This window comes from Astyanax mexicanus, chromosome 15, assembly GCF_023375975.1.
Source record: "Astyanax mexicanus isolate ESR-SI-001 chromosome 15, AstMex3_surface, whole genome shotgun sequence".
Classification (NCBI taxonomy): Eukaryota; Metazoa; Chordata; class Actinopteri; order Characiformes; family Acestrorhamphidae; genus Astyanax; species Astyanax mexicanus.
This window is the reverse complement of record NC_064422.1, coordinates 1,989,363-2,049,896: the sequence shown is the minus strand read 5'-3', so window position 1 is coordinate 2,049,896 and position 60,534 is coordinate 1,989,363. Positions and strand designations below refer to the sequence as shown.

General features: G+C 39.7%; 1 pseudogene; it reads right to left on the bottom strand.

Annotated features, from left to right (window-relative positions):
• Positions 1-32,811: 32,811 nt before the first annotated feature.
• Positions 32,812-36,014, bottom strand: LOC111193830 (uncharacterized; annotated as a pseudogene).
• Positions 36,015-60,534: the final 24,520 nt, after the last annotated feature.

Genomic DNA, 60,534 nt, shown 5'->3' with positions numbered 1-60,534 from the left:
TCAGACCTTACAGTGCTGAGATCATGGGAGTATATAATTTCGTCAGGCTTAAAAATACTGCTTTCAAAATCATACTCCACCCATTTGAAGCCCCCCGGTTTAAGATATAGTAAAATGCATCACAGCACATTCTCTACACACCATGACATGGATGAAACATAAATTGCATGAGATTCAGACATTGCAGTGCTGAGATCATAGGGGGAGTATATAATCAGCAGGCGTAAAAAAGTAATGCTGCCAAAATTATACTCCCCCTATTTGAAGCCCCCCTGTTGAAGATATAGTAAAATGCATCACAGGACAAACTCTACACACCATAACATGGATGAAACATAAATTGCATTACATTTAGACATTGCAGTGCTGAGACCATAGGGGGAGTTTTGCTAGTATTGACCCACGCCCTTGACTGGGCAGAGAAGAAGAAAGAGGGGGAGCAAACTCAGAGTATTTGGGATGGAGTTCGGGGCAGCTTCGCAGTAAAGCGTGAAGCCGAAGCCCCCCCTCTCATGAGGAGAAACATTAGAAGAGAATAAAATTAAAGAAGGAGGAAGATGGGGAGGAGGTGGGTGAGAGGTTTGTTCAATGAGTAGGTAGAGAGGAAGTGACGGTTTAAATAGGGATGGAAGTGGGAGGAGTGAGGGCGTGGATCACTCCCAAAACTTAGTTATGACACATAACTCCACTTTGCTAGTATTGACTCACGCCCTTGACTGGGCAGAGAAGAAGAAAGAGGGGGAGCGAACTCAGAGTATTTGGGATGGAGTTCGGGGCAGCTTCGCAGTAAAGTGTGAAGCCGAAGCCCCAAAAATTAAATCAGAACTTTCGACCACTGCTAGGATTTAAGAAGCAACTGAGTGTTGGAAGTCCGACCTTGTAGTCTTGGAGAAAGCCAGAGGATGAACCGATGCATGGGGAAGGCAGTGTGGAAGTCAAAGGAAAGAAAGGTAGGGAATAATTAAGTAAGGTATTTGAAGGTGCTGCCAGCCTATTCGAGTATAGGAATGTATGAGGTCCTTGGTGGCAGAAATCGGTTGAAGTGGAAAGGTAGTGTTGAGCGACTTAATGGAATGATGCACGTGTTGTACATGTAGTTTAAAGGCCCCAAAAGCAGCCACCGACCCGCATGCGCAGCAGGAGCGACCTGGTAAGGTAGAAGGGGTGCCCCTGATGGCCCAACAGAAGCGATGGAGTGGGAACACGGAGAGGGAAGATGAGGCGATGGAGTGGAAGACGGGGCAATGTAGTGGGAAGATGGAGTGGGAAGACGGAGTGGGAAGACGGGGCGATGGAGTGGGAAGAAGGAGAGGGAAGACTGAGAGGGAAGACGGGGCGATGTAGTGGGAAGATGGAGTGGGAAGACGGAGTGGGAAGACGGGGCGATGGAGTGGGAAGACGGGGCGATGGAGTGGGAAGACGGAGAGGGAAGACGGGGCGATGGCGTGGGAAGACGGAGTGGGAAGACAGGGCGATGGAGTGGGAAGACGGAGTGGGAAGACCGAGGCGATGGAATGGGAAGGAGTGGGAAGATGGCAGCAACGGGAGATGGAAAAAGAGTAGGGAGGACAGAGAGAATGAGGACAGTTGGAATGGCGGTGGGAAGATGGAGGATGGGAAGGGAGAACAGACGGACTGGTGTTGGGATGATGGAGGATGGGCAGGGAGGACAGACAGACTGGTGTAGCGAAGATGGGTAAGGAGGCGAAGGCGATGGTGGCGGTGACAAAGGTTAGTATGGTGAGGGTGATTGTTACAACGGCAACGAAAGATTGGAATGAAGAGGGCGAGATTATGTCCCAGATGGTGGCGATTATGCGGGCGGTGAAGGTGCAAGCTATGAAATTGCGGCGATGATGGTGATGACATAGGCAGAGATGGTGGCAATGATGCCGATGGTGGTGAAGATGGCCAAAGTGAGGGCAAGATGATGCCCAAGACGATGGCGGCGAAGGCAAAGAAGATGAAGACGAAGGCGAGAAGATCGCAGCGAAGATGGCGATGACAGACAGAGATGGAGACAATGAGGATGGCCATGAAAACTGTGGCAGAGGTGATGAAAGTGATGCAGGCAGAGATGGTGGCGATGATGACCATGGTGATGAAGATGGCCATAGCGAGGGCAAGGTGATGCCCAAGACAATGGCGATGAAGACGAGGAAGATGAAGACGAAGGCAAGAAGATCGCAGCGATGATGGCGATGACAGACAGAGACAACGACAATGAGGATGGCCATGACAACTGTGTCAGAGATGATGAAGGTGATGCAGGCAGAGATGGTGGCGATGGTGACCATGGTGGCGAAGATGGCCACAGCGAGGGCAAGGTGATGCCCAAGACGATGGCGATGAAGACGAGGAAGATGAAGACGAAGGCGAGAAGATCGCAGCGATGATGATGTCGATGACAGACAGAGACGATGACAATGAGGATGGCCATGACAACTGTGGCAGAGATGATGAAGGTGATGCAGGCAGAGATGGTGGTGATGGTGACCATGGTGGCGAAGATGGCCAAAGCGAGGGCAAGGTGATGCCCAAGACGATGGCGATGAAGATGAGGAAGATGAAGACGAAGGCGAGAAGATCGCAGCGATGATGGCGATGACAGAGACAAAGACAATGAGGATGGCCATGACAACAGTGGCAGAGATGAAGGTGATGCAGAAAGAGACGAATATGCAGGCCAGAAGATGGCGGCAACGGAGATGAAGGCGGTGATGTAGGCAGAGACAATGGCAATGGTGATGAAGACTATGGCGGCGATGAAGGCGATGCAGGCGGAGATGGTGGTGATGACGATGGCGATAAAGAGGGCAATGACGAGAGCGAGATTACGCTCAAGACCATGGCGATGACGAAGGCAATGATGCAGGCGAAGCAGGTGAAAGTGATGAAGATGCCGGCGAGAAGATTGCGGCGATGATGGTGATGTGGGCAAAGATGGAGGTGATTATGACGGTGAAGACCGCCACGAAGATGACGACTACGGTGGTGACGATGGTGATGCAAAGATGGTGGTGATGACGACGATAGTGAAGATGGCCATGCGATGGTGATGGAGGTGAGTATGGTGAGGGTGCCAAGGATCGTGGTGACGACAATGGCACAATACAATAGACAGAGCAGCGATGGTGGCAGAGATATGGGGGCAACGACTACAAGGGTGAAGATGCTGATGGCAAAGATGAATACGATGGTAAGATAATTATAATGATGGCGAGGTTTGTTCAATGAGTAGGTAGAGAGGAAGTGACGGTTTAAATAGGGATGGAAGTGGGAGGAGTGAGGGCGTGGATCACTCCCAAAACTTAGTTATGACACATAACTCCACATAATATCAGCAGGCGTAAAAAATAATGCTGCCAAAATTTTACTCCCTCCAGTTGAGGCCCCCTGTTGAAGATAGGGTTAACTTTATTGAAGGAAAAGAAAAAGAATTGCATCATTTAATTTTGTCTCACTGTCCTTGGTCATAGTCTATAGGTCATAGATAAAAATAATAACAAACTGTTTCACTTTGTTCAAGTTTTAGAAATAAAAACATGATGTGAAATACGGGCAGATTTCAGGATGGGAAATGACATCATCTTCATTCATAAAAATCAGGACTAAGAAAAAAACACCACTATTTGCAAAGACATATTTCTACACTAGGGGATTATAGATGATCTAAGTATGAACTGATTATCAAAAGTGTCTTTCTGAACCCCACCACACGCTGTTAAAACACTGCAAATCTAGGCAGTCAAATACACCATTACAACCAACAGTGTCAAAACAACAGGGAATGTGTTTTTTTTTTTCAGTTCTTAATACTCCTGCCTGGGTATCCATCTTTATAATCTTTTTTTCACAGCACCATGTATGTAGTCAGCCTGTTTGCTGTGCTCCAGTCACTAAAGCTGCACACTGCACTTGTTAAAATTGATAAGTTGATATGAGATTTTATATTTGGATAAATAAACCTTTATATATATTTAATTGTTTGTTTATTTTAATTTATTTTTCCCCAAAGGTACACAAAGCCCTATAATGGGCAGTGTGATGTTTTGACCTGTGCTCTGTTGGTAAAATGTCGTTCACATAAATGTTATTTTGACACATACCAGGCTGCAAAAATGGTTTTCTCAAAGTATAACATATTTTTAATGTATACTGCCCCTGCCCTTAGCATGAGGGTGCCAGTGAGAGAGGAGGAGCCTTCAATTGCTGCCACAACCTCCTTCAGTTTTTTCCCAATATTTGGTAACTTTAAGTTAAAAAAAAACAAGAACACGATTAAAGAATTTGTGGATGTCACATAACTTGTTTTTTGTTGAGAGAAAAATAATACATACTGTGGTATGTTACATACCTTTAAGTGCTGACACTATGTCTTCAATGAGCACAGATCTCTTTTTCGTAGGCTGCACAAAGCTCTCTTCACTTTCAGCATCTATTAGACTCTTTAACACAACAAACATTTAAATGTTACAATAAACTTAGTAATGAACTATGTTATAACATATTTGCCTTTGTAAGAGTGTGAGCAACCTACCACAACAAATTAAAAAGGTTTACAGGAATTTATATTGTGCATTGTGTATAGGATAAACAAAAACAGGATTAAAAAACAAAAATATACATTGCAAACACACAGCAAATTTGCCAGTGTTAAATCAGCAATGTGAGCTTTAAATGTAACTTGATTTACATATTAAATATAGAACGCTGTTGAAAAAGGTCAGGGCACAGCATTTACCACAAAGAGCACTTTTCCACCAACGTGGAACAGGCTTTGTTCGCGTTCACGCACCAAATGTTGAACCGTTCTGTGCATTTCCACCAACAAAAATAGGGTTTTATAACCCATTGATTGCTTTTGCTTAAAAATGGCCAAAACGGTAAATATAGATGTACAGTATATAAATAGAAAACATTAATCTATTCTAGAAGACCCTGAAGTAAAACTCTGAACATGGAAAATAAAAGTTTCAGTTATGCAGCTCTGTCTTTGAAACCGATGAGCCTTAACATAATTCTAAGATCTGTTCTCTTTCACCATAAACAAAACTATTGATTTTTTTGGTTAGGACTACATTTTTAGCTACTACTGCTGAAACTCACCATTTCCAGTGACTTTTTATGTTTTACTAATTTATGGTTGTGAATTCCAGGCCAACAACTCTTATGTCTGAGTCTGTATCTGTATCACACAGTGGAGGGGCTGTGTTGGGATCAGGCCTTTTCTCTTCCTGAGATCTTCTTTAAGAGCCTCAACCATGTGATTTTGTGCCTTTTTTGACAGTGTGTGAGCACAACATTAAATAAAAAATGTAAAAATGTTAAACTTAGAGACACTCACAATCACAGAAATCGAAAGAGTACGATCTTGCACGATCAACATTGTTTCTGTGGTCAGAAAACTACTAGTAATAAATCTGTGGAGGAATGACAGTAATAGTCTACAATATGTAATTATACAGCTGATGTATAATGGGGAACCGCATTGTAGGCCTGAGCAAAAAAGGTGATGTAATTGATGATGACCAACAAGTAACCTGATGAAGGTGATAATCCTAAATTTGGAAAATTCCCAGAGAACTACAAAGGAAGCAACAAGATGCCATAAACCTAGAGTAATGCAGATGTTTGCAGTATAATTTGATAAATGCCAGGATAACAAGGTTTTGAAAGATGGTGAACACCGTATTATACTATTTATTTATAATATATTTCTATTGCATTTTCTATTGTTTTTCTTCTTTGTTCTGCTTTTAATCTTCATGTTCAAAAATATCTGTTGAAAGATACTACATTTTATTAACGTATTGTTACATATATAATAAATATTACAATATTAGAAAGTTTTATTAGCCTCTAATAATGCGAGATACATGTCACTATTGGGAAAATGTGTATGATTTTATTAGGCTATACTATGTCTTGGAGTATACAATATATACACATAAATTTATACATAATCTATCTTGCCAGTTTTGTACGTAAACAGTTATTTTAAATCATGTATTGCACTTTGGAACTGCTATATTCATTCAGACTACAAAAAGACACTGAGAATTGAATCTAATGAAGCTTTGCACTGCACTGCACAGCCTCTGCTAGGTTGCTGTCTAGGTTATCTCACTAGCTAGTTAGCTAGTTAGTTAGCAAACTAACGTTCGTAGTGGTAAGCTAGCTAACTAGTTAACTTACATTCACATTCGTAGCTTAACGTTAAAACTATGGTCTAATATGGTTTTATCGCCATTTACATTAGGTAAGATAACATGTTCTGAACTCTGTGCTACTTATTTACTAGTCCACCATCAGATATCGTTTTCAAAAGTCGTTCACCAGCCCTTACCCAGCCACTGCGCCCTACTAATAAGAGCCCTGCTCATTCAGCGCAGCTCTCCGCAGCCTTCAGCTGCTCCGCCTCACCCAGAGCGAGGCTGCGCTCTAACTGGCTGATTACATTTTAAACTGCGAGCGCGAAGCCTTTAACCAGAACTCTTCAAACCTGCAGTCTTTCCTGTCCTGTACAATCCACAGCCAGAGGCACAGCGATATGTTTTAATGATGCTACAAATTTAAAATGCATAAATTAGAGGTAACAATTAACTAGGAAAATTCTCATACAAAGATCACAATGATCAGAAACCATAGCTTAGTAGCTGAACTGTAGGTACAGTTGGACCTTTCACTTTTGAAGATCAAGAACCTATGTTTAATTCTTAACAAATTAAAATATTATTATAATATTATTATAATATTTATATTATATTATAATAAAATTACATTTGGATTTCTGTAATAAATTTAAAGTGAATGTGTTTTATAATATTGTGAAAGTAAATAGAAGGTGTATTATTTAAGTCCTTTGGCTCTGGAACATCTCCTCGAGATTTGTAATGAACATGCCCCTGGGTTAGTGCCAGAAAGTGTGTACCTGTTTAACAAAGCTTATGTAGAGTATGGTCATTATGAACATCATTTTCACTGCTTCTCACGTTCTATGTACTTGGGGACAAGGGAAAATGTCCAACACCATGTGAAGCATGCCAGTTTGTATTTGATGCAAATACAAATCTTAAAAAATATCACACAGGTGGAGGACCCTATACATTTAGAAAACCAAAACCTGTTCTCAGATCTGAGACAAAACATTATGACCATGCTATGTCAGTTACTCCAGAACAGCCATTCATGGGGTGAAAGGCCCATCGGTATTGATGGGGTTAAAAAACGTTTCAGATGATTGGTGTACCAACATAGTTTTTGTCTTGGTGTGACTGGACAGAAGGTGAATATGTGGCTTGATTCAATAAATCACAGCAAAATGTACACCTGCATTCAATGTACACCTGCTGACACACATTGCAGCCAGCGTAAAGAAATGGGGTCCTTTCTGGGCAACTTAAAAAAAAAAAATAATCAAATGGCACTCTAGTGAAGTACTGCAATGGAACTACACATGTGCCTGTCCAGATTGTAAAGAGATTCCTCAGGTGGAATAGTCTATCTAAAAGGGGAGAAAAGTGCATAAAGAATGCAACCAATGACATCAAAGATCTCTTCTCTCAGCTTCAGAACAGCAATTATTTCAATACCAAATCAGAATACCCGAGTGGAAATGTAAAGAGGTTTGGTACTGCTTCAAACTGAGCGTCTTTATAATACAACCTAGCCACTAAAGCCTTTAATGATGATCCAGTATTAAAGTCATTTCCTTGGAGATTATGTATATTTCCACTCGACAGAAGAGAAATAAATCTATTGAAAAATTGCAAAATGTGTCATGATCAAAAGCAAAAAAACATATGCCATTCCTCTACCGAATAATGTAGAGAGAGACTGAAAATGTTTTACAGATCCAAAATTTTTGTCACATTTAAAATAAAATTATGGAATCACGTGGAAAGATCCATTGAACAGAGGGCAGTGGTACTGAGGTGGTGCTTTGGGGATGAGGTGGGGTGGTGACCATCTAATACTCTGACATTACTAATGCTCTTCATGCTGAATGCAATTAAAGCTTTCTATAGAGAGTAATGATAGCATGCTAGAATAATTTTTATACCCTTCATTTCTGTAGAAACAAAAAATGAGCAGGTTTCCCAGTAGTTATAGTCTATATGAATTAATGCATTTTTTTTTTTCATTTTATTTGTCACGTTGAAAAAGACAAAGAATTTGAACACAATAATGAATTGCTTGTTAAAAATGTGTACATATGTGTTTTTATATGTTCAATATTTATGAAAAATTAAATACATTAGAAAATTAACTTTAATTCTGTTTCTTTCTGTTTATTTTTAAAGTTGGAAGTGTAAAACTACAATAATCAAAACTACAAAACACTTACTTTACACTACAATACTTTAATTTAATGTGAAGATGAATGTAAGAATGTTTTTAACAATACACCGATAAATACATACATACATACAACATAATACATGACAATAATGTACATTTTATTGCCTGAATGTAATAAGAAAGTAACTCGTGTAATTTTATGTGACACTGGAGGCATGTTTGCTTTAGAATGTGAGTGAAGTCCATTCAATTGTTTACGTTGGATTTAAGCATAATATAAATGTTTTCCAAATTGTACCATAGCATAGCGTAAAAGGTATTTTTTAAAATAAAATATGCTTTTTAAATAATATACTTAAAATAGAATGATATGTAAAAACACTTTTGGTTAAATGTGCTTTAGTATGTTTAGATTTAAATGTATTCTCTATCAACACATTAGAGTATAATTTAAGATGTATTACATTAAAATACATTTTATAGAAATACAAAAAAGGTATATTAAAGTAATATATCTTAAATTAAAATTAATATCTTAAAAAGGTATATTATTAGGAAATGTAAAATATTCTTTTAGTATTCTTGACCTATTTTAAATATACTCTTAGTGCTCTTAAATGTACTTCGTTTTCACAAAGGAGTGAGAGAGGAGCTCAGCACTATCCGCAAAATGCATTTGGGATAAATTTAAACAGATAAATAGCACATCCTCTCTGTCATCTGGTGTGGCTGATCTAGAAGAAAACTCTGTTACCGAAGATTTCACATTACTACAACAGGTAGGCCTACTACCAGATGTAATTAAACCGCTGTTCACATCTAGCATTCGACAAACACATATCTAATGTTACTAGAACAGCTTTTCTACACCTCAGCACATTAAAGTATAATTTAAGATGTATTACGTTAAAATAAATTTTATAGAAATACAAAAAGATATATTGTATGTGTACTAGGAAATGGAAAATATTTTTTAAATATACTGTTAGTGCTCTTAAATGCACTCCGATATTTACAAAGGAGTGAGAGATTAGCTCAGGCTAAGAAATGCCTTATCCCTGCATGATGTAGAAAAATGAGTGTATGCCTTCATTACCTCCGACAATTGTATGCGCTACTGTCAGAATGTTCCTGCAGCTAGTTCAAAATGCTGCAGCCAGGATCGTTACTAAAACTAGAACATTTGAACATTTTAGTCCAGTCCTGTAAGCATTGCACTGGCTTCCAGTCAAATTCCGCATAGACTATAAAGTTCTCCTGTGAACGTATAAAGCGTATGGGCTCGCACTTGCGTATTTGCGAGACCGCATCACTGCGAGACCCCATAACTGCGATCACTTAGATCACAAGGTGCTGGTTTCTTATAGTTCCCAGAATTTAGGAGAGCTCTGCAGGAGAAAGAGCTTTCTCTTATAAAGCACCCCAATTCTGGAATAATCTCCCCGAATATGTTCGGTACTTACACACAGTGTCAATCGTTAAGTCTAGATTAAACAATTACTTGTTTAGTTTAGCTTTTGGTAATTAATGTTTTTCTCTTTAGATAAGGTTGCAGATCCAGGTGTTCGTGGATATAGGGAATTGTGGTAAACTGAGATGCTGGTGCTGTTGTTCGCTCACTGCACGCGATCATTCAGGTTTGTGAATGGTGGAGTGGGTGGATGCCGGGGTTTCAGGGTGCCTCCGTGTCTATGCTACCTTCTGGCTCGCTCCCTTTAGGTAGGCTGTTTTATTCAGATCTGCCGGAGTCATTAGCCACACTCTGATAATGTTTTACACAAATCCAGGAAAAACGAAATACATATCTCTGCTTTCCTCCGAGTCACTGACTGCCCACCTGTCTGACCCGATACCGAGGGATGCTGGACCCTCAGGCTTTCATGTCCCCTGTCCGGCCAGACTGATGGAAGTTTCTGAAGTCAGCCTTTTTCATCACCTACCACAGATCAGCTGCTCATCTTACAGATTACATCCAAGCTTACATTAAATGTAACTGTTTCCGTTAGTGGCGCTGTTATACTCCTGTTATACTATAAAACCTATGTGGATGTACAAAGACGTTTTTAGAAGCCGTTTGGCCAGTGGTAAGACGGTCCCCCCTTATATGTGAGTCTAGGTCCTCCCAAGGATTCTTCCTCCTCAAGCACTGAGGGAGTTTTTCCTTATCTCTGCGCTCACTGGGGGTTCTGTATTCTGTACTTTCTATGTTTAATGTTTTGCCTGATTCTTGATCATGTTTCTGTAAAGCTGCTTTGAGACAACATTATTTGTAAATGCGTTTAAATCAAATCAAATACATTTGATATAGAACATGGGGTAGCCTTAAATCGCACCTGTCAAGACACCATTCATCACAATTAAAAGGAAAAGAAGGGTTAGCATTTAAATTTCCTTTAAGCTTCTGGGGCTTTAGCCCCGATTAATTTTTGTAATTTGTATTATTAACACAGGCCACTGGCCGTGTGTAAAGGGAAAATTAGCTTGCGGGTTTTGCGGAGCGCAGTGGGCTAGTAGGGAAGCCCCCATAGTATATGATGTCTATGGGAAGCTAATAAACTACACATTATAGTGTTAAACATTATATATCAGGATACGCTGATGACACCCAGCTCTACCTCTCAACCAAACCTAATGTTGCACCTTCATCCCTCATTGACTCTCTCGCTGAAATAAAACGTTGGGGCAGTAGTCATTTGAAATCATTTTGGATTCAACACACTTACCACCTGAAGAAGAAGAAGAAGTAGAAAAAAAGAAGAAGTTTGAAAAGTAACTTGACCTGAGAGCTTCTTATTAACATGATGTGATTGACAGTTTGGTGATTGTGAACATTAACTAAGTCTGATCAATACAACTATATACAAAATTACAGTATACATGAAATATTTTTTACAGGCTAATTTACTATTCAGCTGCTGCCAGTTTTTTTGAACAGTGATTTAATTTAACATTTTTTTTTCAGTAACTTACTGTTAACTACTGTGATTTTATTTCACAGTAAGTAACTTGTCAATTACTGCCAGTTAGCTACTGTGATTTTATTTCACAGTAAGTTACTTGTCAATTACTGCCACTTACTTACTGTAAATTTTACAGTACATTTTACAGTGTAAATGTTCTTTGATTAAATTTGCAATAAAAAAGAACTTTTGTTGATTGGTACCAAATCAAGACTAAGTAAATTTCATAACTTCCACATTCCTGTTGATAACTCCTCCATCTCTCCCTCCCCTCAGGTCAAGAGTGGGTGTCTGGGTGTCATTGTCAAAAGCATACTTTCCTTAGGATCCCATGTCAATAGTTGGTCAGCCTACAAAAAAAATAATCGTCTTTGTCCTTCTCTTACTGCTCACACTACAACTAATCTGGTCCACAGTCTGGTTACCTCACGTTTCGACTACTGCAACTCTCTTTATTTTGGCCTGCCACAAAAAACACTACATACTGTCATTACCCAGACTCCCTCAATGCATCGTTTAACACCTGTTTTACAACTAACTGGCTTCCTATCCCATTTCGAATGAACTATAAAATACCCCCCCCCCCCCCCTCACAATCTTGCCCCTCCTTATCTTTCGTACCTTCTTCACATTGCTACACCTGCTCGTACCTTCAGAACCTCTTCTTCTATTTATCTCACTATTCTTCCTGCCCGTCTTGGGGAGCAGAGCGAGCATTCAACCGCTCTGCTCCCCGGCTCTGAAATTCACTCAAGATAGACCATTGCCACATTTCAAATCCAAACTCAAAATGTATCTGTTTAAAGTTGCTTATGATTTGTGATTATTAATCCTATTCTGTACTTTTTTCCCTGTGTATTCTATATTCTGTCTCTATATATGTATTTTATATTCTGTCAGTTTTATGTTGAATCATGTAAGGTGACAAGAAAGGCGCACACAAGTAAAATCTATTGACCCCTTTCACACCTGACACTTGGGTTCAGAGCAGACTGAAAAATTAGAATATTTGGACCAAAGGAAGTAGGTGTGAAAGCCTTGAACTTCAATTGAATTCAAACCTGACTCGTCATTGACTGTAGTGCAACATAATTTTTTTAATGACCTACACGTTTAACATTTTTATTAAAGACGCAGAGGAGTTGCACTCCGTTGCATGGTGGTTTACATCGGAGATCTCTTTAAGGAATACTTTGTGGGGAAAAATGAAATCTACCTTAAAACATTACGGTAACTACAGCAACATTGAAACTAAAATATTAACTGTTTTTTCTATAAGGATGCTGAAGTTCTGAACAGACAACTTGCTGGGAAGGTTATGAAAATTATGCTTAACAAAGCTGCCCCAGCCAGTGCCTCTCTTGTGATAGGGGGAACAGAAGTCCTGAGGGGACTTTTGTGTCTTTCTGATGGGTCTTATATAAGCCCTTAATCTCAGCTACCCGACAACTGAGGCATACATTTGAAGTTTTCAAAAGTTACTCCTCAAACTGGATGGACTGAAAGCTAGTATAAAATAACGTCAACAAAATATTAGCTCGTAAAGTTCACTTGCTAATTAAAAAAATAAACAATTTTATTTCTTAACAGCTGTTATCAGCTGGAATATTTTATTTTGTAATTGCAAATGTCTATTATTATGCAACAGTTTGTTGTGCCCACTTTTTAAACCAATAAAATAGGGTTATGTTTTAAAATGTATATATATTTGCATGAAGAAATTCTTACATGGATTAGGTAGGTTCAAATAAATAAATCTTCAACGTTTTTAATAAAATGATGGTGGGAACAAGTCTCTTAGCTTTTTCTCAACAACATTTTAGTTAGGTTTAGTTAGGATTGCAAAACGATACACGCAATCAATTTTTTAAAAGTAGATCCAGTATATTATTTTTTAGAGAGCACATGAGAACTGTTGACAACAAGATGTTAGTGCATTTTACACAGTTAAAATGTGGTTTAGGTCTTATTTTTGATCGAAAGAGAAGTCTTCAGTTCAAAACAACACATGAAGCTAGATTTCGCTCTTAGGAGTGAAATAGGAGCTCAAAACTAAGCGCTCAAAACTTTTTTCGTGATTTTTTTTTTCAACATTCAACATACAAATGAACCCCAACTCTTTATTACATGACGGTTTGTTGAGTTGAGTTACATGACGGTTTGTTGAGTTGAGTTACATGACGGTTTGTTGAGAGTCTGCCAGTTGGGCTGTACGTAGACATGTGAAACATACATGTAAAACTCTCCTACATAAAAGTGTCCAACTACGGGAAGTCCATTGTGCCAAAGAAACAACAAGAGCTTTTACACATTACTCTGATGTGTTGTGTTCTTGCGCCCTCTAGTGTCACTAAGAGAACATAACAGTATTTTTTTTTATATATTTCTGATGGAAGGAGAAGTTTTCACTACAAAACAACACGTGAAGCTTTTTTCGCTCTAAGCAGTAAGACAGGAGCTCAAAACTAAGTGTGAAACGCATTTCTCAGCGTGAAAGAAGATTTTACAACATTCAACATACAAATGAACCCAAATACTTAAGAAATGACAAAAAAAGAGATGATCGTGCATGTTACACAGTTATAATGTGATTAAGGTCTCAAAAGCTCATTTCTGATCGAAAGATAAGTTTTCACTTAAAAACAATCCTTGAAGCCGTTTTCGCTCTAAGCAGTGAGAGAGGACCTCAAACTAAGCGTAAAACGCATTTCTCAGCGTGAAAGAAGATTTTACAACATTCAACATACAAATGAACCCAAATACTTAAGAAAGGACAAAAACGAGATCTTAGTGCCTTTCACACAGGTCACACAGGTTTTAGGTCTCAAAAACTCATTTCTGATCGAAGGAGAAGTTTTCACTACAAAACAACCCTTGAAGCCATTTTCGCTATAAGCAGTGAGAGAGGAGCTCAAAAACTCATTTCTGATCGAAAGAGAAGTTTTCACTACAAAACAACCCTTGAAGCCGTTTTCGCTATAAGCAGTGAGAGAGGAGCTCAAACTAAGCGTAAAATGCATTTCTGAGCGTGAAAGAAGATTTTACAACATTCAACATACAAATGAACCCAAATACTTAAGAAAGGACAAAAACGAGATGTTAGTGCATTTTACACAGGTATAATGTGTTTTAGGTCTCAAAAACTCATTTCTGATCGAAGGAGAAGTTTTCACTATAAAACAACCCTTGAAGCCGTTTTCGCTATAAGCAGTGAGAGACGAGCTCAAACTAAGAGTAAAACGCATTTCTCAGCGTGAAAGAAGATTTTACAACATTCAACATACAAATGAACCCAAATACTTCAGAAAGGACAAAAACGAGTTGTTAGTGCATTTTACACAGGTATAATGTGTTTTAGGTCTCAAAACCTCATTTCTGATCGAAGGATAAGTTTTCACTAAAAAAACAATCCTTGAAGCCGTTTTCGCTCTAAGCAGTGAGAGAGGACCTCAAACTAAGCGTAAAACGCATTTCTCAGCGTGAAAGAAGATTTTACAACATTCAACATACAAATGAACCCAAATACTTAAGAAATGAAAAAACGAGATGTTAGCACCTTTCACACATATATAATGTTATAATGTGTTTTAGGTCTCAAAAACTCATTTCTGATCCAAGGAGAAGTTTTCACTACAAAACAACCCTTGAAGCCGTTTTCGCTCTAAGCAGTGAGAGAGGAGCTCAAACTAAGCGTAAAACGCATTTCTTAGCGTGAAAGAAGATTTTACAACATTCAACATACAAATAAACTCAAACACTTAAGAAACGACAAAAAAGAGATGATCGTGCATGTTACACAGTTATAATGTGATTTAGGTCTCAAAAACTCATTTCTGATCGAAGGAGAAGTTTTCACTTAAAAACAATCCTTGAAGCCGTTTTCGCTATAAGCAGTGAGAGAGGAGCTCAAACTAAGCGTAAAACGCATTTCTCAGCGTGAAAGAAGATTTTTACAACATTCAACATACAAATGAACCCAAATACTTAAGAAAGGACAAAAACGAGATGTTAGTGTATTTTACACAGGTATAATGTGTTTTAGGTCTCAAAAACTCATTTCTGATCGAAGAAGAAGTTTTCACTTCAAAACAACCCTTGAAGCAGTTTTCGCTCTAAGCAGTGAGAGAGGAGCTCAAACTAAGCGTAAAACGCATTTCTCAGCGTGAAAGAGGATTTTACAACATTCAACATACAAATGAACCCAAATACTTAAGAAATGTCAAAAACACAGGTGTAATGTGTTTTAGGTCTCAAAAACTCATTTCTGATCGAAGGAATAGTTTTCACTACAAAACATCACTGCAAGCTTTTTTCGTTCTAAGCAGTGAGAGATGAGCTCAAAACTAAGCGTAAAACGCTTTTCTCAGCGTGAAAGAAGATTTTACAACATTCAACATACAAATGAACCCAAACACTTAAGAAATGAAATAAACGAGATGATCGTGCATGTTCCACAGTTACAATAGGTTTCAAAAACTCATTTCTGATCGAAGGAGAAGTTTTCACTACAAAAACAACACTTGAAGCAGTTTCGCTGTAAGGAGTGAGGAGGAGCTCAAAACTCAGCGTGAAAAAAGATTTTCCAAGATTCAACATTCAAGAATTTTTTATTACATGACGTGGTACATTTTACACAGTGCAACACTTCGCTCTTAGGAGTGAGAAAGGAGCTCGAAACTATTCTCAAAACGCATCTGTCAGCATAAATCGTCGAAAAACAGACTTTATTACATAGATCACACAAATAAACCCAAACAATTAAAAGAAATGTTGAAAACGACATGTTGGTACATTTTACACAGTTATAACGTGTTTTAGGTCTTAAAAACTTAATTCTGATCTAAACAGATGTTTCTGGTTAAAACAACACTCGAAACATTTTATCTCTGTATTGAATGAGAGAAACTCATCTCTTAGCCTAAATCGTTCAAAAACAGACTTTAATACATTCAACACACAAATTGAATCAAAACACTTTAGAAATGTTGAAAAGAAGACGTGCATTCTTAACATCTAATTTCTGAATGAAAAAGAAGTTTTCAGTTCAAAGCAATACTTGATACAGTTTCTCTCTCTTGAAAAGACAGGTTTAATATATCCATGTGTATAGAAATATGAGTAATGAAAGCAGTTAGAGTAATGTAAGATGACAACTTCGATGCAATTAGTAGTGGAGAGTAAACAGCTAGTGCAAGGCAGGTGAATAAACTGAAAGTTGATGGGCAGCTGAAATGTGGTGGGTGATAGGGAAGGCTGACATCAAGAAACTTCCATCAATCCGGCTGACATGAGATCGTGAAGGTCCAATTGGTATCGGGTCAGACAGGTGGGTCGTCTCTAACTCGGAGGAAGACAGAAAGATGGAATTAGTTTTGATTGGATACTTCCCCCAGTTGAAGCCTCCCCTGTTGAAGATAGTGTAAAATGCATCACAGGACATACTGTACACACCATAGCATGTATGTAAAAAAAATTGCATTACATTTAGACCTTGCAGTGCACAATGAAATGGATGAAACCTAAATTGCATGACATTCAGACCTTGCAGTGCTGAGATCATAGCGGGAGTATAATTTAGGCAGACGTAAAAATAATGCTGCCAAAATTATACTCCCCCAGTTTAAACCCCTCTGTTGAAGATAGAGTAAAATGCACCACAAGACATACTCTACACACCATGACATGTATGAAACATAAACTACATGACATTCAGACCTTGCAGTGCTGAGATCATAGGCTTAAAAATAATGCTGTTGAAGATAGAGTAAAACGCATCACAGCACATACTCTACACACCATGACATGTATGTGAAATAAATTACATGACATTTAGAGCTTGTAGTGCTGAGATCAAAAGGGGTAGTATAATTTCGGAAGGCTTAAAAATAATGCTGCCAAAATTATACTCCCTCCAGTTGAAGCCCCCCCTTTTGACGATATAGTAAGATGTATCAAAGCACATACTCTACACACCATGACATGTATGTACAATAAATTACATGACATTTAGACAATGCAGTGCTGAGCTCAACAGGGGAGCATAATTTAAGCAGTCTTAAAAATAATGCTGCCAAAAATATACTCCCCCTATTTGAAGATATAGTAAAATGCATCACAGGACAAACTCTACACACCATGACATGGATGAAACATAAATTACATGAGATTCAGACGTTGCAGTGCTGAGATCATAGGTAGAGTATAATATCAGCAGGTGTAAAAAATGATGCTGCCAAATTTATACTCCCCCAGTTGAAGCCCCCTGTTGAAGATATAGTAAGATATATCAAAGCACATACTCTACACACCATGACATGTATGTAAAATAACTTACAAGACATTCAGACCTTGCAGTGCTGAGATCATAGAGGAAGTATAATTTCGGCAGACCTAAAAATAATGCTGCCAAAATTATACTACCCCCATTAGAAGACCCCTGTTGAAGATATAATAAAATGCATCACAGGACAAACTCTACACACCATGACATGGAAGCAACATAAATTGCATGACATTTAGACCTTGCTGTGCTGAGATAATAGTGGGAGTATAATTTCGGCAGACCTAAAAATAATGCTGCCAAAATCATAGTCCCCCCCAGTTGAAGCCCCCTGTTAAAGATATAGTAAAATGCATCACAGGACAAACTCTACACACCATGACATGTATGAAACATAAAATGCATGATATTCAGAACTTGCAGTGCTGAGATCATAGGGGGAGTATAATTTCGGAAGGCTTAAAAATAATGCAGATAAAATTTTACTACCCCTATTTGAAGCCCCCCTGTTGAAGATATAGTAAAATGCATCACAGGACAAATTCTACACACCATGACATGGATGAAACATAAATTGCATGACATTCAGACCTTGCAGTGCTGAGATCATAGGGGGACTATAATTTCGACAGTCTTAAAAATAATGCTGCCAAAATTATAGTCCCCCCAGTTGAAGCCCCCTGCTAAAGATATAGTAAAATGCATCTCAACTGTAGACACCTTGACATTATGAAACATAAATTGAATGACATTCAGACCTTGCAGTGCTGAGGTCATAGGGGGCGTATAATTTCGTCAGGCTTATAAATGCTGCTTTCAAAATCATACTCCACCCATTTGAAGCCCCCGGTTTAAGATATAGTAAAATGCATCACAGCACATTCTCTACACACCATGACATGTATGTAAAATAAATTGCATAAAACTCAGACCTTGCAGTGCTGAGATCATAGGGGGACTATAATTTGGACAGGCATAAAATTAATGCTGCCAAAATTATAGTCCCACCAGATGAAGCCCCCTGTTAAAGATATAGGAAAATGCATCACAGGACAAACTCTACAGACCATGACATGGATGAAACATAAGTTGCATGACATTCAGAACTTGCAGTGCTGAGATCATAGGGGGAGTATAATTTCGGCAGGCTTAAAAATAATGCTGCCAAAATTATACTCCCCCCAGTTGAAGCCCCCCTGCTGAAGATAAAGCATCACAGCCCATACTCTACACACCATGACATGTGTGTAAAATAAATGACATGACATTTAGACCATGCAGTGCTGAGCTCAACAGGGGAGCATAATTTAAGCAGTCTTAAAAATAATGCAGATAAAATTTTACTACCCCTATTTGAAGCCCCCCTGTTAAAGATAGAGTAAAACGCATCACAGCACATACTCCACACAGCTTGACATGTATGAAACATAAATTGCATTACATTTAGACCTTGCAGTGCTAAGATCATAGTATAATTTCGTCAGGCTTCAAAATACTGCTTTCAAAATCATACTCCACCTATTTGAAGCACCCTGTTAAAGATAGAGTAAAACGCATCATAGCACATACTCTACACACCTTGACATGTATGAAACATAAATTGCATTACATTTAGACCTTGCAGTGCTGGGATCATAGGGGTGTATAATTTCGGCAGGCTTAAAAATAATGCTGCCAAAATTATAGTACCCCCAGTTGAAGCCCCTTGTTAAAGAGAGAGTAAAATGCATCACAGCACATACTCTACACACCATGTCATGTTTGTAAAATAAATTGCATAACACTCAGACCTTGCAGTGCTGAGATCATAGAGGGACTATAATTTCGACAGGTTTAAATATAATGCTGCCAAAATTAGAGTACCCCCAGTTGAAGCCCCCTGTTAAAGATATAGTAAAATGCATCACAGGACAAACTCTACACACCATGACATGGATGAAACATAAATTGCATGACATTCAGACCTTGCAGTGCTGAGATCATAGGGGGAGTATAATTTCGGCAGGCTTAAAAATAATGCTTCCAAAATTATACTCCCCCCAGTTGAAGCCCCTTGTTAAAGAGAGAGTAAAATGCATCACAGCACATACTCTACACACCATGTCATGTTTGTAAAATAAATTGCATAACACTCAGACCTTGCAGTGCTGAGATCATAGAGGGACTATAATTTCGACAGGTTTAAAAATAATGCTGCCAAAATTAGAGTACCCCAGTTGAAGCCCCCTGTTAAAGATAGAGTAAAACGCATCACAGCACATACTCCACACACCTTGACATGTATGAAACATAAATTGCATTACATTTAGACCTTGCAGTGCTAAGATCATAGGGGTGTATAATTTCGTCAGGCTTCAAAATACTGCTTTCAAAATCATACTCCACCTATTTGAAGCCCCCCGGTTGAAGATATAGTAAAATGCATCACAGCACATACTCTACACACCATGACATGTATGTAAAATAAATTGCATTACGTTTAGACCTTGCAGTGCTGAGATCATAGAGGGAGTATAATTTTGGCAGACCTAAAAATAATGCTGTCAAAATTATACTCCCCCCATTAGAAGACCCTCTAATGAAGATATAGTAAAATGCATCATAGAATATACTCTACACACCATGACATGTATGAAACAAAAATTGCATTACATTTAGACCTTGCAGTGCTGAGATCATAGAGGGAGTATAATTTCGGCAAACCTAAAAATAACGCTGCCAAAATTATAGTCCCCCCAGTTGAAGCCCCCTGTTAAAGATAGAGTAAAACGCATCATAGCACATACTCTACACACCTTGACATGTATGAAACATAAATTGTATGACATTCAGACCTTACAGTGCTGAGATCATAGGAGTGTATAATTTCGTCAGGCTTAAAAATACTGCTTCCAACATAATGCTGCCAAAAATATACTCCCCCCAGTTGAAGCCCCCCTGTTGAAGATAAAGCATCACAGCACATATTCTACACACCATGACACGTGTGTAAAATAAATGACATGACATTTAGACCGTGCAGTGCTGAGCTCAACAGGGGAGCATAATTTAAGCAGTCTTAAAAATAATGCAGATAAAATTTTACTACCCCTATTTGAAGCCCCCCTGTTAAAGATTGAGTAAAACGCATCACAGCACATACTCCACACACCTTGACATGTATGAAACATAAATTGCATTACATTTAGACCTTGCAGTGCTAAGATCATAGGGGTGTATAATTTCGTCAGGCTTCAAAATACTGCTTTCAAAATCATACTGCACCACATGTATGTATAATAAATTGCATTACATTTAGACCTTGCAGTGCTGAGATCATAGGGGGAGTATAATTTCGGCAGGCTTAAAAATAATGCTTCCAAAATTATACTCCCCCCAGTTGAAGCCCCCTGTTAAAGATAGAGTAAAACGCATCACAGCACATACTCCACACACCTTGACATGTATGAAACATAAATTGCATTACATTTAGACCTTGCAGTGCTAAGATCATAGGGGTGTATAATTTCGTCAGGCTTCAAAATACTGCTTTTAAAATCATACTCCACCTATTTGAAGCCCCCCGGTTGAAGATATAGTAAAATGCATCACAGCACATAATCTACACACCATGACATGTATGTAAAATAAATTGCATTACATTTAGACCTTGCAGTGCTGAGATCATAGAGGGAGTATAATTTTGGCAGACCTAAAAATAATGCTGTCAAAATTATACTCCCCCCATTAGAAGACCCTCTAATGAAGATATAGTAAAACGCATCATAGAATATACTCTACACACCATGACATGTATGAAACAAAAATTGCATTACATTTAGACCTTGCAGTGCTGAGATTATAGAGGGAGTATAATTTCGGCAAACCTAAAAATAACGCTGCCAAAATTATAGTCCCCCCAGTTGAAGCCCCCTGTTAAAGATAGAGTAAAACGCATCATAGCACATACTCTACACACCTTGACATGTATGAAACATAAATTGCATTACATTTAGACCTTGCAGTGCTGAGATCATAGGGGTGTATAATTTCGACAGGCTTAAAAATAATGCTGCCAAAATTATACTGTCCCATTTGAAATCCCCCGTTGAAGGTATAATAAAATGCATCACAGGACAAACTCTACACACCATGACATGGATGAAACATAAATTGCATGACATTCAGACCTTGCAGTGCTGAGATCATAGGGGGAGTATAATTTCGGCAGGCTTAAAAATAATGCTTCCAAAATTATACTCCCCCCAGTTGAAGCCCCCTGTTAAAGATAGAGTAAAACGCATCACAGCACATACTCTACACACCATGTCATCTTTGTAAAATAAATTGCATAACACTCAGACCTTGCAGTGCTGAGATCATAGAGGGACTATAATTTCGACAGGTTTAAAAATAATGTTGCCAAAATTATAGTACCCCCAGTTGAAGCCCCCTGTTAAAGATATAGTAAAATGTATCACAGGTCAAACTCTACACACCATGACATGGATGAAACATAAATTGCATGACATTCAGACCTTGCAGTGCTGAGATCATAGGGGGAGTATAATTTCGGCAGGCTTAAAAATAATGCTGTCAAAATTATACTCCCCCCATTAGAAGACCCTCTAATGAAGATTCAGACCTTACAGTGCTGAGATCATAGGAGTGTATAATTTCGTCAGGCTTAAAAATACTGCTTCCAAAATCATACTTCACCCATTTGAAGCCCCCCCCTGTTTGAAGTTATAGTAAAATGCATCACAGCAAATACTCTACACACTGTAGCGGGCTCAGTGGTTTAATACCTGGTGCTAATTGAGATGTTGAAATATTTTTAATTGGGCGCCAGTTATTAAATTAATTTAATTAGATTAATTAATTAATTAATTAATTAATCAAATTAATTAATAACACAAGACATCTCAGGGTGTGGTTTCTACAGGTGACAGAAATTTTCATAACCAAGTTATCCAGAAAAACACACTGAAATTACAGGTTTTGTAAAATAAAAGTATTTTATTAAATCACACAGATATGAGTAAATAATTAATTAAAAAGTCATAATGTAGCCATTAGATATCAAATCATAGTGTAGAATAATAAATGAAAAATAAAAGAACAAACACGTTATAATACTGGTATGAAAGGAATAAAGATTAATAGAACTATTAAGTGAATATTTCTAAATAAGGGTCTTAATGTAATGAGGTCAAACTAATCAAATGAGAACACTAAAATAAGTGGATAAGTAAGATATTTGATGGCCTACAAAGATCATCCCTTTCGCCAAATAACTAAAAATGAATCTATACTAAGAAAAGAGTTAAGGACAATAACCAAACTAGACTTGACCAACCAAAACACCAATTACTGAGAGAAATACCCAAACTGCCTTACTCTGAGACGTCTACAAAGGGGGGTCCCCATCGGTTCGGTCCGCTGTTTAAACCTCTTGTTCGGCTGACATCCTGCACCCCTAGAAGGTCCAGTGTGGACCCATCCGCAGGGTAAAGATGGTGCTCTGTGGGCCAGCGGCGCACCTGGTCGACACCCACTTCTAGTCTCTGCACAGGGAAAGCCTTCCCTGGAGCTGGCTCGGCTGGCGTACCCTCTCGGTGATCCGTCGGTTGGTCTAGTTGGTTTACTGAACTATATTAACTATCTTGGCAAGCAGGAGAACTCCGTAGATCATAAAATAGCTTAGTTATTTAAACTAGGATAACTAATACCATTATGCTTGAAGAAGATTAAATGCACTAGTCTAAGAAAACTAACCTAAGATGACTAACTAACAGTTTATCCTTTCTTCATCTCTAGGCCCTCTCTAACCTCTCTCCTCTAACTTCTCTCTTCTAACTGCTTCCTTCAACCCATCTTCTTCCACTCTCCTCAACTCCAAACTGAACTGAGCTGCTTCTCCTCCAACTGCTCCGACTGAACTCTACTGAACTGGAAACTGCCCAGTTTAACTATTAGTCTCTGTGGCCTGTTTGGCCCTTGAGCTACGATTGGCCCTGTGGCCCAAATGTCTGTGTTTTGATTGGTCTAGGAGCAATTTCAAACTTTGGCAGGGAAGATGATCTTATTCACAAAGGGCCATAAAACCCCCCACATGGTCACAATGCTTCAGCTAGTGGTCTATTTTTCTAATAGACCCAACCAAAAGAAAACTCAACTAAACAGTGGATCAAAATACATTCTTCAGCATACCAGTTTGTGAGGATAAATTCAGGAAACAACAATCTTACAATTGAATCACAATAAATGTAATATATATATATATTGCCCACAAACAGTTTTGTAATATTCAAGATAATCTTAGAAATACAACGATGGATGGTACTCTGTCAGAAAGAGATCAAGAGTCATGTTATTATTTAAACCCAATTAAATCACTTAAAAGATAATACATGGTTAAACCACTGATAACCAAATAAAGCTAAATTATCAAATGCTAATTAAACCTTGTTGATTCAGACTTGAATGTGTAGGAGAATTCAATCAGGACACATCCAAACACATATACCATATACCAGACACATATACCATTATTTAGTAAACATTCTATAAAACACCTTTTTTATATAGTCAATATATATGTATTTTAAGCAAAATCTTCTTAGTGAGAAATTTCTCCCCTCTGCTGAGTGCTCAGATAAGGCTTGATCCTTGCCTGTCGGAATTTACGACGGTTGGGGAGGTTGGTGGACAGAGAGAGTCTCACTTACAAACGGTCAATGGAATTTCCAAGCTTAGAACATTTCTCTTAATTTCATTAATCTTATTTCTAAGTGATTGCAGAAATAACTAGGCACAAACCCCTAAATTGGTATAATATTTGGTGAATTAACAATTTCCAAGGCATTAATTAAGTTTTGACACTCTCTTAAGTCCGCCGTCCCGTCCTAGTGATGGTGTTCATTTGGTGTTCCAAATGTTTAACATTAACTCCGAGGTTTACGACTTGGAGGAATGTCAACAGAATTTTACCCTAAACTCGCATTTAGGGCTCTTGAGCGAGGCTGAGTGTAGAAATAGTCAGTAAATGTCATTTTGAAATTTAAGGTTGTTTGAAAAAGATTACTCCAAGGCTTCTAGAGTGTTCTGGGAGTGATTGTGAAGTTAGAACATTCCTTTTAGACCATAAGATGGGGGGTAGTGTGTGTGTGTGTCCAAGCAATGAAGAAATCCTCTGTTTAATCCACTACATTCCCCCCCCCATCGATCGATGGGCCACTGGACGTTGGGTCATCGGTCGATGTCAACGTGGATTTCTGTAGACAGAGCATGTTAGGGTACATCTTTCATGCAATTGGTGTCTTGTTGGTCATGCTTTCTTAAGACAATCTACTACAAGGTCGCTGACAGAGTTTTTGGTCTAATGGATATACAATTTCTCTTTTGAGGTATCTATCAGTTTTTTTTTGTTGCTATTGGCTTTTGGTTCTGAATAAAATAGTTAATTTAATGTGATAGTGTGGCAACAAGTATAGGAAAGGGTCACAAATAGTTTGCTAGCTATTTGTTCCTTTATAACTTTATCAAGACAACCTACCCATAAGGTATGCTTCAATAATTAGCCACTACTTAGTCAACAATTGAGAACAATATAGCGGAGCAAACGTAGTCAGAAGGGAAACAAAATATGTTTTGGGCACCTGAAGAGAGGAGAAAAAAAAAAAAAATTGGCACCCCCCCTCTCCACGTATTTATTATACTGCTATGCTAATGGTTTGAAATGGTGATTCAAACACTAGGTTTAACAAAATATCCAATTTGTTGTGAGTTATGCTACTTGGATAGGTGAGTTCCAGACAGTGAATGTGTGGTACTTTCTCAATTTAACAATTGCGTCAGGTCAGAATATGGTGGACAATGAACACTCAGTGTGTCTAAGTATTTGGCCCAGTATTATGATTTAACCTAGGGCATTATTGGTCCCGACTTGTCCCATGGGGCTTTTGCATAGTTTAATTGGGTTACAGTGAACTTGTTTGAGAATCGGTTTAATAAAACACTGACGATGCGGGATTTGGTTCCAGATGCGAGGCAGTTTGTCTGCCCCAGCATGAGGACCAAACCAATGAGACCTGAGCTCGCGAATTGTTTTGCCAGTGCTGTGCTGGGACCTCACCAGTAGCTTGTCAGCAGTGTAACACAATGGTTGGTAGCCAAGCGTGCTTTTTCCCAGTTTTGGGTGTTTCCGCAGTTCACCCCTAGAATGGTGAGATATACCAACACCTGAAAAAGTGTGGTTCAGCGAAAAAGTTGTGGCCTGGGCCATTTCAATAGGGTCTGGGGGACGTCCCCTCCATCTGGCAAATGCACCTGCCACAGTGATGAGATGTTTGTTCCTTCGAACAAATTTCATGAGTCTTTCGACCCAATCCATTTGTGGAATTGGCCATATACCACACAGATCTTCTGAAGATTGGGGATGAAAACACACTAGCCTTTTTCCAACAAGTGGCAGATATGTCAATTGTGGGAATGCTTGGTGTGTTTCCCCCATCATTTTGTGGTCCACCCATGGGTGATCGAGGGCCTGGGCCAGGCTCTCCCCCCCATGGCGCTGAGGCACCACGAATGAAGATGAAGTGTGTGTATCTGGGGCATAAACAAACAGGCCATTGAGCATTCTGAAAGACGCACAGTAAGTGGCAAGTGGATCAAGTTGAAATGCCAGTGTTCTGAAAGAAGTGTTGCCACATGCACCAATTGTCATGTTAACTTTCCATTTGATCTGAGCATTCCGAAAAGCACATCCATCTGTGTAGATGGTGGGAATGTTTTTACATTCATAAGAATCCAAGGGACTGTGTTTGTCTGGAACCACTGGTGCAGGAACACGAAGAGAACAATCCTTTTGGTGCACGAACAGAGGATCACAGTTAGTCCGTGGCAAGGAACCTGCAGGTGGTCTGTGAACAGCTGACTTGTCAGCCCATGGAACAAAGATTTCACCGTTGACCGTTGTGTTAAGAGTGAATGACTTTCCAGCTTTTGGGTTGTACTCATCTACAGCCGTAGAGGGAGTCAATGCCCATGAACAGGTGTTTTGTTTTAGAGTCATGCTAGGGGACTCTGAAGATGGTGGTTTCAGAATCCTGACTGTGAGCTTCTCATTGATTTCCGTGGAATTTGAAGGCTCAATGAGCTTGTGTGGCTCAATGTTGCTAGCAACATGATAGCATTGAACTCTATCCTGTGCCTTAGGACAGGGCAGGGGTTCGCAAACCTGTGCCCAGATTCTACGATGCTGAAAGTCAATCAATGGTTTGAACCGGTCAAGGAGGTCTTTGCCAAAGAGCAATGGGACGTTCTCCAATGGAGAAATGTGAATTGGATGGGTGAGGCTCATTGGACCGATGGCAACGTGCACCAGGGCTGCAGAATGCAGAGTGATACCAGTGTGCGAATATGGTTGAAGGTGAAGAGCACACTTTTTCAGAGGTATCTCTTTGTTGTTTCGGCGGGCTGTCGCCCTCACCTGGTCGAAAAGTGAATTTGACATTAAAGAAATGTCTGACCCCGTGTCCAATACCCGAACACATCTTCCAGCCAGGTGGCTAGGTAGAATTTTGGTGTTGAACCTTTCTTGGTTAAGAAACCCAAGAATTGTTTAGGTGGTGGATCCTCCAGGCTGAGGGAAGGAGCTTCCTCAGTGTGGTTGTCTTCAGCGTCTGGCTGTACAACCAAGGCTGCATTGGAGTGGATGGATTTCGCACCCCCCCAAGCAGGTTGATCTGGAGCATGGACAATTGGCAAGAATTCAGATTCAGCATTGTCCTGCTTGCGTATTTCGTTACGAAATTGTCTGAGCAGACTGCCGTCTTTAGTGCTCAGGTTAGTTGGATATGTCTCATCCTTGTGCCCTTTAGGTGGACACCAACGTTTGTGGTGCTTTGGGCTCTTTCTCCTGAGCGGAGATTGAAGTTTGCTGGAGCTCTGTGCTCGAGCATGGTGCTGTGAGTGTTTGCCATTCCAACTGCGTTTTATCCTACCTTTCCTTCGATAGGAGGGCTTTTGGTCACTTTGCTGGGCCCAATGTAGGGACGAGCGACGCCAAGAGTGGAACACTCTCTGGTTTTTGTGGTTTAACTGGGTCTTAGGTGGCATTGGAGCCTTGTGTGTCCCTTTTTGCTTGACGTGGGAGGACTGCTCATTAATTATCAGGACGTCATTTGACTCTGATTTTTTATTAATGTTTTGTTGGAACTTAGCAAATCCTCTGAGAGCCAAATCACGCAGCTGCCGGCTTGTTAGCGTACGAGGGCAGGCTGCGACTCCAAAAGAGTGACTGGTGGAGGGATGGAGGTTTCTCACGAACAATGTTTTGAAAACTTCCTCTTCCTCCATTCCAGGCTCATTTCTATAGCCGAAATAAGCTAGCCTGAGGCGGTGATAGTACTGTAGGGGTGTTTCCTGGCGTCTCTGCTTAATTGCAAGAGCTGCAGCAAGGCCGGTTTGAACAAGGTGGTTGGAGAACTCATTCTCCAAAGCCTTGCAAAGAGCAGGATAATCTCTCTTAACCTGGGGTGGTTGGCGCTCAATGAAACGTCCAACTTCCCGACTAGAGGACACCTTAATGAGGTAGATTTTATCATTTACCGTGGCCTTGGGGAAACGGCGTAAGAAGAAGTCAATGTCGCGAAGATACTGGTGGACATCATTAGAACCGTCCGGTTCTGGTTCAAAGCGTGGGATGTTACGCGCAATTTTGTCCAAATCTCTATCAGAGGGTGCTTGAGGTTGCACAGAGGTCCCATGTGGCTGGGAACGCTGAGTGAACCTAGGTTGCACAGAGGTCCCATGTGGCTGGGAACGCTGATGTTACGCGCAATTTTGTCCAAATCTCTATCAGAGGGTGCTTGAGGTTGCACAGAGGTCCCATGTGGCTGGGAACGCTGAGTGAACCTAGGTTGCACAGAGGTCCCATGTGGCTGGGAACGCTGAGTGAACCTTGGTTCTACTGGCGCTTCAGCACCTTTAAGGGAGACTAGAGGGATTGTATTTGTGGATGGTTGTTGCTTAGGATCCGGAACCCCAGCGGTTCCTGATTTACCAGCTGGATTGATGGGGGAGTCTCCCTCCATCATCAGCTCAAATGTTAACTCTGTTTGGTCTCGAGTTAATTTGACTGCATTGTTAGCATGTGCTAATTCAGTTTGTAGCTCAACCTGTCTTGCAATAGCATGTTTTAGTTTTTCCTGTGACTGAGCTGCAAGTTGGGTAGCTATGTTGGCTTCCTTTTGAAGCAGCTGCACTTCGGTTTTGAGGTCTCTTTGGTTCATTTCAGACTGTACAGTTTTGTTCTCTAGGTCTGCAACTCTATCATTTAAAGTCACAATCTCTGCTTGGAGATTTTGAATGGTTTTGGAGGAAGCAGCAAGTTGATCCTGTGACAACAGCAGTTGTTTCCACAGTATTAGGGAAATCGGATCCACTTGTTGCTTGCCCTCAAGGATTTTAGATACACACTCATTGAGGCTTTTGGCAATTAGTGCATGGAGACCCCCACTGTCCGTTTGTTGGACTGGGACTGTAAGTCCTGGGGGTAAACCAGCTGTAAGCTCTAAAAGAGCTTTTTCAGTGACACACATTTTGATTTACGTAAAGCACGTGGAATCAAACAATTTTGATGACAAACAAGTTTATTTTATGTTCGAGTCAATTAGCATTGTGCCTTTTATAAGAAGAAAATCTGTTAAAAGGGGGCGACCTAAGGTTACAATTAGTAGATTAATTTTAAAAGAATGGTTAGATTTGTTGTCAGTGGTGCTAGTGAACAGTTTAATAACTGTAGGCCACTATACACAGTATGTCTAAATATGAGTATAGTTATTAACTATGTACAGGATGGGAGAATTTAACTATGTATTAAGCACAGGTGTGCTGGGTATATGGTTGAGTAACTGATAACTGGATAAGTTTTTTTTTTTTTTTTAATGGTTAATTAATTAATTAATTTCAATCAGTTATTAATAATTGATCTTAATCGATCAATAATTAATCTTAATTTATTTGAAGATGGTTGAATTAAATTGAAAATAATTAATTAACAAAAAATTAATTAACTTTACTTAATCAAATTGATTAAAATGACCAGTTAATTATTTTATGTTGTGATTAGTTACTCAATGGAGATAGCTATTTAGCTTGGTTCAATGTAACATAAAGAGTAATGTTTGAGAGAGCAGACCTGAAACTTAAATTTAACTATTTAATATTAACCGATTAAATGAATGCAGTTATTTGTTTACTTATTTACAAACCATTTAATCCAACCACAATGCAAATTCCCTTTATTAACTTAACAAAAAGTTTGTTTGAAATGGCACCCTCTGGCGACAGAAACTCTAAATGCACTCTACAGGATGATAGCAATTACACAAGTACAACACCAGGTGGCGACACAGCTATGTGGCTAAGTGGCTCCCTCTGGTGGTCAACAAATGAAATGCACCTTTCTGCACTGTATGCAGTTAACCAAATCAAACACCAGATGGCGATGTGGCAGTGTACCCCCCCTAGTGGTGAGGGGTAGTAAACACCCTTTGAGTTTGAGTGTAAATAGTCAGGCTGTCCACCAGATGGTGGCAGAGACCGACTGGTGGGAGTGGTCACGCCCACTGATGATGCCACGTTAAGGACCGCCCCTTGGGTCTGGGACCTGGTCAGAAGATTTGACTGACTCAGTCGACTGTGAATAGCAGAGGAGAAGGACTCGGCGGTCCGAAAGTTTAACACAGCAGCAACACACTGACTTCACAAGATGAGCAAAGAGGATTTACATCCTGGCGTGGTTAGTTTAATCACGCACACAATAAACTTCCTGCCACTCAGGGTGGTGTTACGTAAAAGTTAGCTACTCTTTTACGCACGTGGAAGTGTCCAGTACTGCGGGATTTTACGGATTTCGCGCAAAAACCGGCAGTTTTAACTGGAGCGCGGAGTCAATGAGCCGGAAATCCGCGACTCAGAGCTGCGCGAAGGCCTTATCAGATCAACACTGGCAAAATATGTCTATTTTACCGGAAACAGTTCGAACTTTATGTAAGTACACACGTATATACACGTATATACACCCGGGTTTAAGGTTACCCACACACGGCGGTGTGTCAACCAAGCTTATTTTACAAATAAGCGTAATGTTTTCAAGAGCGCTCACGTACCACACACACACAACTGTACACGTTATATAGACACATAGGGGACTGTGCGCATGAAACATACACACAGCGGGGGACTGTGCGCGTGACACGTACACAGACAGGGGACTGGCCAGTCCTGAATTGTAAACAAAAACACGTGTAGAACATGTGCGTGTGTTTCTAACACGCTGGGTTTATGCAGGTAACTCCAGCTAGGCCAGCTAGCCAGCAGCTAACGCATTTAGCAATGAAAACAAAATACACTTTATTCTGCAACTTACAGCGCTATTTCCTGGAACTGGTTATGAAAGGTGTATACTCTGGTCCCGCGGCGGAGAGCCAATAAGAATATAATCCTGCCCCACGTCGGCGCGCCAAATTATGTAGCGGGCTCAGTGGTTTAATACCTGGTGCTAATTGAGATGTTGAAATATTTTTAATTGGGCGCCAGTTATTAAATTAATTTAATTAGATTAATTAATTAATTAATTAATTAATTAATCAAATTAATTAATAACACAAGACATCTCAGGGTGTGGTTTCTACAGGTGACAGAAATTTTCATAACCAAGTTATCCAGAAAAACACACTGAAATTACAGGTTTTGTAAAATAAAAGTATTTTATTAAATCACACAGATATGAGTAAATAATTAATTAAAAAGCCATAATGTAGCCATTAGATATCAAATCATAGTGTAGAATAATAAATGAAAAATAAAAGAACAAACACGTTATAATACTGGTATGAAAGGAATAAAGATTAATAGAACTATTAAGTGAATATTTCTAAATAAGGGTCTTAATGTAATGAGGTCAAACTAATCAAATGAGAACACTAAAATAAGTGGATAAGTAAGATATTTTATGGCCTACAAAGATCATCCCTTTCGCCAAATAACTAAAAATGAATCTATACTAAGAAAAGAGTTAAGGACAATAACCAAACTAGACTTGACCAACCAAAACACCAATTACTGAGAGAAATACCCAAACTGCCTTACTCTGAGACGTCTACAAAGGGGGGTCCCCATCGGTTCGGTCCGCTGTTTAAACCTCTTGTTCGGCTGACATCCTGCACCCCTAGAAGGTCCAGTGTGGACCCATCCGCAGGGTAAAGATGGTGCTCTGTGGGCCAGCGGCGCACCTGGTCGACACCCACTTCTAGTCTCTGCACAGGGAAAGCCTTCCCTGGAGCTGGCTCGGCTGGCGTACCCTCTCGGTGATCCGTCGGTTGGTCTAGTTGGTTTACTGAACTATATTAACTATCTTGGCAAGCAGGAGAACTCCGTAGATCATAAAATAGCTTAGTTATTTAAACTAGGATAACTAATACCATTATGCTTGAAGAAGATTAAATGCACTAGTCTAAGAAAACTAACCTAAGATGACTAACTAACAGTTTATCCTTTCTTCATCTCTAGGCCCTCTCTAACCTCTCTCCTCTAACTTCTCTCTTCTAACTGCTTCCTTCAACCCATCTTCTTCCACTCTCCTCAACTCCAAACTGAACTGAGCTGCTTCTCCTCCAACTGCTCCGACTGAACTCGGACTGACATTTAGACCTTGCAGTGCTGAGATAATAGAGGGAGTATAATTTCGGCAGACCTATAAATAATGCTGCCAAAATTATACTCCCCCTATTTGAAGCCCCCCTGTGGAAGATATAGTAAAATGCATCACAAGACGTACTCTACACACCATGACATGTATGAAACAAAAATTGCATTACATTTAGACCTTGAAGTGCTGAGATCATACAGGAAGTATAATTTTGGCAGACCTAAAAATAATGCTGCCAAAATTATACTCCCCCCATTAGAAGACCCCTGTTAAAGATAGAGTAAAATGCATCACAGGACAAACTCTACACACCATAACATGGATGAAACATAAATTGCATGAGATTCAGACATTGCAGTGCTGAGACCATAGTGGGAGTATAATTTCGGCAGGCTTAAAAGTAATGCTTCCAAAATTATACTCCCCCCCAGTTGAAGCCCCCTGTTAAAGATATGGTCTTGAATACATCTCTTGGATGCGCTGGGATACATCATCAGTGATGTTCCTGGGGGTCATTGGGGGTTTCGGGTCTTTCAACATCCTCACTCAGGTGACCCATCCGGGGTTGATTAATTCCCGGACTGTATCCCAGCAGCACCAATCCATGGGCTCGCCCTCTTTATCCAAAGCCAGCGTGTGGCTTTCTCTGCGGCTTCTGAAATGGAGCGTATGGCTCCCCGCTTAGCAGCTCCTGTCACTCCTAGCCCTGCCAGAGCTTTGCAGGTTGAGCGTCCAGCAAACCCACGGCATCCCACCTCAATAGGTTCACAGAAGGCACGCCAGCCCCGACTTCTGCACTCCATCACCAGGTCTAGGTATTTAGCCTGCTTTCTTGCATGTGCCTCCACCATGTCTTCTTCCCATGGCACAGTGAGCTCCCACAGGATCACCTGCTTGGTTGTATCTGAGTAGATGATCAGGTCTGGGCGCAATCTTGTCTGGGCGATGTGTTCAGGGACCTTAAGTTGTTTTCCCAGATCCACTCTAAGCTTACAATCTGGTGCTGTTGACAGCAAGCCTGACTTGTGCTTTGGTTGCACATGGGGCTTTTCTCCAGCCCTCAGGAAAGCGATGTTGGTCTTCCTTGGGCAGTGTCTGCTGGACTGAATCGCTGAGGTGACGGCTTCTGCAACTGCCTTGAGCACCTGGTCATGGCGCCAACGGTAACGGCCATCGGCCAAAGCCTTGGGGCAGCTGCTGAGGAGGTGTTGAAGCGATCCTCTCCCAGCACACAGTGGGCAGGTAGGTGTTTCACTCTTACCCCAGGTGTACAGGTTTGCAGGGCTTGGCAGTGTGTCGTAGACAGCTTGAACCAGGAAACTGATGCGGCTGACATCAGGCCGCCTGAGGTCTGGCCATGAGATTTTACGCTGCTCGGTCTTCTCCCACCTAGTCCAGGCACCCTGCTGGCTGAGTCCCACCATCTTGCTGGCTCTAACCTCCTCTACACCAACACGCACTTCCTTTTGGAGGAGATGTTGTCGCTCCTTCCCTTTGGCACTGTCCACCTTGCAACCTGGGAAGTATCCCAGGCCTGCTTGCCCTCTTGCCACCGTCCCCACAAGGGCCTTCTGCCTGAGCCGTGACTCTGCTGCCTGTAGCTCTCTGGCCGCACTCCACTTCCTGCCTGTCCGGACTTCGATGCCAGCTGTTGCCACCTTGGGGTCCCTGGAGTCCCTGTACTGCATGACCTCCCTTGTCCGGGTCACCACAAATTCTTCTGAGAGGCCACTGAAGGGGAGCTGTAGGGTGTTTGTGGACCCATACAAGGCAGCACTGCTTAGGCTTCTCGGCAATCTGAGCCACCTTCGCAAGTAACTGCTGATCTTCTTTTCCAAAGCTTCCACAGTTGACAAGGAGACATCGTACAGCAGTAGCGGCCACAGCACTCTGGGTAGAATGGCATGTTGGTAGATCCAAGCCTTGAAACGACCTGGCAACCCAGATTTGTCGACCTTGGTGAGCCAGGCACCAAGATCTTCACAGGTCTTGTGGATGGCCGCTGTGTCCTTTAAGCTGCAGTCAAAGAGCTTTCCCAAGCTCTTGACTGGTGCTTCTGACAGGGTCGGAATTGTGGACTCTGCAATCTTGAAGCGGAACTTGTCCAAGACTTTTCCTTTCTTCAGAACCAGGGACCTTGACTTTGATGGCTTGAAGCTCATTCTTGCCCATAAGATAAGCTTCTCAAGACCTTGTAAGATCCACCTGCAGCCAGGGACTGATGATGTTGTAACCGTCAGGTCGTCCATGTAAGCTCTGATTGGTGGCTGCCGCACTCCAGACTTGGTCAGTGGCCCACGACACTCCTGCTCCGCAGATTTCATCACCATGTTCATGGCAAGTGCAAAAAGGGTTACTGAGATTGTGCAGCCTGTTATTATCCCCTTCTCTAGCCTGTGCCACTCGGATGTTATGGACCCAGAGGTAGCCCTCAACTGGAAATTGTTGTAATAATCCAGTATGAGGTTGCTGATTTGGGAACATGGTGTCTGCGGAGAGTCTCCTCAACCAGCTTGTGTGGTATGGACCCATAAGCGTTAACAAGGTCCAGCCACAGGACAACCAGGTCGCCCTTGCCTTCTTTTGCTTCTCTAAGGAGCTGTGTGATGACCCCTGTGTGTTCCATGCAGCCAGATGTTCCAGAGATTCCGCCTTTCTGTACAGAGGTGTCTATGTAATTGTTCTTTAAACAGAACATTGACAGTCGTCGTGACAGGATACTGAAAAATATCTTGCCTTCTGTACTTAGCAGTGAGATGGTCCGAAACTGGCCAAGTTCTTTAGAGTTCTCCTCCTTAGGGATCCACACACCCTCAGCCCATCTCCACTGATTGGCAACTCTTCCTCTACGCCAGACTACTCTCAGGATCTTCCATAACTGCTGAAGGAGTTTCGGACAGCGTTTGTAAACGCTGTATGGTACGCCACTGGGTCCAGGGGCTGAAGCTGATCTTGCTGCCTTTACAACTTCCTGGACCTCTCTCCAGCTGGGCTCTTTTATGTCAAACTCTATACTTGGTGCAGCTGGGCTAATCATTGGCATTAGCTGGGCTAAGCTGGGCTAATCATAAGCATTGTTGGGGCCAAGATCCTGGTCTCTTTCTGGGTCGCTCAAGGTGCGGTGAAGGAAGGCGTTCACATCCTCTGCAGAGCACTCCAGCTGGCCGCTGCGCTTGTCACCAAGTAGTTTCCTGGTGAAGCCGAAGGGGTTGGCAATAAAGGATATTTGCTTTTTGGCCCTCTCCTTTGCTCGTCTGCAATGCCACTCTGCTCTGCGGATTGTCAGGAGCTTCTTCATGATGATCTCTCGCAACTCTGCCAAGGGCTGCCATTCCTAATCGCTGGCCATCTTGTGCTGCTTCCTAAGGGATTTCAGCTCTTGGCGCAGCTGCTGGATCTTGGTGGCTCTGCGATTCTTGTTGTAGGGCATCCTGCTGTTCCCTGTCTCAATGAGGCCAAATCTCTCCGAAGCATAGCTCACAATGATGGTCGTCATTGTCTGCAACCATCTGTCAGTGTCACCCTTAGCTGTTGTTTGGACAATCTCACAACCATCGTCGTCGAATTGCTGCCACAGGCCCTTGCTGGTTGCTGGGGGCCATTTGATCCGCTTACGAACTACTCTGCATGGACTTTGGGGAGCCAGTGCGTGGAGGTGCTGAGCTCTGTGGGGTGAGTCCTGGCCCTGCTCCTCCTGCATCTCACCAGGCACTAGTCCTGTGCGTTGCACCTGTTTCCCTTTGTCCAAGCATTTCATCCTGGCCTGATGGATTCTGAGGCCCCGCGGATTCTTGCATGTTTTCCCGCAGATACATATTGCATTTATCGTTGTCTTGTCATTTACATGGGTCGTTATCTGAAGGTCCGTCCTGTTGGGGATCTCATCCTCCCCCCCTCTCGGGATCCCCTGGGGGTATGTCTCTGAGACATAGAGTAAAATGCATCATAGCACATACTCTACACACCATGACATGGATGAAACATAAATTGCATGAGATTCAGACATTGCAGTGCTGAGATCATAGGGGGAGTATATAATCAGCAGGCGTAAAAAAGTAATGCTGCCAAAATTATACTCCCCCTATTTGAAGCCCCCCTGTTGAAGATATAGTAAAATGCATCACAAGACATACTCTACACACCATGTCATGTATGATACAAAAATTGCATTACATTTAGACCTTGCAGTGCTGAGATCATAGAGGAAGTATAATTTTGGCAGACCTAAAAATAATGCTGCCAAAAGTATACTCCCCCCCATTAGAAGACCCCTGTTAAAGATAGAGTAAAATGCATCACAGGACAAACTCTACACACCATAACATGGATGAAACATAAATTGCATGAGATTCAGACATTGCAGTGCTGAGACCATAGGGGGAGTTTTGCTAGTATTGACCCACGCCCTTGACTGGGCAGAGAAGAAGAAAGAGGGGGAGCGAACTCAGAGTATTTGGGATGGAGTTCGGGGCAGCTTCGCAGTAAAGCGTGAAGCCGAAGCCCCCCCTCTCATGAGGAGAAACATTAGAAGAGAATAAAATTAAAGAAGGAGGAAGATGGGGAGGAGGTGGGTGAGAGGTTTGTTCAATGAGTAGGTAGAGAGGAAGTGACGGTTTAAATAGGGATGGAAGTGGGAGGAGTGAGGGCGTGGATCACTCCCAAAACTTAGTTATGACACATAACTCCACTTTGCTAGTATTGACTCACGCCCTTGACTGGGCAGAGAAGAAGAAAGAGGGGGAGCGAACTCAGAGTATTTGGGATGGAGTTCGGGGCAGCTTCGCAGTAAAGTGTGAAGCCGAAGCCCCAAAAATTAAATCAGAACTTTCGACCACTGCTAGGATTTAAGAAGCAACTGAGTGTTGGAAGTCCGACCTTGTAGTCTTGGAGAAAGCCAGAGGATGAACCGATGCATGGGGAAGGCAGTGTGGAAGTCAAAGGAAAGAAAGGTAGGGAATAATTAAGTAAGGTATTTGAAGGTGCTGCCAGCCTATTCGAGTATAGGAATGTATGAGGTCCTTGGTGGCAGAAATCGGTTGAAGTGGAAAGGTAGTGTTGAGCGACTTAATGGAATGATGCACGTGTTGTACATGTAGTTTAAAGGCCCCAAAAGCAGCCACCGACCCGCATGCGCAGCAGGAGCGACCTGGTAAGGTAGAAGGGGTGCCCCTGATGGCCCAACAGAAGCGATGGAGTGGGAACACGGAGAGGGAAGATGAGGCGATGGAGTGGAAGACGGGGCAATGTAGTGGGAAGATGGAGTGGGAAGACGGAGTGGGAAGACGGGGCGATGGAGTGGGAAGAAGGAGAGGGAAGACTGAGAGGGAAGACGGGGCGATGTAGTGGGAAGATGGAGTGGGAAGACGGGGCGATGGAGTGGGAAGACGGGGCGATGGAGTGGGAAGACGGAGAGGGAAGACGGGGCGATGGCGTGGGAAGACGGAGTGGGAAGACAGGGCGATGGAGTGGGAAGACGGAGTGGGAAGACCGAGGCGATGGAATGGGAAGGAGTGGGAAGATGGCAGCAACGGGAGATGGAAAAAGAGTAGGGAGGACAGAGAGAATGAGGACAGTTGGAATGGCGGTGGGAAGATGGAGGATGGGAAGGGAGAACAGACGGACTGGTGTTGGGATGATGGAGGATGGGCAGGGAGGACAGACAGACTGGTGTAGCGAAGATGGGTAAGGAGGCGAAGGCGATGGTGGCGGTGACAAAGGTTAGTATGGTGAGGGTGATTGTTACAACGGCAACGAAAGATTGGAATGAAGAGGGCGAGATTATGTCCCAGATGGTGGCGATTATGCGGGCGGTGAAGGTGCAAGCTATGAAATTGCGGCGATGATGGTGATGACATAGGCAGAGATGGTGGCAATGATGCCGATGGTGGTGAAGATGGCCAAAGTGAGGGCAAGATGATGCCCAAGACGATGGCGGCGAAGGCAAAGAAGATGAAGACGAAGGCGAGAAGATCGCAGCGAAGATGGCGATGACAGACAGAGATGGAGACAATGAGGATGGCCATGAAAACTGTGGCAGAGGTGATGAAAGTGATGCAGGCAGAGATGGTGGCGATGATGACCATGGTGATGAAGATGGCCATAGCGAGGGCAAGGTGATGCCCAAGACAATGGCGATGAAGACGAGGAAGATGAAGACGAAGGCAAGAAGATCGCAGCGATGATGGCGATGACAGACAGAGACAACGACAATGAGGATGGCCATGACAACTGTGTCAGAGATGATGAAGGTGATGCAGGCAGAGATGGTGGCGATGGTGACCATGGTGGCGAAGATGGCCACAGCGAGGGCAAGGTGATGCCCAAGACGATGGCGATGAAGACGAGGAAGATGAAGACGAAGGCGAGAAGATCGCAGCGATGATGATGTCGATGACAAACAGAGACGATGACAATGAGGATGGCCATGACAACTGTGGCAGAGATGATGAAGGTGATGCAGGCAGAGATGGTGGTGATGGTGACCATGGTGGCGAAGATGGCCAAAGCGAGGGCAAGGTGATGCCCAAGACGATGGCGATGAAGATGAGGAAGATGAAGACGAAGGCGAGAAGATCGCAGCGATGATGGCGATGACAGAGACAAAGACAATGAGGATGGCCATGACAACAGTGGCAGAGATGAAGGTGATGCAGGAAGAGACGAATATGCAGGCCAGAAGATGGCGGCAACGGAGATGAAGGCGGTGATGTAGGCAGAGACAATGGCAATGGTGATGAAGACTATGGCGGCGATGAAGGCGATGCAGGCGGAGATGGTGGTGATGACGATGGCGATAAAGAGGGCAATGACGAGAGCGAGATTACGCTCAAGACCATGGCGATGACGAAGGCAATGATGCAGGCGAAGCAGGTGAAAGTGATGAAGATGCCGGCGAGAAGATTGCGGCGATGATGGTGATGTGGGCAAAGATGGAGGTGATTATGACGGTGAAGACCGCCACGAAGATGACGACTACGGTGGTGACGATGGTGATGCAAAGATGGTGGTGATGACGACGATAGTGAAGATGGCCATGCGATGGTGATGGAGGTGAGTATGGTGAGGGTGCCAAGGATCGTGGTGACGACAATGGCACAATACAATAGACAGAGCAGCGATGGTGGCAGAGATATGGGGGCAACGACTACAAGGGTGAAGATGCTGATGGCAAAGATGAATACGATGGTAAGATAATTATAATGATGGCGAGGTTTGTTCAATGAGTAGGTAGAGAGGAAGTGACGGTTTAAATAGGGATGGAAGTGGGAGGAGTGAGGGCGTGGATCACTCCCAAAACTTAGTTATGACACATAACTCCACATAATATCAGCAGGCGTAAAAAATAATGCTGCCAAAATTTTACTCCCTCCAGTTGAGGCCCCCTGTTGAAGATAGGGTTAACTTTATTGAAGGAAAAGAAAAAGAATTGCATCATTTAATTTTGTCTCACTGTCCTTGGTCATAGTCTATAGGTCATAGATAAAAATAATAACAAACTGTTTCACTTTGTTCAAGTTTTAGAAATAAAAACATGATGTGAAATACGGGCAGATTTCAGGATGGGAAATGACATCATCTTCATTCATAAAAATCAGGACTAAGAAAAAAACACCACTATTTGCAAAGACATATTTCTACACTAGGGGATTATAGATGATCTAAGTATGAACTGATTATCAAAAGTGTCTTTCTGAACCCCACCACACGCTGTTAAAACACTGCAAATCTAGGCAGTCAAATACACCATTACAACCAACAGTGTCAAAACAACAGGGAATGTGTTTTTTTTTCAGTTCTTAATACTCCTGCCTGGGTATCCATCTTTATAATCTTTTTTTCACAGCACCATGTATGTAGTCAGCCTGTTTGCTGTGCTCCAGTCACTAAAGCTGCACACTGCACTTGTTAAAATTGATAAGTTGATATGAGATTTTATATTTGGATAAATAAACCTTTATATATATTTAATTGTTTGTTTATTTTAATTTATTTTTCCCCAAAGGTACACAAAGCCCTATAATGGGCAGTGTGATGTTTTGACCTGTGCTCTGTTGGTAAAATGTCGTTCACATAAATGTTATTTTGACACATACCAGGCTGCAAAAATGGTTTTCTCAAAGTATAACATATTTTTAATGTATACTGCCCCTGCCCTTAGCATGAGGGTGCCAGTGAGAGAGGAGGAGCCTTCAATTGCTGCCACAACCTCCTTCAGTTTTTTCCCAATATTTGGTAACTTTAAGTAAAAAAAAAACAAGAACACGATTAAAGAATTTGTGGATGTCACATAACTTGTTTTTTGTTGAGAGAAAAATAATACATACTGTGGTATGTTACATACCTTTAAGTGCTGACACTATGTCTTCAATGAGCACAGATCTCTTTTTCGTAGGCTGCACAAAGCTCTCTTCACTTTCAGCATCTATTAGACTCTTTAACACAACAAACATTTAAATGTTACAATAAACTTAGTAATGAACTATGTTATAACATATTTGCCTTTGTAAGAGTGTGAGCAACCTACCACAACAAATTAAAAAGGTTTACAGGAATTTATATTGTGCATTGTGTATAGGATAAACAAAAACAGGATTAAAAAACAAAAATATACATTGCAAACACACAGCAAATTTGCCAGTGTTAAATCAGCAATGTGAGCTTTAAATGTAACTTGATTTACATATTAAATATAGAACGCTGTTGAAAAAGGTCAGGGCACAGCATTTACCACAAAGAGCACTTTTCCACCAACGTGGAACAGGCTTTGTTCGCGTTCACGCACCAAATGTTGAACCGTTCTGTGCATTTCCACCAACAAAAATAGGGTTTTATAACCCATTGATTGCTTTTGCTTAAAAATGGCCAAAACGGTAAATATAGATGTACAGTATATAAATAGAAAACATTAATCTATTCTAGAAGATCCTGAAGTAAAACTCTGAACATGGAAAATAAAAGTTTCAGTTATGCAGCTCTGTCTTTTAAACCGATGAGCCTTAACATAATTCTAAGATCTGTTCTCTTTCACCATAAACAAAACTATTGATTTTTTTGGTTAGGACTACATTTTTAGCTACTACTGCTGAAACTCACCATTTCCAGTGACTTTTTATGTTTTACTAATTTATGGTTGTGAATTCCAGGCCAACAACTCTTATGTCTGAGTCTGTATCTGTATCACACAGTGGAGGGGCTGTGTTGGGATCAGGCCTTTTCTCTTCCTGAGATCTTCTTTAAGAGCCTCAACCATGTGATTTTGTGCCTTTTTTGACAGTGTGTGAGCACAACATTAAATAAAAAATGTAAAAATGTTAAACTTAGAGACACTCACAATCACAGAAATCGAAAGAGTACGATCTTGCACAATCAACATTGTTTCTGTGGTCAGAAAACTACTAGTAATAAATCTGTGGAGGAATGACAGTAATAGTCTACAATATGTAATTATACAGCTGATGTATAATGGGGAACCGCATTGTAGGCCTGAGCAAAAAAGGTGATGTAATTGATGATGACCAACAAGTAACCTGATGAAGGTGATAATCCTAAATTTGGAAAATTCCCAGAGAACTACAAAGGAAGCAACAAGATGCCATAAACCTAGAGTAATGCAGATGTTTGCAGTATAATTTGATAAATGCCAGGATAACACGGTTTTGAAAGATGGTGAACACCGTATTATACTATTTATTTATAATATATTTCTATTGCATTTTCTATTGTTTTTCTTCTTTGTTCTGCTTTTAATCTTCATGTTCAAAAATATCTGTTGAAAGATACTACATTTTATTAACGTATTGTTACATATATAATAAATATTACAATATTAGAAAGTTTTATTACCCTCTAATAATGCGAGATACATGTCACTATTGGGAAAATGTGTATGATTTTATTAGGCTATACTATGTCTTGGAGTATACAATATATACACATAAATTTATACATAATCTATCTTGCCAGTTTTGTACGTAAACAGTTATTTTAAACCATGTATTGCACTTTGGAACTGCTATATTCATTCAGACTACAAAAAGACACTGAGAATTGAATCTAATGAAGCTTTGCACTGCACTGCACAGCCTCTGCTAGGTTGCTGTCTAGGTTATCTCACTAGCTAGTTAGCTAGTTAGTTAGCAAACTAACGTTCGTAGTGGTAAGCTAGCTAACTAGTTAACTTACATTCACATTCGTAGCTTAACGTTAAAACTATGGTCTAATATGGTTTTATCGCCATTTACATTAGGTAAGATAACATGTTCTGAACTCTGTGCTACTTATTTACTAGTCCACCATCAGATATCGTTTTCAAAAGTCGTTCACCAGCCCTTACCCAGCCACTGCGCCCTACTAATAAGAGCCCTGCTCATTCAGCGCAGCTCTCCGCAGCCTTCAGCTGCTCCGCCTCACCCAGACCGAGGCTGCGCTCTAACTGGCTGATTACATTTTAAACTGCGAGCGCGAAGCCTTTAACCAGAACTCTTCAAACCTGCAGTCTTTCCTGTCCTGTACAATCCACAGCCAGAGGCACAGCGATATGTTTTAATGATGCTACAAATTTAAAATGCATAAATTAGAGGTAACAATTAACTAGGAAAATTCTCATACAAAGATCACAATGATCAGAAACCATAGCTTAGTAGCTGAACTGTAGGTACAGTTGGACCTTTCACTTTTGAAGATCAAGAACCTATGTGTAATGTAGGGTAATTTACCACAGCATGACTTAGATAAAACTCGGATGTGAGAAATCTCAGAACATGAAATGATGACCAATGAGTCAGAGCTTAGAATTTAAAATATATTAAAGTTTACTTGAAAAATAGTTTCAGCATTACAGATATATGAAAGGAACAAAAATTAATAGATATATTAGAAAAGAGTAAAAGTACATCAACGAATACAATCTCGATAGATCAACACATTCGCAACCCAGAGAGAGAGAAAGAGAGAGAGAGAGAGAGAGAGAGAGAGAAAGAAAGAGAAAGAAACTAAAGCCAGTCGAGGGACAGAGAGAACTCCTCAGACTTCATCCAAGCAGTTATACATTTTGCAAATGACATGTGATTGGACAGAACTTATCATATGATTACGTCAGCAGAGTCCAGTAAACAGTTTGTTGTCCAGTTCCAATGACGTGATCCGCTCCAGCCTGTCTGAGCAACAGGTTCTTATCATGATGTTGTTCAGCACTGTGTCCTTCATGAACACAGCAGACAGTCCTTAAGTGTCCTAAAGTCTGTGAGCAGATGAAACAGAGGAAAAGAGTGGATGCAAAGATCTTCTGGCCTGTGTGTGACTTTACGCCGTGTAGAACAGGCATGCGCTGGCTATCTGAGGAGAGGTTCCCAGCACTTCACTCAGATAGCTTGTTGTCTCCTAGTTCATATGCACTGGTCCCAGAACAGCAGAACAGCAGTGAAGCTTCTCTGCCACTCAGGGTCACGTTCTCCTCACAGCTCTCACTGTTGATGAAAACACTCTGACCTTCCTGATTCCTGAAAAAGTAAAAACAACCTCCAAAGCCTTGTCATAGTGACAGTTAAAAAGAGAGCAGAGATCATAAGGTTATTAAGTGAATTATAATGTGAACAGTAAAAATAATAACTGTATATATAAATGTATAAAACATTTAAGAATAAGAGTGTGAAGGTGTGGTTATCTCCAATCACACCCTTCACTCCCCCCTTCTAGACCAAATGGAATCATCCAAGATTCCATGATGGTCTACATAACGCCTAAGAAGCCCCGGGAGTAATGACAAGTGTCCGCATACAGAGTATGAGAACAAGTGTTTCTTCATCTCAGCTGTGGACATGCTGGGGCCTATTGCACACCAGTCCCCACGCCGGACTCTCCCTGCCTCGTTATGCCCACCATGGATCTGAGAAGATTCATAAACAATTTTTTACTACATTAACTTTCTCTTTTTTTTTTTCAGAATTACAACATAAAGTTATAAAAGTGTTAAAATCAAGTTTTTGATGTTTTTGCTCTAGACTATAGAATACATAGTCTCAACATTTATTTATCAAATGCCTTCTTATTTTCTTTTAACCTTTCACATTGTCTAATTTAATCTTCAACCATAATAATGTATATATTTTTATACATTAATTAGACATTTTCTTACACTAGATGCTGAGAAGCTGATCTACACCTTTGTTTTGATTAGACTATTGTAATGCATTATTCTCTGGATTACAATTATTATTCTCTACAATTTACAAATTACATTGTGGTCAAAATGCTGCAGCTACAGTTCTAACTCACACACACAAAAAAGAGAGAAGATTATTTAGATTGGATTTTAATATTCATTTAGTGTAAAAAGTGTAAAAATCTCTTAACTGCTTAGCAGCTAAGTATATATCAGGACTCCTGACAGATCGACAATTCCAGCTCATTTGTTGAGAACATTTAGCGTTGCCTTTTGTATTTATGCACCAAAGATTTGTAACTCTCTATCAGTTTATATCCATCAGGGATCACCCAGTTCTTCCTTTGAAGCACATCTAAAACTTATTTGTGCACTTCAGATTAATCTTAGTTTTATTTATTTTAAAATAGTTTGTTATGTGCCAAAATTCTTAATGCCAGTCTGTAGACACACAATCCTCAACTTTACACATACTCAGAAATCCTTAAAGCATTGTTCAGAATATTTAGTCTGATTAGTGCTGTTATTTGAGGGCGAACACACAAAGAGCATCCCCCTTTTTATTTTAGTTATTGAGTAGAGAGTTCAGTTCTTCCAAAACACTGATGAGTATGATGCAGTCAGTGCATTTCCTCTATATACTATGTAAACTTATTCTACATCTGTTAACCTGAGTCAAAAAACATTTGGCTGATGTTAGAATTTAAATGTGTGTGGAGTTGTGTCCACAAGCTGTTGTAGGCATGGTCCACCTAAGTTTAGACTAACTAGTTTCTATGGCAGTGATTTTAAACCTATGAGCTGCAGTGGTCCTGTTTGAAGTTATTGGCCTAATATTTATTTTTCTCGTTCAGTTCCAATATATATTTTTGCGAACTGTGCTACCTGTAAATTAATTGCAAAAATAAAAACCTATTTAAGTTTCACTTGTTTGGCATAGTTGCAAGACTGTTAGCTGGTGGTTTAGCAAGCTAGTTATTATTATATATATTGAATTAATTTAGCATTAATATTAATGCACATATAAGAGAAAGATTTCTATCTTACCCTATTTTTTTTAAAACTTTTGGAGCAAGCAAAGCTCTTTTTGTAGTTGATAGTCTACATTGATGTATTAATAAGATTTTAAATGGTTGATTTTTATTTAAGCCAGCATGCTTGGTTACTTTAGCTAGTTACAACTACATCTGAGTTTATATGTATTAATTTTGTCAAAAGCCAGTAAACAACTTCCCTTACATAAGCCTTAATGGAGATGATTGTTATTAAAAATGTTTTATACAAATCATAGTCATTAGGCAACATAAATTACATAATGTAAACCTAAAAAAAACTTTCCAGTGAAAATTGAGGGCCAATGTGTGATAGGCCTCTAATGTATTAATCTGCCCAGCAACCATGTTTGGCTACTGTTTACAATGAAATTAAAGATTTTTTTTCCCCCTGAACTAGATATTATTTTTAATTCATCAAAGTTTTTGACGAGAAACACTATTTAAAAGAGAAACAAAAAAAGCTAAAACCTCCCTTTTTTTTCTTAAAGGTCACCTTCCGCGAAAATCCGATTTTTCTTGTTTTTTGTGGAATACAGTAGGTCTCTCCGAGTTGAATGTGTACACCTGCACATTAAACTGTTTTGCAGCCCCCATTGTCTGCAGGAGCTAAGCAAAGAAATCCCCCCTCCCCCCCCTCCGAAAAACGGGTGAATTTTGAATTATCTTTCTGCCTACGTAGGCAGAAACTCACAGACCAGCCCACCTTGGCTCGAGAAACTCCCAGAGGCGGAGCTGAAGCGACGCAACATCACCGCCCATCAGTTAGGAGGTGGGAGGCAGTGAGCGGCAGAGCGGTGGCGTCGCTGTGCTCCTAGCCAATCAGAGGAGAGATATTTGCATGCTGTTTGCATGTATGAATATTCATGAGCAAAGCTGGAATCCGGTCATTTTGGACACACCCCTAAAACAGTGCATTAAAAAAGAGCTATACAGAGACACCTGAGCACTTTTTTTTTACAAAAACGGCTCACATGTCATTCATTCATACTAGAGACCACAACTAGACATTTTAAAATGAAAGAAAAAACGACGGAAGGTGAGCTTTAAAAAGAAAGGTAAAACAGTCATAATTTGAGTCACCACCAGATTTAAAGTTTAACCAAACATTTTCTACATGAGGCATAAACATCAAAAATTAAATAAAATCACTCCTTTTAATGGAAAAAAAGTCTCACGTCTCCGTTGCTGGCTCAGGCTGAGGGGTGGATCCACTGGGCTGATTGGCTGATGGGGGTGGGTGGTGTTGATGGTTGAGCAGGTGCTGTCTGAAGCGGTCTCTGATCGCTCAGTTCTTCCAGATCTGAAACCAGTTTCCTGGACCAGTGCTGTAACATTTCAATCACAGCAGGTCCGGTGAAGACACAGTCCAGCCATCGACCGACAGCTGGACCAAACATAGTCTCTCATCTGAGACTCTCCTCATGAAGTGCTCTGGTTCAGATGATGTTCAGAGTACTGTTGCAGAGGACCCTGTCTCTGAGGGTCAAAACTCCTGTGATGAGCACCACCCCCGCCTTCTCAAACACCCAGAAAACAGCACTGAGCAACATTCAGTCAAAAGAGAAAAATCCCTCCAAAAAAAAAAACTCAAAAGAAAAAATGATAATAAAAAAGAAATCCTGAAAGGAATTCTATAATATGGTTAAAAAATGTTTAGCCTCATGAAATAACTAAAACAAAAATTATTTCCAGCCAAACGATGCTTGATATTTCTAAACTGTATAAACATTAACATTATATTGTTGTGCTCTGATGGGGACTCAAAATATAGCCAAGAATATGCAAGCAAGTTCTTCATTGCCAGAAATAGAAAACATATGGAAAGCAAAACAGAAAGCTTTTTTTTTTTTTTTTTTTTAAAGACATCTGATGTCTCCTTGTTTAAAAGTCAGAAAGAGAGAGACCCAATTCACTGCAGCTCGTAATAGATCCAATACTAAGTTTGTCTAATTACACCTTTCCAAAGAAAGTAAGATCTTTCCTTACTGGTTTCTAAAATCTACCATCCTCATTAAGAGAATCAAAAGGTCAGCATAAACTGAGATGCATGAGAACCACTGGAGAAATAAGATATGTGTATTCTTTAAATCTCATTCAGCTGAGACTGAGCTGAAATCAGTCTCAATAAAAAAGAATAAGAATAGAAAAGGCCTAAACCACATGAAGACAGAAGCTGTGTTCAGAATGGCTCACTCATTAACTCTTTCACTATGTAGCATTTTCTATTTACTAAACGAATTATGGAACAACCAAACAATAAACCAGGTTTGTCCTGCTCTGAGGACGTCTGATACAACAGCACTGCATTGCATTATAGTATATTTTGAAATTTCTAAATGTTCTGATGCATTAGGTTGTTTCATAGTGAACTATATAGGGAATAGAATGTACTGCTGGGGTTTTAAACAGTACTGCAAAAATGGTTTACACACTATATAGTGCACTATTTCTGGAATAGGGAGCGATTCTGACACAGCCACACACACATTATATTCATCATTAGATTCGCTTATAGAATATCAGAGTTAGACAAATGTTAGAAACATACACACTTTCACACACACACACACCAAATGTGATAGAAGATAGCAGAGAAGAGATGTTTTGTCTATCTCTCTCACTGCTTCATTCAACACACACAGAAACACACACACACACACACACTGTCTCAAAAGCCTGGAATCCTCATCTCTTTTCTGTTTCAATCAGGGATGACTTTCACAATGTGGACATTTGTACAAAACTCATCACAACTACTCAAACATGAAGCTGTCTCACATATTCACTAAACTGCCATCCTCAGAATTCTACAGCATTCTCCATAAAGATAATGAAACGTGTTACATTGAAGAGTACCAGCATGGCTCAATATTCTGCCCTACTTTAATATATGTATATTGCGTTTATATGCTAACGATTCCAAACTTTTGAACAGCACTACATAAACACACACACACACACACAGACATTTTCCATTCTAGAACTGTAGGTTCATTACAACATCTCAAGGTATAGCAAGGTTTCATTCATAGTCAACTCTGCTATTGTTTACCTGTTTAACTCTTTAACAGGCCAGGATTTTTGACATTACACCACTAAATCTTGAGGATTTCTATATAAGAATTACATAAGCTTTCATGTTTTATGAGGGACATTACTGAAAAGCATAATTGCAATTTGAATAGAACATATAAAACATGTTTAAGCAAATCTGATGATGTCAAAATATAATGAAAAAAATCATAAAATTAGATTTTCCTGAATAAAAACCAAACAGTTCATGTCCTCCAAAGCTTTAGTTTTGTTATGTTTATCTATTTTTTTTCATCTATTTTCAAACATGCAAAATTTGGGTTGATTACTGTTACTGATCTGGAATTATTTAGTGAAGTAGAGAGAAAACAACCAGCTTCTCCAAGTAACATGTAGGTGGTACAAAACCCTGGGTTAAACCATTAACAGAGTTAACTTTTTGAACCATTTTGTGCTATTTCTGCCTATCAACTTAGGCATGTCTAAAACCAGAATCAGTGCTGCCAACTTATTTTCATTTCTTTTAATACATGTGTATATTTTAAATAATTCACTAGATTGGTCTAAAAGAAATCTAGTGATGTGGTCCTAAAGTTGGCAAAACTGAGCTGAATTTCTCAAAATATGTCTTTCAAAATTGTGTAAAGAAGTTTAGCCATCATTACAAAAATAAATCTAGCCAAAATTAAAATTTCATCACCACCTTTAGGATATATAGGATGATAAAATATTAAGATGTATATATTTTTTCAAACATTTTATAGAAATTACTGAGGCAACTCACCACCTCCCACAGGTTTCCGGACAGAAGAGATGGTGTCGGGTCCAAAACTGATTTAATAATGATTGCAATGTACCTCAGTTCCAGAATTAAACCCACTCACACACAGCCTCCATACAGACAGGACACACATAGACACACATAGGTCTTCTGTAATGCTGAAAACCTTCTTTATACATTAATTTGACCAAATAATCGTTAGAACTGGGATTAAAACGACCATAGACACAAAGACCACAACTACCATGACCAAGTGAAGAATCCTTTTCTGCAACTGTGTTTACTTTACTTTCACTTACATAGCCTCACACTACCTCACACTGCCTCACACTACCTAATCTAATCTATATTTGGCGCCATATATAATATTTCTCTACCTCATCTGATGGTAAGATCTCATCCTCTCCTAATCTGCTGTGGTGGTGCACCACCTTTGAACACTTGGGAGATAAGGATCATGCAAGACGAAAAAGCGTCGCGACTACGACAATATTGGTATACACTACTCTTATAGCCAGGTTCTGTGGTCGAAGTACTGCTCCAGGACCCCCGAACTATAAGGTACGAGCTCTAAGCTCTGTTTGGACCGGTACTGTTCCAGGACCAAACCACCAACTGCCACACAAACACCTTTATGGCCGGTTTCTAGGACCGGTACTGTTCCAGGACCCCCGAACCATAAGGCAAACAGGCCAAAAAGCCCCCCCTGGTCCGGTACTGTTCCAGGACCAGGGCATCATCTCGCAAGTCACCTTAACCCCCAGTGCCAGCCCTTTTGATATTACTTAATTAAATGTAACCTACCTTACACAGCAGGTGGTCATGACAGTATAGAAGGTCCATAAATTACAGGCCCAAAGCAGCATCATTCTTTTTTTTTATTATTATTTTTTTTTTATCACAACCGGGCGGAAACACCAAAGCTGTAGGGTAATTTACCACAGCATGACTTAGATAAAACTCGGATGTGAGAAATCTCAGAACATGAAATGATGACCAATGAGTCAGAGCTTAGAATTTAAAATATATTAAAGTTTACTTGAAAAATAGTTTCAGCATTACAGATATATGAAAGGAACAAAAATTAATAGATATATATTAGAAAAGAGTAAAAGTACATCAACGAATACAATCTCGATAGATCAACACATTCACAACCCAGAGAGAGAGAGAAAGAGAGAGAGAGAAAGAGAGAGAGAGAGAGAGAAAGAGAGAGAAAGAAAGAGAGAGAGAGAGAGAGAGGGAGAGAGAGAGAGAGAGAGAAAGAGAGAGAAAGAAACTAAAGCCAGTCGAGGGACAGAGAGAACTCCTCAGACTTCATCCAAGCAGTTATGCATTTTGCAAATGACATGTGATTGGACAGAACTTATCATATGATTACGTCAGCAGAGTCCAGTAAACAGTTTGTTGTCCAGTTCCAATGACGTGATCCGCTCCAGCCTGTCTGAGCAACAGGTTCTTATCATGATGTTGTTCAGCACTGTGTCCTTCATGAACACAGCAGACAGTCCTTAAGTGTCCTAAAGTCTGTGAGAAGATGAGACAGAGGAAAAGAGTGGATGGAAAGATCTTCTGGCTATCTGAGGAGAGGTTTCCAGCACTTCACTCAGATAGCTTGTTGTCTCCTAGTTCATATGCACTGGTCCCAGAACAGCAGTGAAGCTTCTCTGCCACTCAGGGTCACGTTCTCCTCACAACTCTCACTGTTGATGAAAACACTCTGACCTTCCTGATTCCTGAAAAAGTAAAAACAACCTCCAAAGCCTTGTCATAGTGACAGTTAAAAAGAGAGCAGAGATCATAAGGTTATTAAGTGAATTATAATGTGAACAGTAAAAATAATAACTGTATATATAAATGTATAAAACATTTAAGAATAAGAGTGTGAAGGTGTGGTTATCTCCAATCACACCCTTCAGTAATTCTTAACAAATTAAAATATTATTATAATATTATTATAATATTTATATTATATTAGAATAAAATTACATTTGGATTTCTGTAATAACTTTCAAGTGAATGTGTTTTATAATATTGTGAAAGTAAATAGAAGGTGTATTATTTAAGTCCTTTGGCTCTGGAACATCTCCTCGAGATTTGTAATGAACATGCCCCTGGGTTAGTGCCAGAAAGTGTGTACCTGTTTAACAAAGCTTATGTAGAGTATGGTCATTATGAACATCATTTTCACTGCTTCTCACGTTCTATGTACTTGGGGACAAGGGAAAATGTCCAACACCATGTGAAGCATGCCAGTTTGTATTTGATGCAAATACAAATCTTAAAAAATGGCTCATTTTTTTAATGATTCGTTTGTCATGCCAGATTAAAGACATTCTTGAAAATCCCAATTTACATTTATCTAGAGAGATAGCAGATAAAGAAGGGGTTCTGAATGACATTCAGTGTGGAGCAGAGTACAGAAAATTAAGACAAACTGGCCAACTATGTGAACATAGTTTTTGTCTTGGTGTGACTGGACAGAAGGTGAATACGTGGCTTGATTCAATAAATCACAGCAAAAAGTGGTATATATGCAGAAAAACAAAAAAATATATCAATTTTGGAAAGCTTCAGAGTTGAGGTCATTTCTTCTGTTCTATTCATTGCCACTTCTAAAAGGTGCACATGCTTCTTCAAGAAAATGTGAAACTATGTAATGTTAATGCAGCAGAAATGGCACTTAAAAAATTGTCATCCAGGTTGAGGTGCTGTATGGCACTGCAAATGTGTCATTCAATGTACACCTGCTGACACACATTGCAGCCAGCGTAAGCCACTAAAGCCTTTAATGATGATCCAGTATTAAAGTCATTTCCTTGGAGATTATGTATATTTCCACTCGACAGAAGAGAAATAATTCTATTGAAAAATTACAAAATGTGTCATGATCAAAAGCAAAAAAACATATGCCATTCCTCTACCGAATAATGTAGAGAGAGACTGAAAATGTTTTACAGATCCAAAATTTTTGTCACATTTAAAATAAAATTATGGAATCACGTGGAAAGATCCATTGAACAGAGGGCAGTGGTACTGAGGTGGTGCTTTGGGGATGAGGTGGGGTGGTGACCATCTAATACTCTGACATTACTAATGCTCTTCATGCTGAATGCAATTAAAGCTTTCTATAGAGAGTAATGATAGCATGCTAGAATAATTTTTATACCCTTCATTTCTGTAGAAACAAAAAATGAGCAGGTTTCCCAGTAGTTATAGTCTATATGAATTAATGCATTTTTTTTTTTCATTTTATTTGTCACGTTGAAAAAGACAAAGAATTTGAACACAATAATGAATTGCTTGTTAAAAATGTGTACATATGTGTTTTTATATGTTCAATATTTATGAACAATTAAATACATTAGAAAATTAACTTTAATTCTGTTTTCTTTCTGTTTATTTTTAAAGTTGGAAGTGTAAAACTACAATAATCAAAACTACAAAACACTTACTTTACACTACAATACTTTAATTTAATGTGAAGATGAATGTAAGAATGTTTTTAACAATACACCGATAAATACATACATACATACAAGATAATACATGACAATAATGTACATTTTATTGCCTGAATGTAATAAGAAAGTAACTCGTGTAATTTTATGTGACACTGGAGGCATGTTTGCTTTAGAATGTGAGTGAAGTCCATTCAATTGTTTACGTTGGATTTAAGCATAATATAAATGTTTTCCAAATTGTACCATAGCATAGCGTAAAAGGTATTTTTTAAAATAAAATATGCTTTTTAAATAATATACTTAAAATAGAATGATATGTAAAAACACTTTTGGTTAAATGTGCTTTAGTATGTTTAGATTTAAATGTATTCTCTATCAACACATTAGAGTATAATTTAAGATGTATTACATTAAAATACATTTTATAGAAATACGAAAAAAGGTATATTAAAGTAATATATCTTAAATTAAAATTAATATCTTAAAAAGGTATATTATTAGGAAATGTAAAATATTCTTTTAGTATTCTTGACCTATTTTAAATATACTCTTAGTGCTCTTAAATGTACTTCGTTTTCACAAAGGAGTGAGAGAGGAGCTCAGCACTATCCGCAAAATGCATTTGGGATAAATTTAAACAGATAAATAGCACATCCTCTCTGTCATCTGGTGTGGCTGATCTAGAAGAAAACTCTGTTACCGAAGATTTCACATTACTACAACAGGTAGGCCTACTACCAGATGTAATTAAACCGCTGTTCACATCTAGCATTCGACAAACACATATCTAATGATACTAGAACAGCTTTTCTACACCTCAGCACATTAAAGTATAATTTAAGATGTATTACGTTAAAATAAATTTTATAGAAATACAAAAAGATATATTGTATGTGTACTAGGAAATGGAAAATATTTTTTAAATATACTGTTAGTGCTCTTAAATGCACTCCGATATTTACAAAGGAGTGAGAGATTAGCTCAGGCTAAGAAATGCCTTATCCCTGCATGATGTAGAAAAATGAGTGTATGCCTTCATTACCTCCGACAATTGTATGCGCTACTGTCAGAATGTTCCTGCAGCTAGTTCAAAATGCTGCAGCCAGGATCGTTACTAAAACTAGAACATTTGAACATTTTAGTCCAGTCCTGTAAGCATTGCACTGGCTTCCAGTCAAATTCCGCATAGACTATAAAGTTCTCCTGTGAACGTATAAAGCGTATGGGCTCGCACTTGCGTATTTGCGAGACCTCATCACTGCAAGACCCCATAACTGCGATTACTTAGATCACAAGGTGCTGGTTTCTTATAGTTCCCAGAATTTAGGAGAGCTCTGCAGGAGAAAGAGCTTTCTCTTATAAAGCACCCCAATTCTGGAATAATCTCCCCGAATATGTTCGGTACTTACACACAGTGTCAATCGTTAAGTCTAGATTAAAAAATTACTTGTTTAGTTTAACTTTTGGTAATTAATGTTTTTCTCTTTAGATAAGGTTGCAGATCCAGGTGTTCGTGGATATAGGGAATTGTGGTAAACTGAGACGCTGGTGCTGTTGTTCGCTCACTGCACGCGATCATTCAGGTTTGTGAATGGTGGAGTGGGTGGATGCCGGTGTTTCAGGGTGCCTCCGTGTCTATGCTGCCTTCTGGCTCGCTCCCTTTAGCTAGGCTGTTTTATTCAGATCTGATAATGCAGATCTGATAATGTTTTACACAAATCCAGGCAAACCGAATTACATCTCTCTGCTTTCCTCCGAGTTACTGACTGCCCACCTGTCTGACCCGATACCGAGGGATGCTGGACCCTCAGGCTTTCATGTCCCCTGTCCGGCCACAGATCAGCTGCTCATCTTATAGATTACATCAAAGCTTACATTAACTATAACTGCTTCCGTTAGTGGCGCTGTTATTCTCCTGTTATACTATAAAGCCTATGTGGATGTATAAAGATGTTTTTAGAAGCCGTTTGGCCAGTGGTAAGACGGTCCCCCCTTATATGTGAGTCTAGGTCCTCCCAAGGTTTCTTCCTCCTCCTGCAGCTCTGAGGGAGTTTTTCCTTATCTCTGCGCTCACTGGGGGTTCTGTATTCTGTACTTTCTATGTTTAATGTTTTGCCTGATTCTTTGCCATTTGATCATGTTTCTGTAAAGCTGCTTTGAGACAACATCATTTGTAAAAAAGCGCTATACGCGTTTAAATCAAATCAAATACATTTGATATAGAACATGGGGTAGCCTTAAATCGCACCTGTCAAGACACCATTCATCACAATTAAAAGCAAAAGAAGAGTTAGCATTTAAATTTCCTCATGGGCATCGCCTGGCCTGGGCTTCTGGGGCTTTAGCCCCGATTAATTTTTGTAATTTGTATTATTAACACAGGCCACTGGCCGTGTGTGAAGGGAAAATTAGCTTGCGGGTTTTGCGGAGCGCAGTGGGCTAGTAGGGAAGCCCCCATAGTATATGATGTCTATGGGAAGCTAATAAACTACACATTATAGTGTTAAACATTATATATCAGGATACGCTGATGACACCCAGCTCTACCTCTCAACCAAACCTAATGTTGCACCTTCATCCCTCATTGACTCTCTCGCTGAAATAAAACGTTGGGGCAGTAGTCATTTGAAATCATTTTGGATTCAACACACTTACCACCTGAAGAAGAAGAAGAAGTAGAAAAAAAGAAGAAGTTTGAAAAGTAACTTGACCTGAGAGCTTCTTATTAACATGATGTGATTGACAGTTTGGTGATTGTGAACATTAACTAAGTCTGATCAATACAACTATACACAAAATTACAGTATACATGAAATATTTTTTACAGGCTAATTTACTATTCAGCTGCTGCCAGTTTTTTTGAACAGTGATTTAATTTAACATTTTTTTTCAGTAACTTACTGTTAACTACTGTGATTTTATTTCACAGTAAGTAACTTGTCAATTACTGCCAGTTAGCTACTGTGATTTTATTTCACAGTAAGTTACTTGTCAATTACTGCCAGTTACTTACTGTAAATTTTACAGTACATTTTACAGTGTAAATGTTCTTTGATTAAATTTGCAATAAAATAGAACTTTTGTTGATTGGTACCAAATCAAGACTAAGTAAATTTCATAACTTCCACATTCCTGTTGATAACTCCTCCATCTCTGCCTCCCCTCAGGTCAAGAGTGGGTGTCTGGGTGTCATTGTCAAAAGCATACTTTCCTTAGGATCCCATGTCAATAGTTGGTCAGCCTACAAAAAAATAATCGTCTTTGTCCTTCTCTTACTGCTCACACTACAACTAATCTGGTCCACAGTCTGGTTACCTCACGTTTCGACTACTGCAACTCTCTTTATTTTGGCCTGCCACAAAAAACACTACATAAATTACAGTTGGTTCAAAATGCAGCTGCCCGTGTCATTACCCAGACTCCCTCAATGCATCATATAACACCTGTTTTACAACAGCTTCACTGGCTTCCTATCCCATTTTGAATCAACTATAAAATACCCCCCCCCCCCCCCCTCCTTATCTTTCGTACCTTCTTCACATTGCTACACCTGCTTTCAGAACCTCTTCTTCTATTTATCTCACTATTCTTCCTGCCCGTCTTGGGGAGCAGAACGAGCATTCAACCGCTCTGCTACCCGGCTCTCCACTTCCACCTATTCACCGTAAGATCGTGTGAAAGCCCCCTAGATGTCACCAGGCCTCTCATATCCAATTGAAGTCTTCACATCATTTCCCAGGATTGCTTTTGTCAGACTTTTTTCTGAACAAGTAATTCAAACCTGACTCGTCATTGACTGTAGTGCAACATAATTTTTTTAATGACCTACACGTTTAACATTTTTTTTAAAGACGCAGAGGAGTTGCACTCCGTTGCATGGTGGCAGTGGCGGACTTAGCAATTTGGGGGCTCAAAGGGAATTTAGCTAGGGGGCCCATCAACATTAATATGCGAGAAATAAGTTTCAGATATAACACCATTGTATGTCAAAATGGAAAATATTTATTTAAAAAAATAGAAAGAAATGCTAATTGTACTTTTTATATGTGCAATCAATAAACATAACTTTAAATAAAATATACACCCGAATGCCAAAAAAAAAGTAAAGCAGTGTGACAGAGCATTTGTGTGAGTGAGTCAATCAGTATTTTTTATCTAGAATTGTAACTGAACTTAACGATAAAGAATAATTATGTGTGTGTGTGTGTGTGTGAGTGAGTGAATGAGAGAGAGAGAGAGAGAGAGATAGAGAGAGAGATAATGCATGTGTATGAGAAGGAACATATGTGGGGGCGAATTAATAAAATACTAAAAATATTTAAAATGAATAAAAAATAATTAATATAAAATAAAAACTCATTTAAAACACAATCAAAGGCTATCTAATAGTGCACAGAATAATATAAGTTTCAGTTAGTTTCAGTTTCAAATAATTGAAACAGCTCCCCAAAACCTCAACCTATCCTTTATATTTGACAATATTTGATTAACTTTACAGGTCCTCACTCATCTTAATTTATTTAACTAAACTTTTCAAATTATTTCTAGCCACTCGCTGAATTCAGCTCCGCGCTGCGAGAGAGAGAGAGCGCAGCGAGGCGCATTTTGCCTGATTTCTCTTTATTAAATATAAATAAATATGTGAATTTAATACCTTTTAATACCATATATTTTACATACATTTGATAGGACCTCATTTATTAAAACGTTTTTTTTAGTCGCATTGCCGCTGGCGCTTTCCTTAGGACTGGGGCGCGCTTTCCTTGTGACTGATGCTAAACTGTTTGATCCAGCTGTTATATTATATTATGTTATATCAATACCATTTTAACGTTTTTGGTTTCTATGTTTTGAAATTCGTTAGATAATATTTTTGTCAACATTTTGGGTTTATTTTCGTTTGTTATTTTTCTAATAATAATAGAATTTACATAATTTAAAGTAAGTCAATACTTACTTTTACTGGTAACTAGTTACCTTTATAGTGGGGTAACTCCATTAGTAACTAATAAATATAACTAATTACTTTTTCAAAGTAATGTGCCCAACACTGGTTGACAATGAGCAAGTTTCCCCACGCACAACCAGCAGGCTTATTCTATTTGCCTGAATAACATGAAATGTTTAAAATGAATACAGACATGTAGAAAAAAACAAGACAAGCTGTAACCTAGATATAAATAATAATATCTTAATAATAATAGAATAATAAATGATATAATAATATGCCAATTAGGCATATTTATAGCAGTAGGGTATTTTAATTTTCATCCCTGACTCTAATTCATTTAATTTATATACCTGATTTGATCTTTTTCTGTACAGTCCCTGCTAAAGTTTTAGGTGAAGGAGACCTAAAGAAGGTCAGTGCATGTTTCTGGAAAAACAAAAAAGTGGGCGTGGCATCGCAAGGGTTACCATCCATCGCCATGTTGGGTCATAAATGACACAACCCTAATAGGTCACCTCCTCGTCCTCCTCCTCCACCAAAACATTTGGGTGCTGACACACTAAAAAAGCTTGTCAGTTTTGGAAGAGCATCTGTTTTTAGTTTAGCCTCTTCCTTCTTTTTTCTTTTTGTAGTGCCACTTGGGTAGTGGCGTTTCACTCACAACCCACTTAATTTCACCTCAATTCTGTCTTTCACAAGCAGCGCATTTGTGGTTCACAGGCATGGCCACATGGCACATTTCTTTATAATTTATTGTCTTGTCTTTGTTTCCATTTTAAACATGCAAGAATCACCATTTATGAACGCACTGTGAATTACTGCCTAAAGAGCCCCAATTACCAGCTGTAGGCCTATGGGAAGTTTGCAGCTAGTCAGGGGGCCCCTACAGTGGGCTGCAGTGGGAGGGGCCCAAGGCAGTTGCCTAGCAATGCCTCTATGCAAAGACCCTCTGCATGGTGGTTTACCTCGGAGATCTCTTTAAAGAATACTTTGTGGGGAAAAATGAAATCTACCTTAAAACATTACGGTAACTACAGCAACATTGAAACTAAAATATTAACTGTTTTTTTCTATAAGGATGCTGAAGTTCTGAACAGACAACTTGCTGGGAAGGTTATGAAAATTATGCTTAACAAAGTTGGCCCAGCCAGTGCCTCTCTTGTGATAGGGGGAACAGAAGTCCTGAGGGGACTCTTGTGGCCTTAATCTCAGCTACCCAAGACAACTGAGGCATACCTTTGAAGTTTTCAAAAGTTACTCCTCAAACTGGATGGACTGAAAGCTAGTACAAAATAACGTCAACAAAATAACAGCTCGTAAAGTTCACTTGCTAATTAAAAAAATAAACAATTTTATTTCTTAACAGCTGTTATCAGCTGGAATATCTTTGTTGTGCCCGCTTTTTAAACCAATAAAAAAAAGGGTTATGTTTTAAAATATATATATATATTTGCATGAAAATAAAGAATTTCTTACATGGATTAGGTAGGTTCAAATAAATAAATCTTTAACGTTTTTAATAAAATGATGGTGGGAACAAGTTTCTTAGCTTTTTCTCAACAACATTTTAGTTAGGATTGCAAAACGATGCATGCAAATTGTCACATCATTGTTTTTAAAGTAGATCCAGTATATTATTTTTTTTAGAGTGCACATGAGAACTGTTATAAAAAACAAGATGTTAGTGCATTTTACACAGTTAAAATGTGGTTTGGGTATTAAACACTTATTTTTGATCGAAAGAGAAGTTTTCAGTTCAAAACAACACATTCGCACAGATTTCGCTCTTAGGAGTGAAATAGGAGCTCAAAACTAAGCGTAAACGTTTTTTTCGTGATTTTTTTTTCAACATTCAACATATAAATGAACCCCAACTCTTTATTACATGACGGTTTGTTGAGTCTAACAGCAGAGTGTTGCTGCTAGCGATGCGTTAGGAAGGAGCCTACGACTTCTTTTCATTTTTGCTGATTTATTTCACAGAACAATACAACGCGACCATCTGCCAGTTGGGCTGTACGTAGACATGTGAAACTCTCCTACATAAAAGTGTCCAACTACGGGAAGTCCATTGTGCCAAAGAAACAACATGAGGGTTTACACATTACTCTGATGTTTTGTGTTCTTGCGCCCTCTGGTGTCAATAAGAGAACATAACAGTATTTACAAGTCATGTAACCTGAGGACATTTTTTGATATACATTTTAACATGGTTTAGGTCTTTAAAACTCATTTCGGATCGAAAGTGAAGTTTTCAGTACAAAACAACACTTAAAGCAGTTTTCACTCTAATGAGTGAAAGAGGAGCTCAAAACTATGCGCAAATCTACGCGCTAAACAGACTTTACTACATTCAACACACAAATGAACCCAAAAACTAAAGATGTTAGTGCATGTTACACAGCTATAATGTGTATTAGGTCGTAAAAACTCATTTTTGATCGAAAGATAAGTTTTCACTACAAAACAACCCTTGAAGCCGTTTTCGCTCTAAGCAGTGAGAGAGGAGCTCAAAATTAAGCGTAAAACGCATTTCTCAGCGTGAAAGAAGATTTTACAACATTCAACATACAAATGAACCCAAAGACTAAAGAAATGACAAAAACGAGATGTTGGTGCATTGTGGTCCGTGTACATTTTGACAGTTTGATTCTTGAACTGAATAGAGAGCTGAAGAAATGAAAAAAGAATCAAACTGTCAAAATGTACACGGACCGTTTTAGGTCTCAAAAACTCATTTCTGATCGAAGAAGAAGTTTTCACTACAAAACAACACTTAAAGCTTTTTTTGCTCGAAGCAGTGAGAGAGAAGCTCAAAACTAAGCTTAAAAATCACGGTAAAGTTAGT